Source organism: Neltuma alba, unplaced genomic scaffold (genome assembly GCF_004799145.2).
Source record: "Neltuma alba isolate B1F8T4 unplaced genomic scaffold, ASM479914v2 tig00011318_pilon, whole genome shotgun sequence".
NCBI classification, from domain to species: Eukaryota; Viridiplantae; Streptophyta; class Magnoliopsida; order Fabales; family Fabaceae; genus Neltuma; species Neltuma alba.
In genome coordinates this window covers 404,534-476,622 of record NW_021636025.1, presented here as the reverse complement: position 1 = coordinate 476,622, position 72,089 = coordinate 404,534, and the positions used below count along the sequence as shown (strand labels likewise).

General features: G+C 33.7%; 4 protein-coding genes and 1 long non-coding RNA gene across 6 annotated transcripts in view; 1 reads left to right on the top strand and 4 right to left on the bottom strand.

Moving 5' to 3' along the window:
- LOC114711795 (uncharacterized) overlaps positions 1-657 on the top strand; it is a 1,158-nt gene extending 501 nt beyond the window's left edge. The window contains exon 2 of the mRNA XM_028896225.1: positions 1-657. This exon is cut by the window's left edge and continues 319 nt beyond it. Within this exon, the coding sequence (XP_028752058.1) occupies positions 1-409 (409 nt within the window). The 3' untranslated portion in view covers positions 410-657.
- Positions 658-12,492: 11,835 nt separating this feature from the next.
- LOC114711791 (RNA polymerase-associated protein LEO1-like) lies at positions 12,493-17,098 on the bottom strand. Its single transcript, XM_028896219.1, has 6 exons — positions 16,565-17,098; positions 14,633-14,731; positions 14,376-14,513; positions 14,217-14,277; positions 13,650-13,774; positions 12,493-12,959 (listed from the first exon to the last, which is right to left on the bottom strand). Exons 1-6 carry the CDS (start codon positions 16,940-16,942, stop codon positions 12,891-12,893), a joined length of 870 nt encoding a protein of 289 aa, XP_028752052.1. The 5' UTR covers positions 16,943-17,098; the 3' UTR covers positions 12,493-12,890.
- A 7,002-nt stretch (positions 17,099-24,100) lies between these two features.
- Positions 24,101-37,940, bottom strand: LOC114711762 (uncharacterized). Its single transcript, XR_003737170.1, has 3 exons — positions 37,930-37,940; positions 27,875-27,880; positions 24,101-24,435 (listed from the first exon to the last, which is right to left on the bottom strand). It is a non-coding gene; the product is annotated as an uncharacterized LOC114711762 (long non-coding RNA).
- Positions 37,941-44,674: 6,734 nt separating this feature from the next.
- LOC114711789 (cycloartenol synthase) lies at positions 44,675-57,509 on the bottom strand. Of its 2 annotated transcripts, XM_028896215.1 has the most exons (19): positions 57,433-57,509; positions 57,005-57,222; positions 53,610-53,795; positions 53,277-53,366; positions 53,010-53,204; positions 52,839-52,923; positions 52,055-52,221; positions 51,149-51,337; positions 50,892-51,005; positions 50,554-50,676; positions 50,338-50,460; positions 50,170-50,268; positions 48,851-48,907; positions 47,508-47,554; positions 47,262-47,405; positions 46,913-47,090; positions 46,439-46,519; positions 45,684-45,767; positions 44,675-45,540 (listed from the first exon to the last, which is right to left on the bottom strand). In XM_028896215.1, exons 2-19 carry the CDS (start codon positions 57,200-57,202, stop codon positions 45,427-45,429), a joined length of 2,274 nt encoding a protein of 757 aa, XP_028752048.1. In that variant the 5' UTR covers positions 57,203-57,222; positions 57,433-57,509; the 3' UTR covers positions 44,675-45,426. The 2 variants fall into 2 exon arrangements, with proteins under 2 accessions (XP_028752048.1, XP_028752047.1); XM_028896214.1 differs by lacking the exon at positions 57,433-57,509 and having other exon boundaries at positions 57,005-57,287.
- A 7,163-nt stretch (positions 57,510-64,672) lies between these two features.
- LOC114711766 (uncharacterized) lies at positions 64,673-67,798 on the bottom strand. The gene is made up of 7 exons (XM_028896194.1): positions 67,724-67,798; positions 67,285-67,523; positions 66,482-66,567; positions 66,231-66,377; positions 65,824-65,947; positions 65,152-65,438; positions 64,673-65,034 (listed from the first exon to the last, which is right to left on the bottom strand). The coding sequence occupies exons 2-7, from the start codon at positions 67,484-67,486 to the stop codon at positions 64,942-64,944; spliced, it is 939 nt and encodes a 312-aa protein (XP_028752027.1). The 5' UTR covers positions 67,487-67,523; positions 67,724-67,798; the 3' UTR covers positions 64,673-64,941.
- Positions 67,799-72,089: the final 4,291 nt, after the last annotated feature.

Below are 72,089 nucleotides of genomic sequence, written 5' to 3'. Positions count from 1 at the left end.
CTTTCTGCATATCGGACTTGTGCAAGTTTATTTTGTACCATATCATATCCCTGGTATTGATCACAGAATCTTAGTATGCTTGCGAGATGCGAAATATCCAAACTTGAAAGACTCGGTCTTAGCAGCGTTAGAGATCAGTTTGCATAATGGTAGAACAAAGTTCAATTGGTTCCCAAATTTCTCGTCATCTTTATCTGAACTATCAAACTCCAACGGCTTGATGATAACTGCGGAGCCACATGGTCTTTCGGTTATAGAAGGTTCTTGTATGTTTGGGATTACCTGCAGAATTTGTTATAAACTGATGAAGGGGTCTCTTGAACCCAGATCACAGTTTGAAAATCCTTTGTTGGAGGTGAAAACTGATAAGATAAAAGTTCTTGCGCCAAGAACCATAAAAGGGAACTGAAGCGAATGGGTTCAGTGAAAAGTCTCATTCCTGGCAAGTACAAGCTAGTAGTTTAAGTTTATCCTTCTCTGTAATCGTTTGCAAACTTTTGATGAAGAATGTATAAATGAAGTTCATCTGGTAGTACATCTAGTTTTGGGTTTAGTGTTTGGTTTTAGCTATGTTTTATTGTGTCTCTGATTTGTAAATCCTACTTTGCATGTATTTATTACTAAGTTTCACCTGCAAGCCAGAAGATGGAATTATTATTTGTATTTGGAGTTCTTTTGATGGAAAACAAAGTGGATGAAAAGTCGTTGTCCCCCATCCTGTATATGGCTTTAACTTTACACGCACACTGTCTCGGAAGCTTCCCATCAAACCAAGAAGCTAAGGCCATGTGAAAATAAGCAAATCGAATTTGTTTATTAATACATATCCTTTAAAAGAGTGACACAGAGTTATGTAAAATTGAATTCAGCACCTATGAATATTTTTCTCTAATTTTATTTGGGAGACTGTTAAGGAGTGCGTATGCGCAAGAGTTCAATTTAATTTAGAATTATATTTTTACTTTTTAAATGTTTTCTTGGCAAAATTTTACACCAACAATTTGTCACTACTAAAAAATCAATTTTGGTTGCAATTGTTTAATATTATTCCCAGGGTTATCAATACCCAGGCCCAAAAGATTGGCTTTTGACAAGCTCAAGCCTAGGAAGGGCAAGCTTGAAAAGCCCATCTACCTTAAAAATTTAATATTTTTTAAGCTTGCTCCTCAAACATGTCAGTTTTAGGCTTTTTTTTGGGGCTAAATTTATGTTTTTTATTTATTTTGAAATATTAAAAAGTAAAAGAATAAATCTCAAGAAATTTATAATTCATATCATAAACATTAGAAAAAAATGAAGTTCCAAATTATTGTTCAAACTTGCAAAACTAAACCAAATGAAATAACCGCTAAGTTAATGAAACCTAGCAGTTGTGCATAGCCAACGCAAAAGCCAAAGAATCTTGACGCATCATTGCAACTATGAAAAACCGACAGCCATAATGATACGTCTTGTCCTGCTTTTTTGTTTCCTTCAATTGACCCTTCCTTGTTTTCTCTGAATTACCTCAAACTATTACTCCTCTTATCTTATATCCAGAACAGGAAAAGAAAGTTTTTTTTTTATCTTATCTCTAAATTATTTTATTAAATTTTTAATGTGAATGTACTATTTTGTCTCTTATTTATTATAATGTAGGTAATTATCTTTTTTAAAAGATGTATATATTAAATATAGATAAAGTTAAAAATTTGTCATATTTTAATAAAAAAGCTAATACATTTTAAGGTTCTTTTATTTTGTATAAAATATACTAAAAATACTTTATAAACAGTACCATAAGAATATGTTTCAATTCGTTTATGATTGCTGGTCAAAAAAAAAAAAATCGTTCATGATTTTTTTTTTTTTTGACCAGCCAATGCGTTCATGATTTCTTCTTATCATCCCAACGGTGAAAAATAAGGCCACATTCGCCAAAGCTTGTACAATGAATACGAGTGACAAATGAAATAAATAATACTTGCCATATAAGAACATGTTTTCAAAGTCTGTTGATATGAGAGGATAACAAGGCATGAGAATAGGGGCAAAAAAGTAAAGAAACGTCAAAAAGGTGACTGCCATGTAAAGAAGATAAAATAAAACTATTATTAGTCCATAACTTTTTTTTTTAATTTCAAAACTAATCTCTATAATTTAAGTTACATATATGGTTATTAAGTCTATGAATATGATTTATAGTTTACAAAATTTAATTCTAACATAACACTAATAGAAAAAGCACCTTCTAGATCGTCCTATCTAGACCGTTCATTGTGGGACAGTTTAAAAAACGTAACTGGCGGCATTTTTATAAACATCGATGTATATTTTTGTCCGATTCCTTATAAACGAGTCCTATTAGCAAGTTGTTACCGTGGTAGTGCAACTTATAAAACAAATTGAAGAGATATATAAACATAGAAATATAGATGCATAATTTATGAACTGAATAATTAATGGACTCGCAAGGCGCAACCCATGTCATTAAAATAACATGCTCTTGTAATAAAAAATCCTACCAATATGTCAAAACTCTAAAACATAATGTCAAATTGTTCCATATTAGTATATAGTTATTTAAGCATCATAAAGAAATTTAAAAAAACATGAAGTATTTACAGCACAGAAAATGAAAACAGAGTAATTAACTCATCTGCTCAATGCACCTGACTCCAAAAAAGTAAAAAATTACTTGAACGAGGTCACATTAAATGAAAAAAAAAAAAAGGATTTCGTTTTTTTGAAAAATAAGCGGAACTGACAATATGAAGAAACACCAAAACTCAAGCGTTTCACCGAAAACAAAAGAAATTTTTTTCCCCACAAATTCCTGAATAGTCCACCTCCAAGAATGGGATGAATAATTTGCAAGGAATTAAAACATTATAAGATATGACACGTGCCTTAAAATGTGTGTGTGTGTGTGTTGATTTTTATAAGGTAGGTAGCTTCAGAGGAGCTATAGAATAACTCTAAAATATTTTTTTAATATATGTTAAAAATATTTATATATAAAATTTTGTGGACTCTTGATTTGGAGCAACTTTTTTTATTATTTGTAAATCAAAAAGTAACAGATGGTTCTGAAAATTCTTCTATATAGTACAAGCTGTATGTGAATCGTGATGTTGTTGGCTATTTTGTTAATTTTAATTATGCAAAGATTGAATGAAGATTTAAATAATTAATTAAAACAATAATTATTAATGTTAATATCAAGTAAACTTCTTGATGGATATATTAATTAGATGATAATAATATTATGATAATTTGCGCTACTAATAATGAATTTCTATGCATGTATATGTGAGTTGGAGTAAAACTGTGTATAATGGACATTATTTAAATCTTAGTTCAATCCTTTTAGACTCATTGCTATGCATTGTGTCAAGCATTGAATAACTTATTCCTTTTCAAGCATGCTTGTGCATGTAATGATGTATGATTTGAATGGGAACTATTTTATATCATTATGATATAAAATGATGTCGTATTTACTTATGTTTTGCCATTGTTTGGTCATTGCATTTGCATTCATGGTGATGAGTTGAGCTTAGAAGGAGTTTTGATATATCATGAATTTTTTTACCATATGGTATGCCGCCGCCGCCACTCGGTGCGAGTGATGTCACTTTTTAGGGCCCCTTCTCCCTGTTTTCATTTAGCTAGGATTGTATTAGAGTTGTGGAACATATGACACATCCTTAGTGTTGTTCTTTTAAGAAGGGAAGCCATGGTTCCGACCTAAGTTTTGCACCTTTGGCTGCGTACATCACAAGTACTGGTGAGCTGGGGATAATCCAGTTACATGGACTGGTTCTTGTTGAACTATGCGTGTTAATTTATAGCTCCAATCAGCAGTATGAGGTTGGACATTGATATAAGGGAAATATACTGCATTTTCGCATACAAAATATGAAATGAGGTTATGTTGTTGAATTGAGAATGAATTTGAGATAAATGTAATGTCTATAAGAGAGATTTATATCTGGCCAAAAAAAAACAGAGAGATTTATATCTGGCCAAAAAAAAACAGAGAGATTTATATAAAGATTATACATGATATTGGTTCTATACTATGTTGTGTGTGGTTTTCTTATGTATGTCAAGATTCCTGTAGTTACTGAAACATTATATACCATTCTTTCATATTAACATTTTTCAGATAAGAGATCAAATAGTAATCAAGGAAAGGCACCATAGGGATGAGCATTGAAAGCTCTACCGTACCCCTCAAGCACTAGTTATTATATTGTTATATTTAGTTGCCATGGCTTTAGTACCTTCTTGTTATATTTGTTATTAAAGATTTTTTTTTTAATTTAAGTTCATACTCTGGATTATTTTGGATACGTATTGTTTGGTTAAGTTGGGCTAATGCTTTTGGGTCAAAGTCCCTAAGCCCTCATGAGTTTCGGCTGATTGAATGACAAGTCTACAGGTTGTTGAATGGGGTGTCCCATACGGAGGATCAAGCTACTTGTATGATGAAATGGTTAGATATTTTCTCTCAAGCTTCAGGGGAGAAAGTAATAGAAGTAAATCCTCCATCTTTTCTCGCCAAGGTTTAGTATGAGAATGAAAAACAAGGTGAAAGAAATTACTCAAATGAAAATAACACAGGAGATTGGTAGATATCTCAGGTGTCCTCCCACGAGAAAAAGAAAAGCCACTAAAGATTTCCATTACATTATTGACAGAGCGAGATTAAAATTTTGGCAGCTTGGAAAATTCAAAATCTATCAACAGCTGGTCGGATTACTTTATCAAAATCGGTGATTAGTTCCATTCCTTTTCATCCTATGTTTGTTGCTCAAATTCCTAAGAAAATCTGTCTAGATGTTGAAAGACTTCAATGAAAATTCATTTCGGGTCAAAGACAAGGTGAGCAGGTTTACCGTCGTATTGGCTGGAGTCAATTGACGCCGCCAAAGTCTTGTGGTAGGCTTCGTTTTAAAAGATTAGCCTTAGTTAATTGAGCGTGTGGAGCAAAGTTGGCTTGGAACCTGGTTAGAGCTGGTTCAGGTTTGTGGATGGAAGTTTTGAATGATAAATATATGTTGCAAAACGAAGAAAATTTGCTTTGTTTAAGAAAAGGGGATTCTAAGCTTTGGATGATTATTTATCCGCAAAAGGAGATAATTGATGGAGGAACCAAGTGGCAATTGTTGAATGGAAAGCTAATTAATTTCTTTCATGATAATTGGCGTTTTCCAAATTTGAAGATTAAAGACGTGTGCGCGAAGGCTTACTGCTGAGGAGAATGAAAGCTTTTTCACTTATTGATGTTCAAATAGAGGATAGAATTTCCAAAGACTTGAGAAGGTAGTCTCTACTGAAGTGATTCAACGTCTGACTAGCATTTTACCTCCTTTAGAAAATGCTGGAAATGATGTGCTGATCTGAAACGCTACTTGTGACGGTCAATTTAGTATTAAAAATACTTATTTTTAATAGAGCAGAATTCCCCGGGCAGTATAATTCGATTTTCAAACGGATTTTGAAAGGAGAGGCGCAGAGAGAACTCAAGTGTTCTTATGGAGGGCCTTGAATGATAGGCTTCCTACAAATGCTTGGAGAAGTAGCCGGTCAAAAGTCTCACAACTTCGCTCAGGTCGCAGTGCTGATGCTGAGAGTCTACACATTTTGAGAGATTGTAGCTACGCCAAATCCCTGTGGATGAGTCTCTTAAATCCTAGGCAAATTGGCTCTTTCTTTAATTATTCCTTGAAACACTGGATCTCCACTAATCTGTTGCTTGGTATGGGACAATGTGAAATTAGGAATCGGGATAGATTCTGGGGAGTTATTGTGTAGAAACTTGGGCAATGGCGAAATGAAGTCTTTAATGATATAGCTTTGAAAAACCAGGTGACCCAGTTTCTTTAATTTTAAATACCAGGAAAAGCTTCGTTATGCAGCAGGAATGTGATTAGATTAAGCTAAAGAGCAGTAAGTCTCATCAGTTTGGATGGAGCCCACCACCAGTTGGGTGGGTTAAAATAATGTTGATGGTGCTATGGCAAAATATACTAAGGAAGCTGGTTGTGGAGGGATTATTAGAAATCACAGTGGCCGCTGGATTGTTGGGTTCACTTACGAGATTGGCAAATTTAGTGCCCAGGAGGCTGAATTATGGGCTATTTATAAGGATCTGGATATCGCTTGGCAGTTTGGCTTTAGACAGATTCTGATTGAATCCGATGCCAAGAGTGTAATTGATCTTTTGCTGAAAGAGGAAGGAAGTAGTACTGGGAATTTACCAATTGTGCAAATTCAGAATATGCTCAAGTTCAATTGGGAAGTGAAGCTCCAGAATGCGCCTCGAGAAGAGAACAGAGTCGCTGATGCTTCGGCCAAAAAGGGGATCTTACCCTCCTCAGTGTTTGGTGTTTGCCCAACCGATCTACGGGCACTTCTGGATGCAGAGAAGATGGGATCTAGACCCCACCTAGTTTAGACTTTACTTTTGGGCTTGGCCCTCTTTGTTACCATAAAAAAAAAATGTGAGTCGAGGAAATTAAATGGAAGAAAAAGGGGTGTTTTCGTAATGACCCTCACATAAAATAAGATAATATATTCATCACCCTTTTAATCACGCATTATCCCATCCATTCCCCCTCAATCGTGTTTCGGCCAGCCGAACAAAAGGAGAGAAAAAGGAGAAACTTGAGAGGGAGAGGACCGGAGAAGAGGAAGAAGAAAGTGTCTTCACGTACAGGCAAGGCCACTTCTAGGCAAAGGAAAGTTCCTAGAGCACTAATCCACCTCTACTTTATCTAATTAGTACTTTAAAAGTTCATTATGGCTGAAAGCTGGGGGTTAGTGAGAGAAAGTTAAAGAACAAGAGAAATAACCATAGTCAAGCATAGATTGATGAAGATTATACAGATAATATATACTTCTCCAATCCTTAATATAGGACCTCATTGTTAAGTTAATTTTAATCCTAAATATAAGACATATTTTTTATATTTATCAATTTTTTTAAAATTACTCCTATAGATACTCCCTCAACCATAATTAAATAAGTGAGGAAGGGAGGATATTAAGAAAAATGATTATGGTATTTTAGAAAAAACATGTCATTTTTTATAATTAACTAACTTACGTAACTTTCTTAATCTAATCAAATTAGTTAAATAAATTTTATATTAAAGACCGGAAGAGTAAGTTGTATTATGTGTCTCATGGCTTGCATTTTGAGTTTGTTGGGATAAAAGATGATTTTCCAACCTGGAAAGATGTCTAGATTACAACCTGAAGTTATACATACAACCCATAGGCAAAGATAGGCGTTGTATATATGATTATAAATGTGTCATATGGTAGCATGATTATTGAATGAATTTTTAGTGCTGCGTTCGGTTAAACATGTCCCTAACGTTAAATGATTGTCTTAAGTGCTGGATAAATTACAGGCGGGTGACTTGAATTAGTTATTAAAGCTAGAAAATTTCCAGATCAAAAAGCGCTGTTGTTCAAGATTTTTAAAGTGGTTATAGCATTCATATTTTAGGATGAGGAATGCATATCCACTAATCTTTCTCTCCCCCTCCTCTCCACTTAATCTTTTTATCATTAGATCAAATTTAAACGATTGAGATTTATTTTATCAGAATATTATTAAAATATTAAATAATAAATAATAAAAACTAGATAAATAAATTTATGTTGTTAAAAGTCAAGTCAGTAGAGAAAGGATTTTCCTTTGGAAACGAACAGCACGATATATATTTGCTAACCAGAGATGATATTAGAAAGCACAAGAAAAAGTATGACTTTCTGCATATCGGACTTGTGCAAGTTTATTTTGTACCATATCATATCCCTGGTATTGATCACAGAATCTTAGTATGCTTGCGAGATGCGAAATATCCAAACTTGAAAGACTCGGTCTTAGCAGCGTTAGAGATCAGTTTGCATAATGGTAGAACAAAGTTCAATTGGTTCCCAAATTTCTCGTCATCTTTATCTGAACTATCAAACTCCAACGGCTTGATGATAACTGCGGAGCCACATGGTCTTTCGGTTATAGAAGGTTCTTGTATGTTTGGGATTACCTGCAGAATGTGTTATAAACTGATGAAGGGGTCTCTTGAACCCAGATCACAGTTTGAAAATCCTTTGTTGGAGGTGAAAACTGATAAGATAAAAGTTCTTGCGCCAAGAACCACAAAAGGGAACTGAAGCGAATGGGTTCAGTGAAAAGTCTCATTCCTGGCAAGTACAAGCTAGTAGTTTAAGTTTATCCTTCTCTGTAATCGTTTGCAAACTTTTGATGAAGAATGTATAAATGAAGTTCATCTGGTAGTACATCTAGTTTTGGGTTTAATGTTTGGTTTTAGCTATGTTTTATTATGTCTCTGATTTGTAAATCCTACTTTGCATGTATTTATTACTAAGTTTCATCTGCAAGCCAGAAGATGGAATTATTATTTGTATTTGGGGGTTCTTTTTTTTTTTTTTTTTTTGCCTGAATATTTGGAGTTCTTTTGATGGAAAACAAAATGGATGAAAAGTCGTTGTCCACCATCCTGTATATGGCTCTTAACTTTACACGCACACCGTCTCGGAAGCTTCCCATCAAACCAAGAAGCTAGGACCATGTGAAAATAAGCAAATTGAATTTGCTCATTAACACATCTTCTTTAAAAGAGTGACATAAAGTTAGGTAAAATTGAATTCAGCACCTATGAATATTTTTCTCTAATTTTATTTGGGAGACTGTCAAGGAGTACGCAAGAGTTCAATTTAATTTAGAATTATATTTTTAATTTTTTTTCTTTACAAAATTTTACACCAACAATTTGACACTGCTGAAAAATCAATTTTGGTTGCAATTGACAAGCTCAAGCCTAGAAAAGGCAAGCTTGAAAGCCCATCTACCTTAAAAATTTAATGCTACGTTACGTCTGATCCTTAATATAAGAATTTGTTTGACTTTTATTTTGATCTTAAATATAAGATCCTAATCAACTTTACTTTTTATATTTATCTATTTTTTTCAAATTAGTTCTTGTAATAATGTACTTCTAGCTAATACATTTGATTAGCAAGAATATTTGAGAAAAGACAATACGTATTTATTACAAATAACTAAAGTAGTTTCCTTAATCTATTTAAATTAGTCAATAACTCTTATATTGAGGATTAGAGGTAGCATTTTTTAAGCTAGCGCTCCTCAAACATGCTAGATTTAGGCTTTCTTTCTTTTTCTTTTTCTTTTGCTAAATTTATATTTTTTATTTATTTTGAAATATTAAAAAGTAAAAGAATAAATCTCACGAAATTTATAATTCATATCATAAACATTACGAAAAATGAAGTTCCAAATTATAGTCCAAACTTGCAAAACTAAACCAAATGAAATAATTGCTAATTTAATGAAACCTAGCAAGTGCATATAGCTTAAAAAATGATCTCAAAACATTTATTAAATTTCATGGATTGTCAAATTAAAGTTATAAAATATAGTGATTTTCATACATACTAATGATTAATGAAAGAACACAATACCAGTAAGCTTTGACTGAAATGGCATCAACCCACCCTTCTTGTTAAGGAGGTTGGGGCATAGATCCCCATATGACTAAAGGGGAAGCGTCTATGCGTATTGTGTTTGGGCGGGTAAGTGAATCCTTCCCCAAAAAGGGTTGGGATAGATGCAAGAAAACAAAATGAAAGAATACATTAGAAATTTTTTTTTTAAAAAAAAACACATTTAAATAACTCAAATTTTTATTTGAGTCTTTAAATTTGTCAAACCCTTAATCAGGTTATATGACCCAAAGAGAAATGTTAAAATTTTATGAAATGACTCTAATGTCTATTTTATTAAAAATTAAAAGAGAATTCTAAATTAATATATATACAAAAAAAAAAGTTTCAATATTTCATAGTTAACACATTTCAATTCTAAATTAACTATTTTTTATTTCCATAACACACTTGCAATAAGTTTTTTAATAAAACTTGATCATAGTACAACTTTAAAAATTAATAACTTCAATTATGTAGTTAACAATTTTCAGTTCTCAATTAATAGCTTTAGATCCCTATAACACTTGCAGTAAGCATTTAAATAAAACTTGATCATGATACAACCTTAAAAAGTAACATGTTACATTTTAGAGGCAATATGTTTTAATTTAAATTAATAATTTTCTGTCTCCAAAGCACACTTATAATAAGTCTTGTAATAAAAAATGATCACGATACAACTTTAAAAATCAATAAGTTCAATTACAAAGTTAATTTGTTTCAATTCTAAATCAACAATTTAAAAATAAAAAAAATTTATTTTTTATTAAAATGATTTCATAAAATTTTAAAAAAAAAATTGGATCATATGACCTTATTAGAGATTTCATAAATTCAATAGTTAAGAACATAACTAGATCATCACTGAGAATGCTGACTACCAGATGACTACAGAGGCAAACAGCCCACCCTTCTTCAAGGCTGGTAAAAAGAATGCTGAATATTTTTTAATGAAATCAAGGGGCAAATGAATTTCACTCAACGCAAAAGCGAAAGAATCTTGACACATCAGTGCAATTATGAAAAGCAGACAGCCACGATGATAAAGTCTTGTCCTTTTCTTTTTTTGTTTCCTTCAATTGACTCTTTCTTGTTTTTTCTTTTTCTTGTTTTTGAATTTTGACCAGCCCTCTCTTGCTTTTTCCGAATTACCTCAAACGTGTTTCACTTCGTTCATGATTTCTTCTTATCATCCCAACGGTGAAAAATAAGGCCACATTCGCCACAGCTTGTAAAATGAAAAGGAGTGATAAATGGGGGGTGTTTGGGAAACCCAAAACCATGGTTTCAGAAGCACTTTTTCGTAAAACGAGATAAACTCCTTCACATATTTACTTCGTAAACTGTAAAAGCACTTTTGAAACCATGGTTTGATTTCTATCCAAACACCCTCTAAGAACATGTTTTCGAAGTTTGTTGGTACGAGAGGATAACAATAAGGAAGGAATGATAATAAGGGGAAAAATGAGAGTTATGATGTAAATTCACCTTGAAAGTTTACGTTTTGAAGCATTGGGTATTCAAAAAAATTTTTGGGCTCAATATCGCTCTTGAAGTTTGCAAATAACAAGCAATCTCGTCTTGGCCATTATCTAAGTTAAGTTTGACTGTTAGTTGGCCGATTATGCTGAGTTGGCATGTCCACGTATTATCCACGTTATATATTTTTTTTTGGATTAAGTGCACATTTGCCATAAAAGTTTACTCAGGAACGCTTGGTATCTAAAAATTTTCAAATTGTAGCAATGTTGTCCCAACTATTATTCATGTTAAATTTGATTATTAATTAACCAAATATGCTAAGCTAGTAGTTCCACTTATGATCCACTTCATATTTTTTAAGGTGAGGATTTAGTACTAACTTTGAAAAAAGAAAAATCATTGCTTCTATGCTTTCTAAGCCTGTGGTTATTCTTAAAATCGACTTCACCGTTTACATCTTTGAAAAATTCTTGTGAATTTCTTCTCTATATATATTATTTACTATTTTTTTCTCTACTTTTGTTCTTATAAAAAGCACTAAACTAAGAACAAATGACAAAATAATAAATGTATGGAAAGAGTTATTTTTGTGTAAAAGAAATGGCATCAGACTTATGAATCAAGAATGAAGTGGATAGCTTGGAAAAAAATGAAATGAATCACACATAGACCTGCTGGCACAACATATTTGGTTAGTTTAACATTTGGGACGATATAATTATAATTTGAAACTTTCAGACACCCAACACTCCAGAGTAAAAACTTCCAGAAAAATTTATATTTTAACTCAAAAAAAGAAAAAATGACGTGAAGGACACATGAACTTGCCAATTAAGTATAATTAGTCAACTAACAGTTAAACTTAACCTAAATAACGGCCAAACAATATTGCTATGATTTGAAAACTCCCCGGATAACATTAAGCCAAAAAATACTTTCGGATACCTAGTGCTCCTAAATACAAACTTATGAAACAAATTTGCATCTTATCTCAAAAACTTAATAAAACGTCAAAAAGGTGACTGTCATGTAAAGAAGATAAAATAAAACTATAATTAGTCCATAACTTTTTTTTTTTTTTAAATTTCAAAACTAATCTCCGTAGTTTAAGTCTATGAATATGATTTATAGTTTATAAAATTTAATTCTAACACAACACTAATAGAAAAAGCATTTTTTAGATCGTCCTATCTAGACCGTTCATTGTGGGACAGTTTAAAAAACGTGACTGGCGGCATTTTTATAAAACATCGATGTATATTTTACTCTGATTCCCCATAAATGAATCCTATAAGGAAGGTATTACAAAGCAAGTTGTTACGATGGTAGTGCAGCTTATAAAAAATTTTAAGAGATATATAACCATAGAAATATAGATGCAGAATTTACGAACTGAATAATTAATGGACTCGCAACCGATGTCATTAAAATAACTCGCTCCTGTAATAAAAAATGCTACCAATATGCCAAAACTCTAGAACATAATGTCAAATTGTTCCATAAGCATCATATAAAGAAATTGAAAAAACATAAAGTATTTACAGCACAGAAAATGAAAACAGAGTAATTCACTCATCCGCTCAATGCACCTTACTTCAAAAAAGTAAGAAATTAGTTGAACGAGGTTACATTAAATGAAAAAAAAAAAAAAAAGGATTTCGTTTGTGTAAAAGATAAGCGGGACTAACAATATGAAGAGACACCAAAACTCATGCGTTTCACTGACAACAAGAGATTTTTTTTCCCCACAAACTCCTGAAGAGTCCACCTCCAAGAATGGTATGAATAATTTACAAGGAATTAAAACATTACGAGAATATCCTATGACACGTGCCTTAAAAATTGGTCTTACGTCCTATATTATCCTAACCTTGAATCCATCAAGAACTTTCTGATCCTTTGGTCATGTTGCAGCGAACAATAATCTTCCGGAAATCATCTAGGCTTAGCTGGCACAGAGAAAATTATAAATACATAATTACAAAGGAAAAAAAAGGTAAACAGAGAAAATTCAAAGATAACACCTGTCAACAAAAAATATTGCCAGGAAGATTTTAGCAATCTTGAGTATGAAGGAGACAAAATCATCACGATTCATGTTTTTAAAGAACCAGTGGTAAAGCAAATGATCTCGTAATTCTAGGAAAAATTAGAGAAAAAGATCAATCCTGACATTCTCTAGAACAATTTGCTAACCCAAAATAAATAAATAAGTAAAAGGCAAAAGTGTATTTTTGTCCTCTATTTTTATATAAGGTCTTAATTTGATTCCTTAATTTTAAAAAGTATCTTGACTGCTCTAACCATAACATAGTTAACCCCAACCATCGCTAATTTTAAAAAATCAAATGTAATATATTAGTATTTGAGAATATTTTATCAACATTTAAAATTTTAATGGCAACATCTTTTTTGTTAATAAAATAAAACTAATGGTGTTAGCAAGGAATAAATTTTAAAATTAAGGAACTAAAATAAAATCTTCTGTGAAGTTAAAGACTAAAAGTATACTTTTGCCTCAATGAAAACATTGAAAAGAAGGGATGATAGTAAAAACACCACACTACTCACTAATTAGTAATTACTGATTGCTATGAAGTAGAAGTGAAACAAGAGCATTAAGCGCCTGCGTTACTCACCTTTCCATCGTTATCACTATCAAAGTAGTGGATCATGTCAGATAACTCCTTGTCTGTCCACACAAAATCATGAGCTGCAGCAACTCTTTGTAAATCCCTCATTATCACACTTCCTTTGCCTGTTTCTGCAAAACAGGCCTTTCCTCATCAGCGTTTAACAATCGAAAAATGAATATAAAGACGGCCAGAAAATGGGCTTCTTTTTTCTATAATAGTGAGATAACCATTTATTATAGCATTGTAAGGGCAGAAAGTGAGCCCCAAGGCCAACGGTTGAATTCTATGCTTTTTGAAAAGCTTTCACTGAATTTTCACTCATTTACAAGAATAAAAGGTAGTGTTTAACTTAGTCTTTTTATCGCTAGAATGTATGGACCCAAAATGAATGGCTTATAAAGAATGATGTCACCTTAAAGTGGACACTTCTATGCAATAATGTATCTCAATTTCAATAGAGCATACAGCTCCTCTATTCTAGATGTGGTACTAGTTAATGTGCTGCTCATGAATATTTTTGCCATCTTCATCCTTGCCTCAACAAACATAAATAGCAGCAAGAGGAGTTACCATCAATCTCGAAGAAGTGTACAATGACTTCATCCTCAGTCATTTGCAGTCGACTAGTAAACTATTGACAAAGATCAAATTATTAGAACAAAAACAACCAGTAGATAAAGGAATTGTAAGGATTAAAAACAATCCATGAATATTAAACCGAATACAAACTGATTTTTTGTTCTTCCTTCTCCCCTTATCTTCTTGTATGTGATCCTCTCTCTTTGTATCTACATGTGTAGTATTTGCTACATGCTTGTCAGTTAAACATGAGCCTTCAACGGATTCTTGCAGTGAAAGAGCGATTGCCTATTAACAAAAATCAGACGTTTAAGATCCATTGATTCATAGCATCAATCTGTTCAGCAATGTGGCAAGAAGGCTTAGGATCTATGAGAAATAAGAAATGAGAAATAGAATATTAATACCTGCTTCAAAGCTTCATCATCATCATCAATGTCATGTGACTTATTGCAAGGGTCCTTCTTAGAAAGTCTAGCTTTTGCTTTTGAACTGTTTTTCTTCACCTGCAATTGGTATTGACAAAAGTAACTGTAAATGTCAAGCATGTGTATTGTGCTAGTGAAATATCATAGTGCCACATCAGAGAAATTTAGTTTAACTGCTTTCTCATTAAGAACTTGCACAAAAGCAAGGAGATATCTAGGAAAGGAAATCTTTAATAGTACTGCTAAAACAGATATTAATGTATAAAATGTGACATAAAATTAAGCTTCTCAAAGAAACAGAATTGTGTAGACAGATTTCAGATGGAATCCTTGAGTGTGCCACAGAACAGAACCAGGCAACTTTAATCTTCCATTAGGTTAATCCTACATTCCCAGCATGTAAAATTAATTTAATATTTATAAGTTGATGAACAATACAAGACGTTAGCTATAAGATTTATGGCGGCTTACATACAGCTTGTAAATTTTATAGATGCTATCGGCTTTAAAGAAATTCACAGTCAGATATAACTATAACAGTACATGAGTCATGAGTCCAAAAAGAATGAAAGAATTCACCGAAGTAGAATATTGACAAAATAACTAAAATGAGAAGACTGATAGGGCTAAAATCCTTTCTTTCATATGAAAATATCAACTGAACTCAGTACTTGATTCATAGTCTGAATCTGATATGGGAGCTATCATTCTCTAAGGGCCCAAGTACAAAGCTAAACAAGCAACTCATGTGAATCCAACCATATCTCTGAAATGCTTTGCAAATGTTATACAAATTAAGAAAATATATATTATACAAATATCACTTTTTTTTTAACAAGTGTTCCTAGCCCTGACTTGGGCGCTCCATCCCTCACCCCACTCAATATCCAAATGTCTGTAATGCTGCACTTATTGAGAAAACAATTAAGTATTGTTGTGGTCCACACACAATATAAAAAGACCATTCCATAGAACTCATCAGCCCAATCACAAGGCTTACTAGTAACTATTCTTTACAAATTCTATGTAACTTTGATCTCAGGAAATCTAAAATCTTCCTTCAAGGAGATTCTTAATTTAATGGAATGTTAATCATTGTTTAATTTGAATAGTTTACGCTTCACTATTAATGAGCTCTCACTTGCCACAAAACCAAACAAACAGCAAAAGTTGTTTGACCAGTGTGATGTCTGCGCAGGAATAAGATTTTGGTAGTATAATCCATAAAATGAAAGCAAAAGGTGAAGATTTTCAGCAGAGATATGTAAATCTGACTAGCAAGAAATAGACACCTTATATCCATAGCATAATAAAACGGGAGCTAACATAGAAGCAAAGCACATAGATGGAGGATCTGTCCTAATACTCTCGGATCTTCCTCATGTTGTGCACACTTTGTGGGATAAGACTTGTTGTCGTGCACACCATAGAACAATTAAAAAATAAGTTTATCTTTGTGGGCATTGTCATTTTCTTATGTTTCAAAACATCAATTAAATAAACTGTCCAGAAAAATAATCAGGTGTGTCATATTTTCTTCTGGTCATCCTCGTTACGATTCCATTAATATCACTGCAGTGGTCTGATGACATTTTATATACAATGACAGCGGACATCTATTAGACACATTGTGGAATAAACCCACGAAGCCAAACAGAGGAAAGTTTTACAACCTAAAGATAGATGATCCACTTACCCTAACTACTACAGGAGCAGAGAATTCGAAGTTCCACTCACAAACAATTCTTTGCAACCGAGTTTCAAAGAATAAAATCACCCACACAAAAAAAAAAAAAAAAAGTACTTCCAGACAAACCATAAGCCCAGATTCTAATTTTTCCCCCCTCAAATGAGTAAAGAAAACAACATAGAATCACAGGCGATTAAAGCTGAAACATTTTCACAACCCACCTTTCTTTTCCTTGACCGGGAAGCTTTTTCACCGACAAAATCCTCATCATCGTCATCATCATCATCATGCCCATCCTCTCCGCTCGAAGAACTTAATCTCGCTTCTGCATCATCAGGCACGTATTCTTCATCGTCCCCAACCTTCTTTTTCCCTTTCTCATCGGTAACATTGTGACCTCGGCACTTCAAAGAGGAAGCCATTTTGGGCAACCCTAGAGCCTTCAACCTTGCTCTGTTCTCCGCAATTCTACAGAGCCTCTGTTTCTCGTACTCCGAGACGCATAAAGGATGGCCATGGGTAGCAGCTTCAGCCTCCTCTGAGCTTGAATTCTCGTTTGCATCTTCAGACTCGGAATCAGATATATCGCGCTTTGGCATTTCGTTTTACTTGGGTGATCTGTTTCTCATTAAAATTGACGAATTGAAGTTTGCAAGTTCAAGATTTTGGGCGGGTTTAGACTGCGGAGTATATGGGGCGGTTAAGCCCCAGAGATGTCTGTTTTTTGGTCAGAAAACATCAACACAGACTATTGCTTATCGCCAAAAAAGGAACCGGTCGGGGGGGGGGGGGGGAGAAATAAAACAGATAATTGTCTTCCTCCTTTTTTTTTTTTTTTTTGGGTCAATAAAACGCGGAAAACTGCATAATCAAACAGACGAAAAACAAGAGTTCAGGTCAGGTTCCCTTAAACTCTCTCATACGCAAGTGATAGCGGTTGATAAGGGTACAAAAATTACTCTTCATCACATATGGAAGCTCAGCTAGATAATCATCATACAGCATATTTTTCCTAAGATTATGGATAACTATAACTTATATTAAGCTGGCATCATCAATAACATCCTTAAAGGATGTTCGGGATCACAACACCTAGCAATAAGATTAATGGCTTCCAAGCAATTTGTATAAAGAGCAACTCTCTTGTATCCTCTGGTCAGGCACAAATGAAGTACATGAATGATAGCCTACACCTCGACAAGTTTGTAACTTGTTACATCCTATTAATTTTAACCCTGAAAATAAGAAATATAAAATAGATCATGGGTCAAGCAGGGCAACCAACAGATAGATGGCACTTTTGAACGGTAACCAGACTAGAAATCGGATTGTTATTTTCAAAATATCCAGTCAATATTGAACAGAATGGGAAAGTGTACCTGAAATTCTAGAAAATTCTCAAAAAAACATGAAAAATAGGAGGGTATAGAACAATATTTGAGGCATGGAAGATAAAAATAATTTATTTTTTAATTTTATATATTTTCTTGGAATTTTGCTAATTAAGTGGAAATTGGCCAAATTAAATTATTTAAAATACATAGGGGTCTCAATAATTCCTGAAAACATTAGAAAAATTATTTGGAAGGTTATTATGAATTTTAAAATTGTTTCTAACTTCTAGAGATGCAGAGGTTAACTTTAAATTATTTAAAGTTGGAAGTATATCGGTAAAGGTCCAATTTTGAGAAAAATTCAATTGAAGGAGTTATAGAACAAAATAAAATCTAGGAAAATTAGAAAAATCTCTCCTCATCAAAAGGAAGCTATTAGCTCAAGGAAATAAATTTTTGGAGATAATGAATTTAACAAGATCAAAGAAAAATTTAACTGATATCATAAAATTATAAAATATAATAACCATAAGCTTGGTAGGGTCAAATTTTTTTTCTATTTTTCTGACCTAAATGGCTCTATTTGTGGAGGTTGAGGACTTATTATTCATTTTTTTAAGATAGTCCTTATAATAATAATAATTCTAACTAATACACTTGACTAGTAAGGATTATTTTATAACAAATAACACCTATTTATTCCAAATAAATAATTTAATTAATTTTTAGTGAACAAGGAATTATATTAAATATTGAAGATAATATTTATACAAATAATGATTACCCCAAATCATTTCTCTCTTTCCATTAACCTACACCTTCTCTCTCCCCTCTGGACACACACACGTATATATATTACTTCGTCATTATAACGTTGCAAACCATTGTCCCTTCTATCTTATTCCTATTTTTTTCCTTTAATTTATCTGTTTCCTTTTCTCCAATGCAAGGTGAACTGGTCTCGCGGTCTCCCCTGGGTGAGAGGTTTCAGTCTCTCCGTACGTGAGTGAGCTGGTGCCTGTGTGCTTAGTGTTCCAGCACCTCTCTCTCCGACGTTCGCCGGAGATGAGGCTGTCCAGCTTGGGGGTTTGGTTTTGGGGGTTTAGGATTTCAGTTTTTTCAAGTTTGTTATGGTCTTCTGTGATTTGGGGGGTGGGCATTAAGGAAAGGATAGTTTGGTTGGTGAAGGAGAGAAAGGAGGAAACGATGTGGATGGAAGGATATTTGACGGTGCTACAAGGGTGGTTAGATGACTGCAAAAATGAAGGCATTCCTCTTGTTGTTTCTTCTCTCTTAGTTGCCATTGATCAGGTATGGCTTTTTGAATCTTCTTCGATCTAGTATTGCTGGCTTTGGTTTCTGGTGGATCCTCTCAGTCACAGTTGCTTTGTATTGGGTTAGTGTTAGTGGTGTTGGTCGGAGTCTTTGGGGGCTGCTGTGGTGCTAATGCTGCTGTTGTTGTTTCTCTCCATGTGGTGGTGGTTGCGTGGGGCCTGTGATTTTGCGCCTTCATTAGCAAAAAGGAGATCAAAAGGGATGGGACCGAGGGGGTGGTTCTTTGAACCCCCATCCCTTATTTCTGGTGAAGTTTACAGTGTTCCTTTGCATTTTCTGGTAGCAGCAACAGAGGTAGTAGCTTAGGCTGTGTTTGGCATCGTGTTTCGTGGCCTAAACATACGTTTCCATCGGTAAAAGCTACTTTTGAGATTTTGAAGTTGTTTGGGTTGACTTCTTTTGGTGATGGGCTTATGGGGTCTAATGAATTGTTGGGCAGAAGCTACTTTTTTTTGCTTTTGGAGTGAGGAGCGGTTGAGGGTGAGGGACGGTGGGGGTGCGCAAGAGAGAAGAAAAGAACAAAGAGAAAAGATGATAATATTAGACATGAACAGTTTTTTTCTTGACATGCACATGTTGTAAAAGTGGAATAATAAATTAAGGATAATATTTTTTTTAGTAAATAATGAACATAAATTATCACAAAAGTAATTACTTAGTGTTTATATTTTTTTTTGTAAAAAAAGATATCTTTTTGTTTTTATTTTATTGGGGTTAATACAAATTTTGATCCCTCAAATTTAGACCCAATTTGGTTTTGGTCCCTGAAATTTAAAACGTGTGGTATTGGTCCCTCAAATTATGTCTGTTGGTCCCTGGCTTCTTGGGACCGTTAAATCCTGCTAATATGGAATTAACACTGTTATGTGCTAAGTTGGACCACATGACCTGGCAATGAACCACTGAGCTGGCATCCTGGTGTCACGTTAGCTGGAGATGGACCGAAAAAAGAAAAACAAAAGGGAATTAGAGGCAAAACACAGGGGACGACGGTGGAAGAAAAAACAAAAGGGAAAGGGTTTAGATAGAATCTACACGAGTGGAGAAAGAAAACAAAGACTTGGTGAAGGCAAAGGCAACAAAGATCCGGTGAAGGCGACGAAGAGTCAGCAAACGCGACCTAGATCTGCTAAAGGCGACGAACATTCGGCAAACGCAGGTAAGGATGACTGGTGTTTGGTAGGTTGTTGATATGGGTTTTCAATTTTTGCAATATCATATCTCTCCATCTCATCTCTAACATCTGATTCAACTTAGGCTATAGTCAGGTAGAATGGGGTCAAGTAGGAACTCATCATCGTCGACTGTGACTAGAAGGATGGGAAAAAGAGGATCTGAAAAATGCAGATGTGGGGACAATCTTGTGGTTTTCACTTCATGGACTGAACAAAATTATGGTAGAAGATTTCTTAAGTGCCCAAATTACAAGGTTAGTGGCTGATAAAATGTTTTTGTCACATTTGATTGAGTTATTGGATGTTTGGTGGGTTGTTTTTGTTTAATGGCCTCTGGATTTACTTGGCTTTCAGGAGCAATGGTCATACAATTATTTTGATTGGATTGATGCACTGGTTGAGAATCCAATGTCAGAGGAGTTGAAGAAGATGAAGAAAGATGGTGATGATATGAGAAGGAGGATGAAGAAACTGGAAGGTGTTATATTTATAGTTGTTATGGTGAATGTATTGTTGTTGTGTAAATTGCTGATGTAGCAGAAATTGAGTGGGATGCTTGTGTAATTGTGGCTAGAATTAACCTGCACATTCAGTCATTCCCAGATCTGGAAAACATGTACTAACATTTTAGGCGTCTGTTTGATTGAGTAAAAGTTCATTAATCTGGAAGAGGCCTTTATTGGTCATTGAGTTGAATATTCTTTGATTAGTTCGCTGTATTTATTCTAAAGAGAATTATGGCAGCAACATTTCCTGTGTTAACAGAAAGCAAAATGACACTTCAAATGTGGTAGGAAGAATAATGAGAGTTAATTTATTGATATCATGCACCGGATTGGTGGCACGCCCAAAAGTGCTCTCCCTTTTAGATCATTCAACTCGCTGTAAAGTTGGTAATAATCAGTATAAAGAATAGTTTTGTTTCTTTTTCTTTTTTTTTTGGTTGACCGGGGGTATAAAGAAGGGTGGTCACTTTGCATGGCAGGTACGCATGACACTCACATTCTTCTTTGACCCGCGGTATCAAGAAGAGTAGTATAATGTATATGTATATATTAAATTCCTTAGTGTAATTCTTTTTGTTTGGTAGAGATTCCTTCATCTAATTCTAAATATAAACCGTTAGTTATTTGAAAAAATTTAATTAAACCATTAGTTATCTATAATAATATTTGTTCATTTTATTAGTGAATAACTTGAGGGAAATTTTACATAACTAGGAGCCAGAACTGATTAAAATCTTATACATGAGACTAAAGCAAACACCTCAGGTAACTTATATACTTAAGACAGGAAGACACATCTATCCATAACTTATATACTTAATATATACGATTGTTTCCTTTTGATAGGAAGACACCTTCATCCATGATTTTGAAGGTCACAAATATATCCAAAATATGCTGCAAACTAAAGTGATAAACATTTTGAAGGTTACAAATATATCCAAAATATATAATTACACAAGTGACAAATAGTTCGACAATATACTTCTTACGTAAAGCCAAAATACTTCCAAAACATGCTTCATTCATGAAGGCACAATACTTGCTCTATTTGCTTCCCATTGCAATTTTTAATGTCAAGGTTGACAGCTACCCAGAGGAGTTGCAACAATTGACTCTTGAGTAGAAGATGATTGCTTTATCTTGATTGGAAGCTTGTTAGGTCTAGTGGGTTGCTTGCAAGTCCGCCGATTGTGTCCTTGTTTTCCACAATTAGAGCATAAGAAGGTGCGATATCGTCGCTTCTCATGTTCTGTCTCAACTGATTGTTGTTCATCCAATCCTTTCTTCCGGTTTTTTTGTTGGCCTCCCAAGACGCTTGTGATATACGGGAGGTTCAATGGGCTCACCATCAGCTTTCTCCCACAATGTGTCACCATTGATTGGCTCAATAACAAGTGAGTAACACGCAACAAATGATTGCAATGTTAAATACTTGTCCACATAATCATGTGGATCCTCCCTCTTGGCATAAATACAAGCAGCTGCATGTCTGTAACATAATTAATGCTTAGAATTCAAACAATAGAGGGAAAAAACAGATTTACTATGAAATATAGAAAGCAAGCATATATAATTTTACCTGCACGGGATTCTATTTAGTTGCCACCAATAACAACTGCAAGTTTTGGCGGTGAGATCAACCTTGAACTTGTGAGTATTGAATGACACTTCATACCGATTGTTTCCCGCATATCTAGCCTCCCATTTTCGACATTCTGCAACTTCTTTGTCCAATCGCTTGCGAGGTCACGGACACACAATACCCTTGTCATGATACTTATCGGCTTTAACACGATTTTCTGCAAACCGAGTCATGAAATATGTCCAGATTCAATCAAGCAAACTAATAATTGGAAGTTCTTGTGCCTCCAGTAATCTTCCATTGAAAGACTCCATGATATTGTTTGTGATCATATCGCATTTACTGTATGCATCAAAATGAGACCTGCTCCAACAACTTGGAGGGATTGCCATCAAATGATCATGAGCTCCGCTACAAACAGCCTTCAACTCATTTATACAATCTCTCCAATCAGATTGCACGGTTGCCTTTGCAGCATGGAGAACTAAGTCACGAATGAGAGTGCCTCCTCCATATTTGACCTTGATATTAGAATACAAATGACGCACACAGAATCTGTGTTCCGCACCTTCTAATAATTCTTCAAATGTTGGCACAAGACCCTGCGCAACACAAGCCACAACTATGAATCTGCACAACACAAACCGCAAGTATATTCCACACCTTCTATGTAAATGACAGCTTCATACTAAACCAGTCCGGATCCAAACAAATTTGAATCTGAATGTGAACCCTTTTTACCACGTGTGAGTGACAACTAGATACTAACCTTGATGATCCAATATATTCGAATCTAAATGTGAAACCCTCTTACCACGTGTTGGGAAACAAAAATAAAAAACTGGGTGATGAACGACTGAAAGCATGCTTGGTCAAAATATCTTTTTATATACTATGCTTTCGTGACCCAAGCATGCTCGGTGGAAAAAGTAATATGCTTTTGTTTATTCTGTAACTTTTTCGTCCACCATATAAAAATCATCAAAAGCTGAACAAAAAACCTTAATTTAACTATCACAATAATTTAACATACAAATAATCCAGAATCTATATGATACAAAGAAAAGGTAAAGAACAAAGAAACTGTATGATACAAAAAATTTAAATATCACAATCGAAGTTTCATGTAAAGAAATATTTGATACATTTAAGATACAAATAATACAGAAAAAGATTAACTTACTTTTTGTTGGTCTGATATAAATACCCATCTCCTTTCCTGCATACTCCCAATGTCATTAAATAGATTTTTGAAAAACCATGTCCATGAGTCTCTACTTTCTGACTCAACCACGACCCATGCTAATGGAAAGTACTGGTCATTAGCATCACGTCCCACAGCCACAAGTAATATCCCTCCATATGGACCCTTTAAGAAACACCCATCTAACCCAATGATTGGTCTACAACCCGCTACAAAACCTCGCTTCACAGCACCTATGCACTCATATAATCTCTTGAAAACAGGAGGATGATTTATGCAAGGCTGATTAGTAAGTAATGCAAATGTTGTTCTTAAGTTACATTTCCTCACTTCATTACAATAATCTCTTAATTTATGATATTGCTCCTTATAGTCACCATCAATCAATGCCTTGGCCTTTTTTCTAGCCATGCGGGCCTTCCACACAGAAATATCAACCATGTAGTGTTCTCTCACTGACGCAATTATATCCGCCAACTTGATGTTTTTGTTTCTCTTCATTATGTGAACTAACTTTTCTGCAATCCACTTGTAGCTAGCATTCTTCCCTTTTAAGGATACCCCTCATTTATGTTTTGAGTGTAATGTCTTCAACCGATATGTTAACTCACTTCTCACTTGGCTCACAAACATTAACCACTTGCATTCAACATGTGCACATTTGACCCTACACCTCACCTTATCATTCTTCACAAATTTGATTTCATATCCATGGAGTAAGGCATACTCTCTAACTACATCTTTAAACTGACCAATGGAAGTAAACTCCATACCTAACACAAATTTAAACTCTTTGCACATCTCTACCGGATTATATCTTACTCTGTTAACGTTGCCTTCTCCTTCATCGTCTTCTTCACTTGATCTTTCACTTTCATCAATTCCCTCTGACTCATGATCAGATAACAAGCCCAATATATCTTCCTCCCTTGTCTCAACAACATTCTTTTGGCCTCTACCATCAGGTTTGGCTCTCCAAAATTCTGAACTCTTTACAACTTCTTCTAACACATCATTTACTCCCACATCTACATATTCTGAAAAATAATCATCATCAATTTTCTCCTCTTCACTGTTCTCAAAGTCTGAGAACACAGACCCTGAGTTTGCTTCGCTCCCTTCCTCCCCACCACTATCACATCTATCACTTTTCCCTTCCTCCCTATCCATATTTAACCTATCATGGCAAAATAGTAAACTAAACCATGACAAAATGAAACAAAACATTACATAACAGCAGTCAACATGATATCAAAATTACTTTAACAATAAACAGAGCACAATGTAAGCAATGCATGAACCACACCCATTGTTCGGCAACAACATTGTACCCATAGACCATATCATTGAAATGAACAGCAATATAAACAAATTATACACGATTGTTCTCTGGTTTTGTTTAACACTGCCCAAGGACACTCATCAAAACAGAGCACCAATGGGTTCAACTAACACAAATCAAAACAGAGCACCCACAGACACTGACCACAGATTGCATGATGAACAAGATGGGACTTTGAGTCACTTAAACTCAAACGCACAATGTAACTCCAATGTCAACACTATTTCAAACAGATTGCAAGATGAACAGGACGAGACTTTCAATCAATATGTTTAAAGGTTCATATTTGCAGCACTTACCCTTTGACAACAGCGATGCGTACACAATGGTGATCAACAGTGTCTTCCTCGCCTTTCAACAGACAGAAGCAAATAAATATCAATTATAAACCTTCTTATCACGACGGCCGCCGGTAAAAGCACTTTTTTGGTGACGCCCACATCAGTAATCGTCGGCCACGAGTGGGTCCTCTAGACCTAGCCCTTTCCCCTTTTTTTTCCCTCCACAAACCGTGTCTGTCGTTATGTTTGTCGTCCCCTGTGTTTTGCCTCTGATTCCCCTTTTTTTTTTTCTTTTCTTCAGTCCATCTCCAGCTAACGTGACACCAGGATGCCAGCTCAGCGGTTCATTACCAAGTCATGTGGTCCAACTCAACACATAACGGTGTTAATTCCATATCAGCAGGATTTAACGGTCCCAAGAAGCCAGGGACCAACGGACATAAACGGACATAATTTGAGGGACCAATACCATAAGTTTTAAATTTCAGGGACCAAAACCAAATTGGGCCTAAATTTGAGGGACCAAAATTTGTATTAACCCATTTTATTGTTTAAAACTTATTATTATAATATTACTTAAAAAATTTATGTCCTTTTCAGTTATTTTGTATCTAAACTTACTTTTTTATCATTCATCTAAACAAGTTTTAGTTTCTCAAACTGACTTTTCTACAAAAGTTAATACAAATATAAATCATATTACCCTGTCTGACTTTTATCTAATCTGATTTATGTAAAAATCAGATTGAAAAAAGTAACTTCTCTCACCGCCTATCCAAACACATCCTTAGTAGCTCTCTAAGTGTGGCTTAGGGTTAGGATTTGTGTCGGTGGTGTTTTCTTGGGCTTAGGGTTTTTTTTGTTGTTTGGGTCCCAGTCCCTATTGTGTTTTGATTTCTCTGTTGGACCTTATTGTTGGTGTTCCTTTAATATATATTTCTTCCGGTAAAAAAAAAAATGTAAGGTGAACTGGTGGTCTGAAAAAAATATGGAATGGAAATGAGATGCTTTCCAAGTCTCCACAGGGCCCGTTTGTTCAAAGAACCGATTGGTATGAAAATAAATGAAAAAGAATTGAAAGGAAGAGAGTAGAAAATTTTCAGCCGAATGAGCATTTGGTTTATACTAAAATTAAAAATAAGTTCAATAGAAAATTTATATTAATTGGATAAAAAGAGGTGGGAAAATTGAACTATTTTACCGTATTACCTTAACGAAATAATATAATATTATTAGATAAAAAATACCTTTTTAAAAAAAGACAAAATGATACTCGTCTGATCTTATTTATAAGGCAAAGAAAGAAGTTTTTTAGTCTTATTTATAGGGAACTGAGAGAATTTTTTTATATGAATGTACAATTTTTCACTTCATTTATTATTGTGTTGACTTTGTTTATATGAGGTATAATGTATATTAAATAGGAATAAAGTTTGAAAGTTGTTAAATTTTAAATTAGAGTTAATAAAATTTAAGGTTTTTTTTTGTCTGTGTGAAATATATTAGAAGTGACTTATAAATAGAATAAGAGAAGTATAAATAAAAAATGCTTTTTTAAACTCACGCAATAATAATATTATTAAAAAAATTCAATGAATTATCATTTAAATAAATAAATATGAATATTTAATTTAAATATTAAAATTACTATACATATTAAGTGATTGAAAAAAATTTAAAAAGATAATTAAATAACAAAATATAAATAAACTATATTAAAAAAATTCAATTCAAATATGAAAAAGAAATATAAATATTATATAAAGATTATACCTTTTTTTTTTTTAAGAACTGTATTTTTTTTTAATTTTGTGTTTATATTTTTATCAATTGGGCATTTTTGTTGCAGCAAAAATTAATATAATATATTTTAAGCTAGTCCTATTTTGTTTTTAAATTGTAAGATGTAATATGACTAAGGAACAACATATCTTTCTTAATTTAAACACAAATTAGGCAACTGACATATCAGTGAAAAACTTACTGAACTTGTTTTTAATGCAACAATACCCATTCAAAAAAATATTTTTATTTTAAAGTTATGTCTGATGAAATTTAATCTTTAATATGACAAGAAAATGAGTAAGCAAATTCAAATTTTCTTGCATTGAGTTGAATTTACTCAAGAAAATTTAGGTTTTCTTGTATTTCCAATCTAGTTGCACTGTATCATGCTCTGCCTTTTAGGCAGCGAACGGGATAAGTTTTCAAATAAAAAATGGTGACATATTGTAAACACCCGCAGTAAGGAATACAGATATAACTTATCCTTGATAGATATAACTTGAATTCAATGGCCTTGGAATAGCAAATAACCTTCTATTACAATTTAATAGCTTGCTATCTTCAAAGCAATGTATATATCACTAATTTCCTGAAAATGTTGGCCTTTTTTATGGGACTTGAACATAATGACTAAAAATTTCTTAAAAGAGAGGGAAATAAAACCAACGGGAACTATTAAAAGGAATATAAACAAATAATCAAATTTGGGAAAATGAATAAAAAAGAAAACTGTATATAAAAATTAAAGCTACAGGAAAAATGTTCAAACTAGATAATCCATAAAAGAGATGAATATATAGTGTCCAAAAGCCCAAGCATGGCAAGATATGGATTTAGAGTGACGTTGTAATGGAAATCCCATTAGCATACAACTTATAAAATAAAAAATGTATTTAAAAAAAAATATATTCTACTAAGTACTAAGCAAGATGTTAACTTTAAGTGAAAGAAGAGACCTGAAAAATTAAAAACGAGAAGCTGCACGAGGTGCTTATTTTCCAGAAGAAAAAAAATTTATAGTCACTAATAATCACTAACAAAAAGGCTGTCTTCAGATTTAGCGAACTCTAGTTGCGTGTTTTTATCAATGTTTTAGGGGTAAATAGGTCAAATGCGCTTTGGCGCAGGCGACTGAAAATTTGTTCCCACCACTTTGGGTGGAATCAAATTTTTAGTTATTCAAATGAAAATCAGCTTGCCCCTTCCATTCCATTTTAGCCTCTTTGGCGAACCAAACTAGCGCTACCAATGGAAAATTTGGATTTTTTATTTTCAGACCCAAATTTTCCTTGAACTACACTTGCCCTTAGATGTATATTATATTAGCTATAAAGCTTAGGCGTACTTTCTATTTACTCTTGTTTCAAAAATATTTTTCTGCCTCCATGATAAATACCTTTTATTGTCAACAAAATATAAATACTAATATTTTACTATGACTTTTAATTTAAAAACATGATGCTATAAAAGAATATGATAATTTTTTTTTATTCTTAGCTAGCATTACATTAATAATATATATGCATATATATATACACACACATATACAATAGATGGATTTTAGAGGGTAGTTTTAAGATATTAAGTAGCTTTAAGATAGTTTAGAGTAATTCTAGAATAGTTTTAAGTTATGCATTGATAGATATTTATGTGAAATTTTGTAGACTCTCTTTGAGAGTTTTAGAGTATCATCGTATGATTACCTATGAGCTAAGAAATAGCAGGTAACTCTAAAGTTTCTTCCATATACATATTAATAGCTTGTAGATGTTATTGGTGTTAGATATCTTGTAATAAACTAATTATTTTAGTATGTAATATGTATATATATGTGTTTATATACGATAAATATTGAGTTTCCAAATAAATAAAGCTTTAGTATATATGCATTTCTATTTCTTATGCTATTAATTAATATTTATAATGATTATATATATCTTGATAGTTATAATGATTGAATTACAATGAATTGTGCCATTGACGATCTATATTAGATTTATATTACTTTGAGAATGATAGTATATTTGTTGATACTTTGTAGTATATTATGTTACAGCATTATTATTATTATGACATATGCATTTTTATGGTGGACTAAGCTCATATGGAGATTGATATGTTAATTAGTTGCCTTGTGACATGCCATCACTCAGTACATAGTGGATGGCACTTGTCAAGGTCCCTCTTTCTATGTTTTCCTTTGGCTAGAATTGTATTGGAATTTGTAGGACACGTGATACCTCCTTAGTTTTGCTTTTTAAGGAGGGGAGTCATAATCTAGACTTGAGCTCTATACTTTTTGTAACATTGCGAATTTTGAGCCAAGAAATACTAGAATTAGCTTGAAATGGGTAGACTACCAAACCTCTTGGTAGGTGTTCTAGAATCTTTCTAAAAGAACAAGAAGATTCCTAAAGACTAAATCGCAAAATAAGAGTTTTTTAGAACTATGGGACAAGTAAATTAGAACTCTAATAAAGTCTTGAGGACTCGAGTATAGGAACTGGAGATGATTAAAGGCCAAAAGTTATGCTGAGAATTTTAATGAGATCATTCCTAAGACAAAACCCAAACAAAGACTTAATCATAAATTTAGAAAGTTTCGGGTTGGAAAAAAGCAATGATAAAAATTATGCCCAAAAATTCTAGAAACATCCTAAAAAAATTCTAGAAAAATGAGAAATAAGGTTCTGAGGCCTATAAGAGGTTAAAAATGACAAAAAGGCCCCTAGAGCAAATTGATAAAATTTTCAAGGTTTAGGCTAATTATGAATGTTAGCCTAATTGAATTATTTAAAATATGAAGAGGCCTTAGATAATTGGAGAAAGATGGAAAATAATACTTGAGAAATTATCACAAGTTTTAAAAATGATTTCGTCCTAAGAAAGTGAAGAGGTTGGCTTTAACATAATTTAAAACTAATTTATATATTATCTGAGAAAAGTCAAAATAAACAGTCTATGGATTGACTTTTGACCTGAAAAAAATTAAAGAAATTTTTGTTGATGAAAAAGTAGTACTGATACCTAAAGATAGATACTCGAAGTCATAGACCGATAAAGAAAATTCAGTCAAGTTACTCCAAAATAAATGTTATTAAATATTTTAATAAAAGAACAAAAGGAAAAGCATCACTCCCTCTTTAGGCATATTATATAATGCCATTTAAAGTTATTTGTAATCAAATTTGGCATCCTTAAAGTATACATCTTGAGCTTAAAACAAGTGGTAGATCACTTAAAATGAACGTATGTGCTAAAAGTTATGATTGCTCAAGTTTAAGGCAAAGAAACTGGAAAGTACATTTTTTACCAAATGAACAGTAATCTTTCATGAATTAACTATACGAATTGAGAAGTGTTGAGCTCATATTTATAGTTTTTCTCTATAGTAATTAAAAGAGCTTTAAATGGAGACTTGAATTACCCCAATAAGATTTTTCTATAATAAGTTATAAATTTTCAAAGTTGGACTGAAAATATGAAATTTACCAGTGAACAGTAACTCGAAAAATAAATTTCAAAATTTCAATCTATGGGCTTGTTTTGTGATTCACTTGAACTATAATGCTTTCAGACGCAAATTAAACAAGGTGAATGGAAGGATGTTTCACCTTTGGCGTATATCTCAAGTACTAGTGAGCTTGGGAAAAATCCAGTTAAATGTATTAGTTTTAATTGGACTTTATGTTAGCATATAGTTCCAACCAGCAGAATAAGAATAAACGGTGATATAAGGAAGGCTTCATAATGCATTTATTGCTGTGAAATACATGTTGTAAATGAATATGTATTGATTATGTTATTGATTTAATGATAGAATTTTGGTACAATTTTGACACTTGATGTTTAAAAAGGAGTAGAGGAAGGCCGAAGACAACATTTAATGAAATCATTAAGAGAGATCTTTCAATTAACAATATATCCAAAGATTTGGCTTTGCATGGCATTATGCGATCCATGTAGCTGATCCCACCTAGTGGGATAAGGCTTTGTTATTATTGTTATTGTTTGCTACTTGATGTTTATAAATATATACTAATATACAGCTAGTTTTAATAAAATACATACGTGTCAAGTTCGAAAATCAGAGAGCACACTTATTAGGAGGACTTTAACTTTAACACTCCTGGCCTGATAGAAACTAGTCTTAAGCCCAAATAGCTAAGAATACTCTGAGTCAAACCAAAAAAAAAATACATATGTGTGTTTGGTTTGTATATGTTAGGAGTTTCAATTGTTATTGAAACATTAGATCTCATCCATTCCTTTAACATTTTGAGATGATAGATCTAGTAAGATTCAAGAAAAGGCATTAACAGAGTGAGTCAGGAGGGTTTGTTTGTGCTCCATGAGTACATGCTATGTTATATATAATGCCTCAACCAAACAATCCTTATACTTAACAAAGGTACTTCACAAATAGCCCACAAGAACTTCTAGTATCTAAGTCATCAAAGAAAACATATTCAACTCCAAAGGTTTATAACATCTCATAGATCCAAAATAAATCTTTAAAAAAAACATAACAAAATAAAATATGAAAATTTTAGAGTCATGGCAAGTAAATATAACACAGCATGTACTTGAGGAGTACAAAAGAGCTTTAATGGCTCACTCCACTAGTGCCTTCCCTTGATTCTTGTTAGATCCATTATTTGAAATTTGTTAATGAAAGGGATGAGATCTAATATCTCAGTAACAATTAAAATTTCTATCGCATGCAAAAATATTTTATCAAAATTATATAAATGTAAGTATGAATTTAAATACAACAAGCGTTCAAATTGTACCAAAATTCTATCATTTAAATCAACAACATAACAAAACAATATTTATTGACAACATGCATTATGCCACTTCTCTTTTATCACCATCTATTCTTATTCTACTGACAAGAGCTATAGGCTAATACATAGTTTAACCGAAACTAATCCAATTAACTAGACTGTACCGAGCTCACCAATACTTGAGATATACCCAACCAAAGGTATAAAGCTCAAATCCAAACTATGTCTCCCCTCCTTAAAGAACAAAACTAAAGGGGCCGGTGTCACATGTCTCATAACTCCAATGTAGTCCCAGCCAAAGAAAAACATAGAAGAAAGGGCCCTGACAAGTGCCATCTACTATGCACCAAGTAATAACAAACCATGTGGTAACTAAACAACATACCAATCTCCTTCTGATTTCAGCCCATTACAGAATGCATATGACATAACAAATAATGCTCTAATAGAATATACCAACAAACATACTACTATTCTAAATCAGAAAACAATAAGAATCCGTAATAGATCTTTAGCGGTATAATTCATCATAATTCCATTATTATAACCATCAAGCTATTGAATTATTATAAATATTATTTAATAACACAAGTCATGACTAAAATAATTAAATATACGTACTAGAACCCTATCTATTTGAAAACTTAATATTTATCATGTATCTGAATATATATATTTCATATTAAAATAATTAGTTTTCAAGATATCCAATAATAATAACATTGACAACCAATTAATATGTATACAGAAAAAATTTTGGAGTTATTTGCTACTCCTTAGCTTACAGGTAACCACACAATGTTACTTCGAAACCCTCCAAGAAAGTCTACAAAGTCATAGATAAATATCTATCAATATATAACCAAAAAAAAAAATATTCTAAAGCTACTCCAAAATCCTAGAAATACTCTCTAACCTAGTCCCCACAAAACCAGCTATTTTATTTAGGTGCAAAAATATCTGGGGTTAATTGCGAAACATCCTTCTTTAAATCTCCTTTTAGTATGCATCTAGAAGCCTTACGGTTCAAGTAGATCGCGAAACAAGCCCATAGATTAAATTTTGAAATTTGTTTCTTGTATTACTATTTACTGGTTACTTCCAGATTTTCGGTCCAACTTTAAAAATTCATAACTAATTATAGAAAATTTGTATTGAGGTAGTTCAAAATTCTATTTGAATATCTTTCAATTCTTTATAGAGAAAAATATAAATCTGGACTTAACCCTTACCAATTCATATAGTTAATTCATAGAAATTTACTATTTATTTGATAAAAACTATACCTTCTAGTTTCTCTGTCCTAACTCTTAGCACATATATCTATTTTAAGTAATCTATCACTTGTTTTAAAACTTAGGATGTTTTCCATGGGAAGATTTCATTATTTGCCTCACTTCCACTCTATCACAAATTTGTAGCTCATTTAGAGATAACTTATCTCTCTTGCTTGTATTAATAATTTATATTCATTTATTTCTTGTTTCATAATCATGCCAACATTGCATAATTCATTCTCATGCATCACCATATTCAATCTTACTTGCTATCATCATCATTTGACATCACATAATATAATATGGCAGATTCATGTCATAGATTGATATACAAATTGCATAATATATAATACATTTACAAAAATACTGAAAGATGTTCAAGAAGTGAGGAGACATGGTATTTACAAAGGAGAGAGAGAGTGTGTTAGGGTTTTTATCTTTCATATTACAATAATTTAGTAATATTCTTTCTCTATTTTTTTTATCATACAATAATAATAGCAATAATTTTTTTTACACACATATCTAAAATAACTATTTTATGAAAGTATTTTCTCTTCACACATCTCTTTCTACTATTATTATTTTCTTTATACTTATTTCATTATTTATATTTTTTGTAGAATAGTAATTTATTATCATTTTTTAACACCCTTTCTAAGTCTTTTTACCTAAGCCTTAAAATGACTCTAAATCCTCAAATAATTAAATTGAGGTTTTTATGTTATATTTATTTGTCATGACACTAGAATTTTGCCTTTTTTTTTTTAAAGATACTTTAAGGAATTATTTTGAAACTATGGCATATTTTGTTATTTGAAACTGAATATGTCCTACTTTGATGTTTTGGACACTAGAAATATTTACGGACTATTTATAAAGTACTTTTGTTAGGTATGTCTATATATATATACACACACACTTGAGGTGCTACGATAAAGACTCCTTTTCCGTAAGTAATTTCCGACATAGCTTTAGTAGAAAAGTTTCATTTTGCTTTTGTAGATCCCCAACTCCCAAGCCTCCATCTTTTTTATTCATTGTCACCTTATCCCAAGATGAGGCGCAGCTTTTTCTTCCCTTCTTTATATCCCCATAAGAAATTTTTGCTTGCTTTTTAGCTCATTTAAGAGATGTTTAGGTAACAACAAGGTTTGCATATGATATGAAGGAATTGAAGTAGACATCCTCTATCGGTTAAAAAATCTAACACGTGTTAAATTACACTCCTCTATGATGAATGTGCCAGATTTTGCAACTTTTTTTTTTTCTATAGGGCTCCGAAGAGTGCAGATAGAGGGCTTGTTTAGAGGAAGTTAGGGGCACTCGCAGAGGTGTTGTGGGAGCTTAGTCTTGTGTTGGGGATTTTAATGAAGTTGAATCCCAAACAGAGTAGTAGAAATGAAAATAAGGTAGTTCAAATCAGGGAGGCTTGTGGTTTAATGCCTAATGATAAACTCTTAGTGTGCAGTGAATTCTTGGCCTAATTTGTAAGATCAAACAGCAATTTTGTGATTAAAAGTTATTTGTTTGGTGGGAAAGAAATGAGAAGTTATAATTGATCAAATCAGGAACTATGTGTCTTTTTTTTATAGTATTTTTGATGCTGTGAACTAGTTACTCTTTCTATTTGTTTTTATCAGATCTTGGGCCAGAAATTCAAGACATAGGGTGTGTTTGGGTGACACCCCAAACCATGGTTTGGGGTGTCAATCACCCAAACACCCCCTCTAAAAACCAAAACCATGGTTTTGACTCCAAAATCATGGTTTTGGAAAAAGCAAAAAATTTTTGCTTTTGGGGAAAAAAAGGAGAGTGTGAGAGCCTATATGATATGTATCTTGTTATGTTTTTTATAAACATATTTTTTGATAAACATATTTAATCTTATATTTTATAAATATATATACACATTAATTATTTATTAATTATATTATCTTATGTATTATTAATTATGTTGGTAAAAAATATATTATTAACAATTTTATTCCTTCAAATTAAAATATATCATAAAATCTATTTTTTCTGTAATTATCATATTAACTTATGTCTTTTTTTTAGTAATTTGTATATATAAAAAGTGCTTCTGATAACAACTATCCAAACACTCTCACTTCTCATAATCACTTTTTTACAAAATCTATTCTTCACAGAATCTATTCTCTCCAAAATCTATTCTCCAGAATCACTTTTCCAAACCACGGTTTGATTTCATCCAAACACACCCATAGAAGCTCAGGCCCAACCAAAAGAATAGGAGGCAGACTTTGAGTAATGAAGTGCTGCGTTTTGATGAAGAGCTAGGGGAAGAGGATTCTGTCATGAAACCGTTGGGCAAGAGAGTGATTAATCGGTTTTATGAGCTGGCAGAAGGGAATCAGCTTATCAGCTTTGTTCTATCCGAAAGGGGAGTTCATTATTCTTCTGCCCAGAAAAATTCTTTGGCTGAAAAAAATCATCACAACTCGCTGCTCTCATTTCCTCGCAACCTCCGTCCCTCTATTACCGTCGCCACTTCCAGATTTTGATTTCCATTGTTTCGTCTTCACTTTGTTTTCTCTATGGCTGTTGCACCGATTGATTGGAGTTTTACACAGTTCCGGAGTATGTGTGGCTGACTTCTTTTATTCACTTGGAGATATGACTGTACTTGAGCCTTCGATTTTCAAGGAGGGAGTTTCTTCTTCTCATATTGCTTTAAGCTAAATTCTTCTATTTGGTCAGACGAGTTGTAAGGCTCACTACAAAAAAATTGACTTTCAGCGGTGACAAATGAAAGTATAAAAGTCGCCACTAAAAGTTTTTTGCGGCGACAAGTCGCTGCTGAAAAGTCGTTGCCGTATCAGTCGTGGCTAAAAACTTTCAGTGGCGACTAAAAATGTCACCGCTAAAAAACACTTTCAGCGGCGACTTTTAGAAGTTTCAATGGCGACAAATGTCGCCGCAGAAAGTGTTTTCTGCGATGACTTTTTTGTCGCCGCTGAAAGTAATGCTTAAGAAGAATTGGTTTTACCAATGTCACGTCATCACTGCCAGTGCCACGTCATCACCGTCGGCCGCCACGTCATCGCCATCGACGGCCACATCATCACTAGTCACTACAAAAAAACAGACTTTAGGCGACGACTTTCGGCGGCGACAAAAAAAGTTGCCGCTGAAACTAAGACTTTCAGCGGCGACGAAAAAGTTGTCTCTAACTTTTTGTGTTGATTTCCTATTTTACCCATATTTATTGTCTCCAACTCACACTCTCTCTCCATCCCATTTCTCTTTCTTTTAATAATTTAATTGTTTTCTCTCATGCTCTCTCTCCTTATTAATGAGGGCATTTTTGGAAAAACAATTATACTTTTTACACATTGATTGTTTTTAACTAATTTTAACTGTTTTTTTGATCAACGTAATTCGGTTATTCGTCTCTTATAATAAGGAACGGAGGGAGTAGAATTCAGAACGTAAGATTATTGTTATCTGGAGTTATTGAGATTGTTAGGAGTAATGATTGAAAAATCATGTGTAAGCTCAAGTTGATGTTTACTTCCTCCGATTGAACTGATTCTACATCTAAATACTAGAACAAGTTGGTTTTGTTCTTGATTTGATTAAGTTAGTTTTGATTTGGACCGAGTTGGCCATGGATAGAAGAACTGGTTTACTGATTATTATTCCCAGACCGAATCATTTGATACTTGCTGTGATTTCTTTCGAGTTGATCATTCACAGTGAGTGAGCTTGCGAGTTGTGAGCGAACCTTTTCATTCGGTTCCTCAACTCCTGCTAGTAAATAGGTGAGGAAGGTACAGATTATCTCTAAGAGAACATTCATGCCGTATAGTATCAATTATTACCATCATAATCAATTCTTTTCCGTGATCCAAAATTTCTTCCCTGAATATAAAAACAAAATATATAAACAGTAGCTTTAGGATTAAACCAGAAAATTACAGAAATAATTCTTCTTTGCTTTACAATCCTTAATTTATTAATTTGTGATTCTTTGAACCTGTTAGGAACTTTAGTAAGCATTTAGCTACGCTCATTTGAGAAATGACCTAGGCTAGATTCCATCATCACTGCATTCTTAGCTTAGTATCTTTGTTAAGCACTACGACATGCTTTTCACCTGAACCTACATATAGGCATTGTTTAGGCTTAGACACGAGTCTTTGAAAGGTCTGATTATGCTTCAAGCCTTCACTACAAAAGAACAACTTATTACTAACAGAATTAGCAAAGAGAAATTATTTCGTCATTAATTTTTGATGGATTACAACAAAAAGAATTGCTAAATTTAGTGACAGATTAGTAATGAAAATTTCTCATCACTAATGTTAGCGATGGATTAGCCATATAATTTTATTCTATCACTAAATTCTGTCGATAAATTTTTAGTGATAGAATCAACAATAGAATTTTTTTGCTAGAAATTTTTGTCACAAAGTCCATTGCCAGTTTTTGTTATAAAATTCTTAGTGACAAACTTTTTTTGTCACTAATTCTATCACTAAATTGTTTGTCATGGAATTTCCTATTGCTAAGTCTTTCTGTTGCAATTCCGTTGCCAATTTCAAATTTTGTTATGTTAGATTATAAACCTATATCAATTTATATAATAACATAATTAACAATATAATGATTTAAACATATTTTCAATTGTAGATAAATTGATATATTCATGAAGTTAGTATTAATAAAGGTATTGTCATTATCCATCTCATGATTAGATACTTACTAAGATAGAAAAGAGGATTTCTTTAAAAATTTGTTTTATGTTCCATTAAAATTAATTTCTCTTAATCATTAATAATAATCAAACAAATAAGATAAAAGTATTAATAACTGTCTTATATAAATTAATATGAGAACGAAATAATTGTATTATATATACAATATATTAAAAAATGTAATATATGGTAGAAATTCAAAATCGACAAATGGATTTGTATAAAGACCTCCATTTATTATTATAGACAAACTAATGTTGAGCTGAATTTTGAATCTGAATGATGAAACAATGAAATTAGATCACGATGTAATTAATAATTTATGATATAAATTATTTTGGTCCTCGAAGTAACGGCAAATGATATATACAAAGGTTTTTTAAAAAGTGCAGCCATTTTCCGTGGGGTGGGGGCGCGAGCATAGGAAAGTGCATTTGGTTTCCTGGGAAGATGTTTGTACGAAAAAAGAAGGAGGCTTGTGTATTAGATGCGTTCATGCGTAAACTAGGTTGGGCCCTCATGCACCACCAAGATGATCTCTGACTTAAGGTCATCAGAGAGAAGTATGGTTGTGGGAAGTATCTCTTACCAAAAGTGGAGACAAGATGAAAGGGGTGTAAAGTGTGGCAAGGCATCAAGAATAAATGGGAGGAGTTTAGAAGCAGTTTGAGATGGCACGTTCGGAATAGGTGTCATGTTAGATTTTGGAAGCAGGATGTCTAGTTGCCCCACCGTGGATGTTTGCTTGACCAAGTGATGCGTGAAGTTTCCAGGAATCACTGGGACGCCAACATTGCAAAAGTGACTAAAGAGGTCGGAGACTGGAATATAAAGTACTTTGATAGGTATTTACTAGCATAAATTGCGAATGAAATTAAACATATGACACGTGATGTACACGAGGAAGACATCCCTCAATGGAGTCAATCACTATCAGGGATCTTTTCAGTTAGATCAACTTATGACAGTATCCGACCTCATGGTGAGGCATCTGGTGAGACATCCCACAACGTTGCATGAACTTCCTGTGGTTTTATGCAAAAAAACAAGTTGTTGACTAATGAGGTTAGGGCAGTGAAGGGGTTAGCAGGACAGTGATGGGCAATACTTGTTAGAATGGGAGAGAAACAGTATTACATGTGGTACAAAGTTGTGACATAGTAAGGGAGACTTGGTCTTATCTGGTCCCTCGAAGTCATGTGGTGAATTTCTACGCCACGCAAGGGACGTGTGAATGGAAGGATTGGAATATATGTCAGAAGTTGAAGGTAAAGGGATCCATGGAATGTCTGGTTTGCATTGATGTACAGGCAGCTGTGGCTCTCTCGAAATGCTAAAGTTTTCAATGATAAGCACAGCTTATCCTCGGAGGTGATTAGCAAAGCAAGGGCGTGTGCAGGGTGGGCAGACCCAAGAATTAGTGTCGAGGCTAGCCAGACGATTATAGTGGATAATTTGATGCTGCCAGAGGATGGATGTTTTAAATGCAACATGGATAGTGCGTGCTCTAATCTTATAGGGGTGGCGGCGTGTGTAGGCATTGTACGTGACTATACAGGGGAGGCGATATGTGGCTTCTCATTCAATCTCGACAAAGGTAATAGCTACACTGCATAACTATGGGGTCTCGGTAGTCTGGGATAGAGGGTCTCAAGGTGGTCTGGAAGAGAGGCCTCAGAAGAGTCATACTTGAAAGCGACAGCTTGGCTTTGGTCAAACAGCTAAACAATCGAGAAGTGGTTAATGACAACTTAACAGGTCTCCTGGAGCGGTGGTAAAACAATCTGGCCGTCAGTTACGAGTCAACTCATCACAGGCTTAAGACCATACACGCAGGTTCTAAAAGGATCGCCTCCTGGCAGACTCCCATTTTGCCAGCCCGTCCTGCCAAAAGGTGAGTGCCTCCATCCTTTTAAAAAGATTTTTTACCCATACATTTAAGATTTTTTAAATTAAATTATAAATTTTTATAGACTAAATTCTTCTTATTTTTATGTTTTTATATAATTATATAATTAAATTAGTCTCAAAAGTTGAAATATAAACATATAATTTATTATTAATAGCTATTTTATTAGGACAAAAATAGTAAAACAATAAAAAAAAGAAAATCAAATTTAGAATCAAAGTCTCTAACAAAATACAAATTTATTTGTAAATTAAGTGAAAATGATAAAATTTTCTTATTAAAATTAAAATTAAAATTATTAAAAATTTACAAACAATAAAAAATGACTGACGGGAGCTCACGGGTTGGTGGCTAGCCCTTGGCAGATGCGGGTTAAAAAAGACGGCATCAAAATAGTTCCTATTTTTTTTAATTCAACTTGTCATCTTATGGGTGTTGCAGGTTGAGTTTCCAAACTCAACCCATATTATTGACTCTATCTTGGAAGAAGCTATGAGTATGATTGGAAGGGAATAGGTGGTTCAAGTATCTTGGTGCCATTGGGAGGCCAATACAGCTGCAGACACCTTATCCAAATAAGTACTTGGCATGCACCAAGGGGTCATATCTTTCGCGACACCTCCCTCTTGCATCCTGGAGAGTATACGATCAAATCTTCAGAGTAGTGGCAGCACGTGAGCTGTCCAGTGTTTTTATTGTACCAAAAAAAGGGATATAGATTATTTTGGTCTTCAAAACAAATGCGAACGGTACATACAAAGGTTTTTTAAGAAAGAAATTTTTTAGGATACACACATAAGAAGCCGAAGGATGTTTATTGGCCAAAAAATATGAGGGATGTTTATTATAATCTATTCAATTTAATTAATTTTTTTATATAGGATAATTAACTAGATTTTATTATAATAGTAATTTTTTGAATAATTAGATTATTTACTAATGGGTTAGTATAATTTTTAGTCTCTCAAGTTTATACTCATTTTGGAATTGGCTAATGTTCTTAGGCTTTGTTTTGTATTGTTTTTTACTTGTTTTTTTTGCTTTATTGCTAAGTTGTAAATTTAACCTTTTTTCTTGCGTTTTGAATGTTAAAATCAACAAATTTTTTTTAAACCAAGGCTTGCAACTAGTGCAACACTCGAGTCGTTCTCAAGAGAGCCTTATTATCAACTTCTTAGTTAATTAACTGCTAAAACAAGTTGAAGATAACAAAGATTGGAGTTAAGGAATCATTTTAGAAGTACAAGTAATGCAATGAAAAACTATTTTTGGATTTTAGAGTAAAAGAAAAGATGATTTAGATGCCAAACGATATGAATGCTCGCTTGAGATAGGGTATTTAGGTGACAAGCGACGGTCTCATTAGGGATTTGGGTACAATTGAATCTAGTTCAAATGGATAGTTCCTTAAGCAAACTCTAATTGATAGAAAAACTTCACACCAATGAGTTCAACAACTAATATATGCAAGTATCCAACTAAAACTCAATCATTCAATAGTCACTTAATGTGGTTTCTAAGCACACTCGATATCGAGCAGCTGAATGTTGACTGATCACAAACATAAATTAAGACACTTAACCATAAAACTTAAGCTCAGTCTTACTTGTATGATTAGATTAGATTAATCATATTATTCCTTTAGGTGAGTCCATTTCAAAGGAGTTATTTAAGCGCTACCAAACTCGACAACTCACACCAACAAGCTCAATCATCAAGACTGAACAACATTAATCTCAAAGCAAGTCTAAACTAGAATCATCACACAAGAGATAACTCAAAATTAAAGACTAAAACTAAAATTAGCATTAACCAAATCAAAGTACTTAATACAAAATCCCAATCCAAATACACAATACAAAGATTCATCAATTCCATAACTCAAATCTCAGCCACATACGTAAAATGAACATCTAGCACTATATGTAGAAGATTCAAAATACATAATCAGAATTAAGAAAACTCCCCTAGATGATGTGCCTTTGTTCAAACACCATCAACCTATCCTCAAGGAGCTGGAAGATCCTAGGCCACACAACGCAACCTTTGGATGCACCGCGGGCATGGTGAATGAGGGTGTAAGGAATGAAGAAAATGGTGAAGGATGGGAGGGAATCGAAATTGGAGATGAGGAGAGGAGAGAAACGGTAATGACAGGCTCATGGAAGATGATAATTATGCCCAAGAGCCGAAACCGAATAGCCCAAATGAGTAAGAGTTAGGTTCAGGCCGGATTGTGTATGGATTGTTCCAATTTTTGCTCCAGGACCCGAAACAGTGCATGCTGATAAATGCACGTTCACCGCAATGAACATATGCCTTTGTCGTGACGAAGTTCACAAAGAGGACGCTTTTGTTGAGGATCGTTTGCCGCAACAAACTATATAGAGAAGCCCAACTTTAATTCTTGAGTTCTGTTACTCTAAGTTTGAGTTCTTGCACCTTCTTCCTTCATGTTTTATGGCACCTGCATGATCAAAATAACAATGTGCAGCATCAAAGGGTCAAAGGAATCTAACATAATTAAGAGCAAGTACAAAAAACATGCAAAACATACGAACATAACATTAAAATGATACGATCACTCGATGTTTATTAAAAGCTTTAAAATATGCAATAACGCTCCATAAACCAGCCAAAAAGTAGTCAAAATGCAAGAAAATATGCTACGCAATTTTGGTACAATTAGTTGTATCTTAGGTATTTTGTTTTTGCTGTTATAGATTGTAATCGCACTTTCGTTTTCAAGCAAGTGTAATACTATTTTTCGATAATCAATAAAATTGACTTATTTTTGTTAAAAAAATTTGTCATGTCTTCCTCTTTTAATATTCTTTCAAATCTCGTGCCGCATCTTGTTATATGACCAAAGTACCAATTCACATCTCCTAATAATTCAGAGATGTTAATGGAGTTTAATACTTTTCCAAATGCCTCTTCCCTTGCATAGTTCTGTTCTTACCTCTCCTATCATAAAAGTATTCATTCAAGTACTTAATTAAAACCCACAATGCACCCTTGTAGCCGGGAAAAGAAAAAGGCGCACGAAGTGAATCCCAAACCCAATTCTTTTATGTCTTTTCATATCATTTTTAAGGCTTTTATCATAGTTAGTGGTTCTTTTAATGATAATTGTGCTTAATTTAGATTAAGAGTCCTTTCTTTGAGTTAGTTTCTGTTTGAGGATAAAATTGTCATGATTAGTTATTGATTATATTTGATTAATTTCTAGGACAATTGATGCTTCAAATTATTGCTTTTTATTGCAAGACACTTATGAATTAGAGTTAAGATTGGAGACCAAGGAATTACACAATGCAAGACTCAGAGTATTGATTATCGAACTATTCATCGCGGCCAAGAAAATAATGTGTCGTGGTGTAATTAGAAGATGACCATCAGTGTCATCTCAGGATGTCTTCGCCTCGGCAACCTCACAGATTTTGATAAAGCTCCTCTCGAGAAAGCTTCGCCATGGCAAACCTTTGCCTTCACTGCGGCAAAGTCCTCATATCAGCAACCCAAATTCAAATCCTGATTGCAAGATTAGACTACCTACTCATTAAATCCGACCCATTTCACCTCCTTAAACATTTAGAAACTCTATTTTTGACCTAACTCTCCATCCATTCATCAATAGCCTCCTCCGTTCGTCCTCTCTCACTCTCCCTCACCAAATATTCATCTTCGTCTATTTTTCCTTCATCTTCCACCATGGGTAGTTCGAATCATTGCTGATTGTGATGCTTCCTACTCCAATGCGTGGCTAGACATCTATTCTCTTGAAGATGGGTTGATTGGCATGAGTTCCAAGAGCTTCAAAGGGGAGTTGGCTTCATCTATAGTCTAGTTGTTTGTTTATGAATTCCTAGATCTAGGGTTTGTAAAATTGTGACTGAACTATGTTGGTTATGATTGTAATCAACTTTGGATGATTATCTTGTGTATTGGATTAGTTAATGTTGAATGTGAGCTTCTATACATGCGATTACCAACATATTTTTATGCAATTCTTTTGATACTCTTCTTTGTACATGATATTGTTTCACTGATGAGTTAATCTAGTTTTGCATTGAACCAAATGCATTAACTAATCCTAATACACACACTAAGTGTGCTTCATAGAGTTCAATGATTAAATAGCCATTCATTAAGATCCTAGACTTAAATGATTCTTTAATGTTTTTTATTTAGAAAACAATGATTTCTACTCCCAAAATCATTTTAAACTATGATTGCCAAAGATATATTTTCAAGAGGTTTCATCAACTGTTTTCAATACTTGCTTTTCATCCATTCTATTTCAATCTTCCAAAAATCCAACAATATATTTACATTGTATTTCATTTCAATTGATAGTTGTAATAAAAACCTCCAATTTTTTCTCAGTCAATTTGCATTTTTATGACATCTAGTTAACCTAGAATCAATAACTAAGACTCTAACAAGAGAACAACTCAGGGTTCCACCCTATAGTGCAATTCTTAGATTAATTTTGTATTTAATCCCAAAACATTAAGCGAATAGTTAAATCAACATATCATGGACTTTTGATGGTTCATTTTATTCTCATAACTTGAGTTAATATAATATTTGATCCCTCAAATTTACGTTCACTTTTTTTAAGTTTTAGTCCCTTAACCTCAAATTTGAAAACAGATTTTAGCCGCTCTAAAAGTAAAATAATCCACATTTTTATTGAATTATATAAGAACAAATATCTTAAATAAAAAAAATTTGAGGAACCAAAACCTATAATTTGAAATTTAATAAATCAAAACCAAAATAAAAACAAACTTAAAGAACAAAAATTGTATTTACCCCGATAATTTAAGTACACACAATTCATCGCTAATTTCTCGGATTTTGAATCTTCACCGCAGGTTTTTGTACACCTTCTCTGCATCCTCTCAGAGTTATCACGACTGGCTTAAGTTTAACATTTTGTGTCTGTTTTATTAGTATAAATTATTGTTTATAAGAGGATGCAGAGAGGACATACAAAACCTTAATTCAAAATCCGTCCCATGTATCCAATTAGGTGGTGAATTAGGAAGATACATGGGGCAAAAACTCTCTAAAACTTATTGGCCAGAAAAATAAAAATCCTTCAAAAGTAAATATAGTCCCAAATATTTCACTAGACTTGCTGACTTGACACAAGTACGAAAAGACTAAAATACTAAGACTACACTAGGACGTTCTAGGTCTAGAAACTGTAATAAGATACTCAAAACCCTAATGTTCATGCTGATGCAATCACACAGATCTCGTGTCCATACCAGGTGGGCGGGCATTTTTACTCTCTTTTTTTTCAGGAAAAAAAACCCCCCAACACTTTGGACCCTAACACATCACATTCATCGCACAGCAAAGAGTTTCCATAGCTTTTAACTTCAAAAAAGCACGGATCATCCAGTGGCGGTTGCACCACAAACCTCATGAAGGTGAAACCACAGAGACCGCTCATCAATTAGGCATAGGACTCCCTCTATCACAAGTAGAAACTTTCCATCCTCCTCCTGACCTCTTCCTTCTCCCATGTCAAAGCCACCTAACTGTCTTCAAGCTCCTCTATGTAGACTTTCATTTTCCCAACATTCGACCAGCATTATATTGGGTATCGGCTTCCCCCAAGTCAATATAAAAGGCAAGTCCGAGAGCTCGGGACCAATTTCTCTTGGAAAGTTGTGAAAAAGAAAAAACAAAACTCACCGAACATCAAAAGAGTTTGCTTGGCTTCCAGATGCATCCATCACCATTTATAAGCTAATAAAGAAGCCAACTAAGAGATTAAAATTAGATATGTTTGGGATCACAATCAGATTGAGGGAGATTATTGAGCTTGCAATACATGATTTCGATACTCTCCCAGTGCCCAGATGGGGAATATGTTTCTGTATGCAGAGTAAGAGATCATGCAATTCCTATTGAAGACTCCAATGATTTCCTGCAAAGATATTAAGAATATGAAGAAGATTGATTACTTAAGCCTTATGCAATAGCCATGGGGCAACAGAAACGGAACTCTATGAATCTTCATTCAAAAAGCAAGGCTAGTGCTGTGACAATGGATTTGCTCATCTTCCATACCTGTTGTGGGAAGTCACCATTCTCCATTTGGGAATTTATCAAATATTTGGCAGCACGGTGCAATGGCGTTGGATCTCTTGTAGCCTGTTCAAGATTAGGAAAAGGATGGAAAAAGTTGAATTTCATCACAAACGAGGAAACATAATCTGTGTCTCCCGTTTCAGTAGACATTAGAACGAGGTAATCAGATGCATGGAATTCGTAGATAAAATACTCAAATCAGTTTCAAATCGTACGAGGTTCCATTGTAAGTAGAAAAACAAGTACGGAAAAAAAACATATTGAGTTGTGAAAATGTCGTTGTAACTTGAAAGAAGTCAAGCGAAATGGCTATAATTGTTTCATTTCCATGCCCTTCCCTTCCTTACGGTTCAATCAGTCCCAATAAATCATAGGACATAAGGAACAGAAAGAGGAAGCGTGATAAGGGAGAGGGCAGGAGTCCCTTGCCCCACTGCACTATGTCCGAACCCACTCTTCCATATGATAGAAGCGGATTTGGCAAGAAGAGGTGAGCCAAGAACTTCACCAAACCAAATGCAAGGTAGAAAAGTATACAATCCAGTTACTTTAATGTCCATCTTATAAAAGAATGGATATTCAATTCTTGATTGGAAAAAGAATGTCAGCCTTTCATATGAAATTTTAGTTCATAGATATAAAATTGTTTCAACAGATTCATTCAGGCATGGGTATTGGTTTAAACTACAGTTTGTTATGGCAAGATAGTAAATGCATAAAAACTTTCTTTATACCTGTCCAGCACTAATGAGAGCCAGCATAGCCCACCCTGTATTTACTAAATGAGACCTGTTTCCTTCCAGATTTGAATACACCTGAGCAAATAAACATTGCAATGACAATTATACAGAAATCTCAGCATTTAAATCGCTGGAAGTAATCCAGTTTCCTCACTCAGTGTTACTTTAAGGAACCAAATGCAATATACGATCCAGAAACATGGGCACCAAGTTTTCTTTATCTTTTAAAATTTTGGTGATCCATTTTATTAGCAACACACCTGATAGATGATACGTCTCTATTTGTGCACCCATATTGCCTTTACACGTCTATGATTCTACCCTCTATAATCATGTGTTTGAAATGCGCAAGAGCAGATATATGTATTTAGGCATAATAACGGGAGGAGTTCATGAGAATCCTTAAGTATTTGAGCGACTCTGTGTTGAGTAAAATAAACATTAGAGATTAGACGCATAACACTTTACCTTGTTTTGACTAGAGAGATAACTTTCTCCCCAGCCACCAGAAGGAAGCTGCTTAGACAGCAGAAATTCACAAGCTTTACGGACACTAGAGCAATTATTGAAGTCCTTTCCAGCAGCAATCAACCCAATTAGTCCAAACCATGCACCATATGTGAAGCAAATCCCCCACGAGCCATACCTGAGATCAGATTCAGTGGTTAGAGTTCACCATAACAATAAAACAGAAGCATATAGAAAATGCACAATACAAAGATGAGACGCATGCATGCAACATGCTCAACATTACAGATCAAATTAATTCACAAATTCTTTAATAAAAAAGGTGGTATCTTGAGCAGAGGGAGCAAACCATGAACCATCTGAATTTTGCATTTCTTGAATAAAGGCAGCAGCTTTTTCGATACAATGTTCTATTTCCTGTCTGCGATGACCAGGATACCACTTGCTAAATAACCTCAAAGCTTGTATTGCTGCTGATGTACACTCTACGTAGCTTTAGAGTACATAATAGAATGCTAGGATATGTTAAAATTCAGAAAGGGGAAATGGAAGGAGGTATACATAACTGATCTTGAGGAGGCATTTAATAACTTACGGATAATCAATAACGATGTCACCAAAAGTTTCAGCAGGATTAATAATCTGACAATAAATAAGCTGATGTTAATAACACATGTAAACATAAACACACGACACTGTTTGATAGAACCACTTTTGTTACAAAGAACTCTAAAAGGAAATTTAGGAAGATGCAAGAAAGTGGAAGCAACTTTCTGATGATCAGAGCACTGACCTTGAGACTCCTAACATTACGGAGAAAGAAACAAAGGATTAGAGTTGATATAGGATTGCTATAGGCCTGGTCTAGAGAGGGTAGTATTGGGGAGTGTGAATGTTACTTTTTGGCTTGTAGTAGCGGTTGGAGTCTCCCAGCAGAAGTAGATCATATTTTGTATTTTAAGTGTGGTGAGGTGCGACTGGCCTCTCGAATGCCAGTGGCTTATATTACGTTCTTGTGAGTTGTTCTGTGCTTTGAGCAATAGTTTCTGTTCTTAGAGATGAGTGTAACGGGGGAAGAGGGTTTTGACCAGAATCAGTGACTCCCCTTTGTAACCCTGATTCACTATTCTGCAGCTCTGAAAATCAAAACCTAACGATTTCCCTCATTTATTTCTTCTGCCGTCCTTCTTGTATTATTTTTCTTTTTCTTATCAGCAGGGCTATAACATCATTCGATTCATTCCCATCTATCACATGTATCCATCCAATTATCTATACTAATAGTGATACAACAAGCCTCATTGGAACTAAATTTTCTAACTCCAATTAACATCATAACAGTCAAATGTGTGAGCGCACAGGCATGTGCGAACGCATTTGCGTGTGCATATGAATGTGTCAAAAAGCAACCTTCCTGATAACAAATATTGATATCTTGGAATGAAGCCTAAAGGACAAGCTCAAGGATGTAACCGGGAAAAAAAAAAAAAACCAATGAGCTCAAGGAAAACTTAAAAGTTCAAACCCTAAACCCACAAACTTATGCTTGGCAACCTAATATATAAATGAGAAGTTGGATCGGTACTAAGTTGGATTCCATTAGAATTAGTCGTGCTGTTGCCGCTAGCTGTTTAATTCCTTGTATTTATCATAGTGTCAGACTGTGGGTTCAAGGGGAAAAAAATAGTGCTGAATGGTTGAAAGTTGAAACATATCTGAAGTAACGTGTGTCTATGCAGAAAAAGAGGGCTCAAGGAATAGGCTGTCAACAAAAGGATAAAAACAAAAAACTTAAAGAAAGATTTCGTCCTTCCCTATGGAAAGAGAACGCTGCATGATTCCATAAAGGATGTTAAGGACAGAGAACGCTGCATGATTCCATAAAGGATGTTAAAAACTAACCAAAGAAAAAGCCCCCACATAATGAAAGGAAGTTACCTCCAACCATGCATAAGATCTAGTGAGTTCATACGTTGCAAAACCACCATCTGCATTCTGCAATGATGTGGGGGGGAAAAAATCTCTAGATTCAATACTTTAAACAATTGGACTATTACACGAATTGAAATAGTATAACCAGCTGCCCAACAACTAAGAAGTTACAACAACAAGCATTATCCCACTAAATAAGGTTGGCTACATAGATCGTACGACATAGAAAGTAAATTACAAAATATCACTACAAAGTACATAGAATTTAAACTAGAAATTGTTTAAGATCAACTTATTATGATAGAAAATGACATTTATATTCATTCTTTTTGGTTTAGTCTTTTGCTTTTCTTTTTTGCAAACAAATATAGAATGCAACTTCAAGATGACAATATCCTAATGAAAAAAATAAACTTCTGGTTAATATATACATGGGTTAAGGTGCAAATTTACCTCAAAGTTTTCACTCAAGAGTATTAGGCACCCAAAAGTTTTTTTGGGTGCAAATTTGCCCTAAGAGTTTAAAAATGTAGCAATTTTGCCCCCTACGTTAAAAAATTAATATTGACCGCTAAAATAGTGACATTGGCCATTAATATTTATAACACAAAATTACTACAATTTTAAACTTTCGGGGCAAAATTTGCACCATAAAAAACTTCCGAGTCCCCAACGATCTTGAATGAAAACTTTCGGATAAATTTGCACCTTATCCCTATACATTGTATTCAAGCAATATATTATATTATAAAAATATTACAAGAATGGTAAATTTGATTCAAATTTGTATAATATGAAGGCTATGTAGAGCCATATAAAACTTCGTTCATGTCAAGAACTATTAGAATCCCCATGTGTCATATACACTTGAAATTTACGACTAGAAAGAGATTTCTGGGCATTAGGTATTTTGAGTATTACATTTTCAGCTAAGCTTATTAAAATTGTTTTGGAAAAACTGCAGCTTGACCTAATTGCAGGCCAAACTTCAGGTTTTTTATTTCGCGGAGTTGTGTCAAAGTTTGCACCGTGGGCCTTCTGAATATCGACAAATCTCAACCAAGTTACCCGGAATTTCATCAGCTCTAACTGTAAGCATAAGTAGTTGAAGTCATATATTACCACAAATCCATCAGTGTTCAATCTTCAATTTAATTTTATCCACATTTTGTTACTGCGTAGGTAGAGATATTTCATAACCAGATAAATAGCTCAAAGTTAATAACAAATTTAACTCACATCAATCTTCAAAAACACCACATCTTATTAGTTCAACTATTGGAAGAGGAAATAAAATGGATTTGGATCATGAGGAGTCTAGCTACCTGCATTGAGAGAATGACATTAACAGCATCATAGAATCTCTTAGCATCCAACGGCTCACCAACAACCTCTCGTGGCATTTTGGATAACAAAAGAGAAGCCTGAAAAGATTGTGTCAAAATAAGAGAAAATAAGCAAACAGAAATCAAGTCTTCTGATCAATAAATTACCTTTAATCCTTCAGCTGTGCAGTCAGAAATAGGCCATCCATGATCTGCGGTTGAAAATGGCCAAGCACCTTTTGAAATATGACGATACCAATAATTAAGATCACCAGGACAATCTTCTAAAACCTTTCCAAGGAAAAAATATATAAATAACAGATAAGACAATTGTCAACAAATGCAAACTGATGCACGTTTTAATAATATGGTGTAAATAACCACCTGTGAATTCTTAATGTACACGTGTGCTTTTCTGAGTGTTTCCTCATATTCTTCAGAGAGGTTAGTAGAAATAATTGCTTGGACAGCAAATGCAGTATCCCACAGCGAACTTCCATTGTATCCCTGCAATAGAAAGCCATTATTCACTATCTGTATAATTTATTTTTCAAAACCCACTAGCTTATGACTCCTCAAGTAAAGTTTGAGTTTAATACATGGCAATTTTACAGATGAGGAATAAAATATGTTCAGAGCATGCCTAACATCTATAAAATGTCCAATTGCATTAAAACACCATTGCTGTGATAAGTTCAGGATAAGTTGACTCATATGTGGACCTGCATTTTCATGCCATCTTCAGCAATCCATAGATAATCATAGATCCTTGGAAGATGAAGCTTGAAGGCTTCTGAATTTGGATCTTCCACCCAACAGCAGAGCATATTCAACACCTGAATATTAGTTAAAGTGTATGATTAACAAAGTCAGTAATCATTGTTGACAGACAGATAAATGGTTAAAAGAAGAAGAAGAAGAAGAGCAATTGAAAAGGGAAGCAGTACTGTAGAGAATCTTCCTGCCCTTGAATAAATACCTTATTTACTGGCCCTATGCAAATATAACGAGTATTCTCATCTTCATAATGTATGTGCTCAATTGCTGTCTTAATAGCTTTTTCTCTCAGCTTTTTTCCAGGCCAACTCATCAATATAGGCTCAACAACCTTGTGAAGTGATGCCCAGAGAATATCCTGCACAAGCGGGTGAGGATAGTACAAGTCTTCCTGCACATAAAGGTAATTCTCCTGTCACACACTTGCTTAAATTCTGCCGGAAATCTTATGGAAATCAAACAGAGAGTTCAGCTCTTTTTTTGATGCGCCTCCACCCAAAAGGGTAAGGAAAATAAAAATTACAGTGACGAGAAGTGAAAACTTCAGTCTCTGGCCATTGTAATTGAAAATAGACTTAAATCAAGACTAAGGAAAATAAACTCATCAAGAATTCTAATAAAAAGGAACAAAATGAATAATCCATGAAATAAAATTGAATAATCATATACAGGAATTTTGGTTTTAAAAGTTTGCAACAGATTATCATGGTGGGGATGGCTGGAGAAATGATCACGCTAATGACAGTTATTAACATCGATATGAGAACACAAGCCATGGTAGTGTCTTGCTGGTCAAGTAGGTGGCAGAAAAATATAAAATGTGGTCAAAGTGGTAAGATTGTAAGCATTATGGGCTGAGTGGTTGGAAGGGATGGCAGTAGCAACCAATGATTTTCAGAAAGTTCCCACATCGAAATAATAGGAAACCTTCCATACGGTGGAAACAAAAATAAAACAAGACAGAATGAAAGAGAGGTAATCTTTAGCTGCTACTTTCTATATAATTACTTATGTACAGAATATTACAAGTGGAGCCCACAAATAATATAATTCTTGTGAAGCAATTATCATTATTTTTTTTGTTGGACCAGTTAGCAGTTTCACAAACCTTAGCACACAAATTACGTGACTGATTCCAATCTATGTGGTGATAAGGAATTGTATAAAGCTCCTTCCTTAAAGACAGTACTGTTGGTGTGATTGGACCAACAAACCTCTTCCCATACAAGTAAGACATTGGCAAATAGACCATCCGACAGTGACACCACATTCTTCCTGTAAAACATAAAAATAAATTTTTCCCCTTCAATTAGTGCAGGCAATATTTTTGTCTCCTCATAACATTGAATCATACATCAGACAACACAAAGATGCCCTGACAGACTGGATAAAAAGACAAAAATCATGTCAGTAAGGTATTGTGCAAATTGAAATTGGTCAACCCAACAGACTGAATAATCAGAATCTTGATTTATTCACAAAGCAACAAACTCAAGTTTCCCAATTAATTTGACACTTTCCCATGATTGACATCATTTGATATAATTATTTTTCTTTTCACCACAAAGGTTACCCACTTTAAAGGATTTTGTGTTTTGAACAAAATACCAACTTAGATTTAAAGTTATCCAATCATGCATTGGAATTGAAAGTGACATCATTTGGGGCCTTTATATTTATATTTCATTTCTCTCTCCCCCCAACTGCATTATATGCAACCTTCTTTGTTTGCAAAACGTCTAGATTAGAAAATGCACAAGCCAAACTTTTTAATCAAAATACCAATCTAGAATTCTTGATAATTAACTCTTAAACTATTTAAGACGGGACTTTTTTGTGTATATCTCCTTGATCAAGTAAAACATCATTAGAACAGCTTAAAGGACAAGAACCTGGATGGAATGGAAGAACATATGGAAGAAGCCATATCTCAGGTGGAAGGGGATTATTTCCAGACCATTCATATACTCCAAGAACCTAGCATCATAATAAGATAAGTAAACAAATACACCACAACGTCATATCAGTTGATAAAACCATCAAAACAAGGCTAAGAACTTAACTGAAAGCCACATCTTCCCCCATGATGTTATATAAGTAGCACCACCATGCTCTAGAATCCAATCACGGCCTTTCTCCATGGCCCCTTCTCCATCATTTGCTCCTTCACCAAGCAATCTGAGAGTTATGTAACTTAAAACAGTACCAAACATGGTGCTTGAACCTTCAATATGCAATCCCCAGCCACCATCCTCGTTCTGCAGTTACATAACATCAGAACTTCTAAGAAGGAACCAATGGTAGACAAAATAATGGTAAAAATTTCTTACCTGATGATTGTAGAGGTAACGGCACATTTCCTTTTTATGTTCTTCAGATAAGATCGCATTTAACGCACCAGTGACAGACAGAGTAATTACCTGATCGATTGTTTAACTCAGAAAGCATTAGGATTCTCATGGTTATTTCACAAGGTGAATTAGTCAAAGAAGAATTCTTCATCAGGAAAAAGGGAAAATTGAAAAGATAAATATCAATCCACAATGATCACTCCAAAGTCATAGACTGAGTTGGTGCAGTTTTGGCAAATATACCTGATTTCCTGCAAGTTAGATTAGAATGTGTATCACAAAATAAGATTCAGTTTTAGAAACTGAGCTTACCAAGCCAGGCAAAAGAAACATGGGACCTCCATAATCTCCTGGCCAATGTCCATCATGACTCTGTAAGGTTGAATGAAAACGTATGGCTCTCCTTAATGTTCTCGTCACTGTCTCCTCAGTAATATCCTCTGTATCTTTGACTTTGACTTGGGGTAAGGCCACATCTCTTGGATTCTCTTTTGCAAACTTCATTTAATTAAAGAAAGAAGATTAAGCCCAGATTGTATAATTTTTCATATGACAAATAATATAACTTTAGCGCAGCAATGAAACGTTAAAAATCACATTAAATAGGACATAAAGCCAGAAAATAGTTCAAGATTTGTTGGAAAATCATGGAAATTGAAGTAATTATTTAAATCTATTTCTCTTCACTAGCTTTTGTTTCTTTCTGTTTTTAGTTGCTCCCTTCAATGATAAACCATTGGGTAATTAAGCATATTATCAGTCTTTATTTCCTTCCATATTGTCCGGGCTTGGTTCAGGAGTTTTAGTCTCCAACTCTTCCCCATTTAGTTTGTATTATTCTTCCCTGAAATAATTCAGGACAGAGCACTCTTAGATCCGTCTCTGTCCCTTCCATCTCTCCAAAATTTATAGCATCAGGACGATAAATCAGATCCTCCCCTCAGATTCTACAGATATATTCCCTTGACCACCAAAATGAAAAATCACTCAGCCTCCTTCATTGCTGCACCCTCCACCGCTGGAAAGACAAATGCATCTTTGGATTGTGCATTGTGTCAAAATCTAAACATACCACCAAAAGTACTTGACTCAAGTGGAATAGACTTGACAACTCTTAAAAAAGGTTTTAGGTTCAAATCTGGTGAATTAAAAAAGAAATTACACTGGGAGAGTTACCTCCCATTTCAAGCCCCAACAATGCTCGAATTTGTATTAGTAAGTAATACCAAAATCCAGATAATTATACAATAAATAAATCCAGACATGCCAGAAGTCATTACCTTTCATACCCATACCCAACGTCTCATTCCTTTGCTTTCACCCAAAACAAGGTTTGGGGGCCTCAAAAGCTAACCAGAATTTGAGGAGCTAAAAGGTTTATTTCACTTACGATCACCCAAAAATGTTTTTGGATGTGTCTCAAGAGAAAGTCGGAAGTGCTACAGATTGTTAAAAACTTCACCCTAATGGTCCAAACACGAATCCGTATGAAAATCAAAATCCTAAGGTCCAAATAAGAGTTGTGAATATATCAATTCTGATCACAGAACCTTCTTTGAAAACGATGAGATAATTCATCAAACCACCAGTGTGAATGCCATACCCCTATAAATTAAGATAGCTCAGAGAAAATGCTGTCGCCTTTTAAAGCCTTCTGGCCTCCTCATATCCACCGCCAATTATTCCAAAACATTTTTGTATTGAAGCATCCTCCAAGACAGTCATTGATTGATAAGATGCCTCAGATTATAACCCGGGGGGGGGGGGGATGATCCCTCAAAAGTCAAAACCACTGAATTGTCAAACACCTTTCCAATTATTTCTTTCCTTCTATCCTACTACCCGCCCTTCTGCCTTTTAAAAATCAAGGACTTTCAATGCGCTATCTTTATTCATCACAATCCTTACAGCAACCTAGTACTAAAGCCCTTAAATACACGTTCCTTAAATATTCCACAACCAAAAATGTTACTTCCTTGTTACCCACCAATTTTATCTTACCCTGGAAATCACCTTCCTTGAAAACTTGCCTTATTTCCCCAAAACACCATTTGGAGAAGGGTGAATAGGGTTTTAGCCAGATCTAGAAATAATAAACCAATGAGAACATGGGTTAGGATTTTGATGGGCTAATCTCACTCCTTGGATAGTCATAAAAAATAGGCAATTTTGCTAGGAGTAGTGCCAAAGTAGAATTTCTGGCTTCGCTTATGGCATATGCAAGGAATTATGGTTAAAATGGCTACATAATGAGTTGAGGGATACCGTTCATTAGACTTACAAAAGCCTTAGTTGATAATCCGGCAGTTGTTAGTATAGCAAAAAGGTCAAATCATATTGTTCTTTTTAATGGCTATCTTCAGTTGTCAACTATGGAGTTACATGTATCATTAGTTTTTATTTTGTTCCATACCATTTGGGCTTTAATTAGGTGTTTATCCCAATCTCCTATTCTCTCCCAATTATTTCATTCACTTTTAGTGGCTACTTTTAAGATTAAACTGGCTCTAGGGGAAAAAGAAACATTTGTAAAAAATACTTCAATTAAAGGATAATAAGTTTGAAAACGCACATGGTAAAAACTAAAAAAATATGAAATACCTAGATAAGAATTCTCAATCTTCAGGGAATCCAATACATCTTATACCTGTTCAAATTGGGACTTGAATACTATAGAGTACAAGACTCATCAAGTAGATATTTAATTGATAAGAACTTGCAAGAAAAAAGCATGAAGTTCCTACATATAACATTTTCACATGTGCAAATTTAACGAAAATAACACTATAGTGAAACTGTGATGTTCTATACCTTTCTTTTGCAATTACCCATTAATATTCTTATACACACAAAAGTACTTTTTTCTCTCAACAAACATTTACAGGGCAGCCTACAATGCGCAGTCAAACCTCAGAAAGTAGGACAAAAAATATGTGGAATGATTTCAAACACTGATATATTCCTCCAGTCCTAAATGTAATGAGTCTTACATTTAGGACTGGAGGAGTAGAAACGGAAGAATAAAGGACAGTAATTAGATCAAGGGATTCCATCACATCCGATACTATCAATTTTCCATCCTGTCCCTCCAAATGGACGATTTAGAATTTAATACAAATGGACGCATAGTCTTGTCTGTACCTGGCAAAATAAAGCTAAGAAATCATCCGTAGTTTGATCCTATTATGGTAGACAGATAACGAATTACCATTAACACGCGAATTAAGCGTAAACTGAAAACCGGAATGGAAGTTAGCACAATTAGTTGAATACATACATACATAGATACACACATCTATATAATACTTCCTCTAGCTAATGAACAAATAAAATATTAAAGCGTCCAAAGAAGAAATCGTGATGAACAACGCCAAGTATGTACGGCGACCATAATTATTGCTAAGAAGAAAGTCTGGTATCATAATGAATGTTTGTTGCTGCCCATCATATAAATCGAACAGGTTAGCAGCTAATATTAACTGAAAATTTTGTTCAATTCGGTCAAGTTAACGCTCTTCGACTACAAGATCCACCATAGTATAGCAAATTATTGACATTTCGCCAGAATTTGTATTCCAGGATAGCTAAGAAACTCAATCAACTAAACGGATAGGAGATTTCATACAAGTATCACCCTAATTATAGCTCAAGCAATATATAGCCAGAGGCAGCACCAGCCCACAGTACAATGGACTAAGATACCGAACCTGAATGCGCATCATAAGATCAGAGCTATGCTTCATGTGGAAGCGATTTTTGTGGAAAGTTTCGCGAGCTCTCTCAATCTCCATAAGTTCCTCTGGCGATCCAAGTTTAGGATCGAACTCCCAGACCTGCCTGCCAGTGTGATTGTTCACTGAACGCAGCCATGGACTCCCTCCCTCTGCAATCTTCAGCTTCCACATTGTGCTCCGATGCTCAGAAACTGACAGAAACAATGAAGGAAAACCCAATGTCTCAGCGAGAAAATAATACGCTCATGTTTACGAGAAAGTAGCAGAAAAATCGAAATGCAAGACAAAGCGTACAAGATTTTGAAATTAAATTTCCAAAAAAATCGTCGACTAATCACTGGTGGTCCAATCAACCGGCCATTGTTGAAAATGACGTGAGCAATCAATTGCAAGATCAGTACCTGAAGTAGGTGGGCTATGAGGCTACGAGCTAGTTGGCTTTGGCTTGGCTGGCTTGCTTCGGAGTCCTTTGAAGTACCAAAAGCCAGCAAAGGCTTTTATAATGTTGCAATCCTGATCTCTACAAGTTTCGGTACACACAAATTAAATGGGTGCACGATGCTTATGCAAATTGTTCACGGGCTTGAAAAACGAGACTCACCTGTTTACGAATCCTGACCAAGAACTGAAAACTAATAAACTAATACTCCTCCGGTCCTAATTATAAGACCCAATTAACTTATTTGAAAAGATTAAGGAAGTAAGTTAAGTTGGTTATTTATAATAAATAAGTGTTGTCATTCCTAAAATATCCTTGCTAATTAAGTATATTGGCTAAAACTATCATTATTAGAAGGATTATCTTGGAAAAAAATGCATAAATATAAGAGACAAAATGGATTGAGTCTTATAATTAGGACCAAATAAAAAGTCAAATTGGGTCTTATAATAAGGATCGGAGGAGTAATTAATAGAAAAGAAATAAATATGAAAAATTTAAGGGCTCAGATCAAGTGAGCAAAATATCACAAAGTCTTTTTGGATTCAATGTGATTGTAGTAATTTTACTTCTACTATTAAAAACTTAACATTAAACGTTAAAATATTAAAATTGATCAATGCAAGAGAGCAATAATACTCGACCTGGCTTCTCTCCGCTGCCAGGTCCCTCCGCTGCCCTCCTCTACCCAAAACACTGCCGTTTTGGGTGCAAAATGAGGGGACTGATTTTTTTTTTTTTGAAGTTTTTTTTAAGTAGCATCTGATATTCTAAAATAATTTTTGATATACTTAACCCATTAAAATATTTTTTTATAAGCACCTTTCATTTTATTTTTTTTAAAGCTCAGTATCTTAAATTTTTTTTTCAGTAGTACCTGGTGTTTTGCAATAATTTCTTATACACTCAGTATTCTAAAATATTTTTTCTGTAACATTCAGTATTTTAAATATTGTTGCTACTTCACAAACACTTTTAAGGTAAAAACTATTTTATGATATTGGATGTCACTAAAAGAATATTTTATAATACTGGGTGTAACAAAAAATTATTTTAGAACATTGGATGCTTATGAAAAAAAAAAGATATTAGATGCTACTTAAAAAATTTCAAAATACCAAAAAAAAAAAAAATCAGGCCCCCCTCATTTTGCACCCAAAACGGCAGTGTTTTGGGTAGAGGAGGGCAGCGGAAGGACCTGGCAGCGGAGAGAAGCCAGATCCAATAATACTACGATTTCAAACTTCAAGGTGAAATTGAAGCCAAAAATTTTTTGGTATCCTAAATAAAATCTTCTTGAACAAATTTGTATCAGTCAAATTAAATCGTTAAAATTAAATGTAGATAGCTGAAATTAATTAAATAATGTTTCTATGGAAGAAAACTTGCTTAAATTATGTTGAGCTATTTTAAATTAAAAAATAATTAAAAAGTATTAATAACATAACTTTTTTTTTAATTAGACAATTTAAATAAAGCCTCCTCTCTCTCTCCATGTAAAGAACCAACACACCGACACTCGACACATATTCTGCACCCACTTTGACCCTATTATAGAACCCACAACCTCTTCCATAAGAAGAGGTGTCAAGTGCTATCGAACCCAGTGGCAGGGGTGGAAACAGGCCAGGCCAGGCCAGGCTTTACACCTAACAGGCCAGGCCTGTATTGAAGCCTGTTGGCCTGAGCCTGGCCTGTGGCCTGTGACAGGCCTTATATTCAGCCTGAGCCTAGCCTGTGTAAAAGCCTGGCCTGGCCTGAAGCCTGTTAAGAAGCCTGCATTTTTTTTAAAATATTTTAAACATATTTAAATCAACTCAACATTATAATAACTCAATCCAAATTATATAAAATACAAACATAAAATTATCTAAAATATTTAAGTGAAAAATATTTAATATTCAAATGGTAGTATATTATTTTGTTGTTCATGTTTCAAATTATATTATTTAAGTGAAAAATATTTAATAACTTGAGGAGAAGATGTAGTTAAAATGGTCACAATACAAGGGATAAATAGAAATCAAATTCATAGAGGGGCTATTTCTATTGTCAATTGTTGGTGATGTGCGTTAGAAAAACTAAGTAGTTTTGTATAGGTAAATAAAAGTCAAAAATGACAAACACGAAATCATCATCGGGCAGTAGGATTTGAATGAATAACAAAGTGCATATTATAGAAATCATCATCCAAGGTATATTGAAGAGTAATCCAAACATGGTCTTATTCAGGATAAAAGTGTGGTATTAGGCATATTACAATATTAATCAAAACATGGTATTATTTTTAAAAAGTTAATTATAAATTTATAATTATAATATTTTAAAAAAAAATATAACAGGCCCAGGCCGCCTAACAGGCTTAACAGGCTTATTAAAGAGCCTGGGCCTGGCCTTTTAAGAGAAACAGGCCTTTAAAAAGGCCTGAGCCTGTTTTAATTTGGAAATAGGCCAGGCCACTTACAGGCCAGGCCACAGGCCCCTGACAGGCCGCCTGGCCTATTTCCACCCCTACCCAGTGGTTCTCGGCGTAGTATTAACAACATAACTAAAATTTGAGTCCATCATCTTCTCCTTACACTTATTTTATCATATGAGTTTGCGCTTAAAAAATGAGCGGGAAAAAAAAAAAGGAAAAATAGTTTTCTAGCTCAGACAAAACCCTGGAAATAAGGGGATAAGCTTAGAATAAACTAAAAGCCCATGTTTTTCTATTTTATTTAATTTTTAAATTTAAAACGTAAGTTAGTTCAACATTAGTTAGAGCCGATAATATGAGTTGAACCTGCAAGTCTCACCAATAAATAAGCCTTTTTAACCCATATTGCTAGACCCGTAATTCGGGGGCTAACACTCATTTTTTTCATTTTTAAATTTTTTTAATTATTATAATTATATTATTATATATTATATCCTATCTAAAAAATTAAAAAAAATACCTATATAGTTTATTTGATGCTTTTAATCAAATATTTTAAGATAAAACAAAAGGGAAATCGCAAAAAAGACCTTAAAAATTAAAAAATTGCATACAAGGACCCGTTCACAAAATTTGTTGTTATCTGTTTATCAGTTATTGTCAAAACCCACACTAATATTGTAATGAGTCCCTATTTACAATTTTTCTATTTTTAAGGTTTTTTTTGCAATTTTTTAAAACAAAAATCTCATTATATTTTTGTGGATATTGTATTAGAAAATATTAAAAACAGAGAATTTTCAACAAAAAATAAATAAATAATTGTTGGCGGGTACCAATCCACCTTAGCAAGTTAGGATTGGCTTTCAACCAATCTGTTTTCAAACAAACCTTTCTAACCTGATCTATATGGATTTACAAGTTGGCCCGCATTACTACCCTAACATTAGTTACATATTGTATCTAAAAATTAAGAAATTACAACTTTTTTACCATGACGAAATTACATTAGTTTTGAAAAAGAAAATGACAAACTATCATGAAAAGAAATAATTAGCTTTTAAGACAATGATTAAGAGGATACTAGGTAATGTTATCCTATTCGAAAACTAATCAACCATTATTTCAGAAAAATTATATAGGTATGAAAACATTAATTTAATAAGAAAATTCAGAAATGTTAATGGCAAATAATTAAGAAAGACCTATAATACCTAAATATTTGAAAAACTTAATATAGGATTTAACTAAAAAACTAATTTTTTTCATGTAGGTTTATAATTTAATAATAATATTTTAAAAATATGACACAAGACTATATGTGATTTGGGAACTTTATATAATGGATATATCAAACTTGGCATGAGTATTGTCTTTTCTTAATTATTATATTGCAATTAATTTTTATTTCACTTTTCAAAATTCAACATTTTCACCAAATTTATTATACAAATCTCATCTATTATTTATCATGACTTCTATAATTATATTTTTTAAGAAATTAGATTCTGTTCTATGTATAATCTCAATGTTAACTAATACTTTCCCAATATATGAAGTACCTTGCCGTTTTATCATGGGTGAGTATGTATTATATGATGCCTCTTCGTCTGGTAATCTCAAAAATGCTTTGCAACAAGATATTGTAGATCCACACATATCAGTTTCATAGCATTTTCATCAATGATTTTTATTTTGCTGTCATGAAATCGGAAAAGTGGAAAAAGAAAAAGGAAAAACAGAATAGAGGGGAAGAATGGCAAAACCTGAAGGTGAAAAAACACGCAGCATGAAGGTTTGTGTTTGATGTTGGGACAAGCAAAACTGGGATGTCAAGAAAAACGGATGCGTCTAAAATTTATTTGCTGCATATAAAATAAAGGGAAAATATATTTGCAGGCCCTTGTGGTTTAATCAGATTTTAAATTAGGTCCTTATAGTTTTTTTTTTATTGAATCCTTATAGTTAATTTTGATAAATTTACAAGTCCTTCCGCCACTAATGTTGCAAACACGGTTAACCCATAATGACAAAAGATAATCTAGCAATGCACTCCCAGCCTCCTAAGTTTGTGTGTGTGTCTCTCTCTCTCATCTGGTGAAACTAACCACAGTGAGCTTGATGACACCCCGACAGAGCGATGAAAGACTCCCTCTTTGACTGATCCCACTCCTCATCAACATGGGTACGCTGCTTCTATGCTGTAATGATATACTCCTCCACTTCTTAATATAGGACCCAATTATTGAGTTGGTTTTGGTCCTAAATATAAGACCCATTTCTCATATTAATTAATTTTCTCTAAATTACCCTTATAGATACTCCCCTAACCATAACCAAACAAAAGAGGGAGATGATATATTAAAAAAGATGATTATGGTGTTTTAGGAAAAATGTGTCATATTTCTTATAATTAACTAACTTACCTAACTTCCTTAATCTAATCAAATTAGTTAAATGGGTTTTATATTAAGGACCGGAGGAGTATCATAAAGAAGCTCTGATCAGAATCTCATGGGAGAAATTGATAAAAAAAAATTTTGCATCTTAGTCTACATTTCTTCACTTTGTAATAATATTTCTGGCATATATATAACCTCCTTTTCATGTCTCTCTGACTCCAGTCAACCTAAGCCAGCACACTGCGTTTTTGGCAAGTTTCATGACAATCATATTTCCATGGTCTATCATATATATATATATATATATATATATATATTATAGTAATTAGTTTTCCTCCGAGATCTGAATTCATAAAATCTTGCTTATCTATAACAAAAGACAAAAGGAGCAGCGGTGCTAATGAAAGTGGCCATAGTAGTTCACCAAAAAAATTGCCATGGGCGGAATGCTGAACGCCAACCCTCACCTTACTCCTTTACATAATCAAACTCATAATAACGTCGAAGCAGCGTGCCCATGTTGATGAGGAGTAGGATCAGCTTCACTCCTTCTGTGCGTCATTGAACTCATCGGGTTAGCTTCAACAGAAGAGACAGGTGATAGAGAGAGGCACAAACCTCAGGGGGGAGCGCACTGCCAAATCATCCTTTATCATTACGGGTTAACGGCGTTTGCAACATTAATAATGGAAGAATTTGTAAATTTAACAAAATTAACTGCAGGAATTCAATAAAATAAAATAAAATTATAAGGACCTAATTCAAAATCTAATCAAACTATAAGGACTTGCAAATATATTTTTCCTAAAAAAAAATGGATGTATCTATTTGTTGGATTTAAAAAAAAAAAAGAAGAACAAAACAGCTTATTGGCTTACTTTAACAATTAATGGATATGTATTTAATCAATTAATCTTGTGTACATTATCAGGTGAATGTAATGTTTGTACTAGGCTAATTTTTCCTCATGATTTTAAGTAATATCACTTCTAATGCTAAATATCATAGCTAGTTGAAAGTTCTAAATATAAAACCTCAGTCTACTTTATTTCCTAAATTTATAATATGTTCTAAAAAATATTCTTATTGATTGTAAAGTATTTCCACCCAAATATAGTTCTAATGTGCATGATTAAATATAGATAATTTAGAGAAATCAACACATATTTATTACAAATAGCTAACTTAGCTAATTTTTTTAATTTCTCCAGAGTAGTTATTTATTTTTTCCAAATTAGTTATCTAGCTCTTATACTAAGGATAAAAGGTAATGTTATTTTTGTGAGCACAATAATAGCCAATGCAGTTTTCTTATTAAATACTACATTTATTCTTTAATACAAGAGCTAATAGAAAAGTTAGATTTGGTTCTAAAATGTCCTCCAAACTTATGATTTTTTTTTTAATTTCCAAAACTTCCCTAGTGATTATAAGGGGTTCTCACTACAAGGTAGTTCCAATACACACATTTGTTAAAAATAATTAGCTTAATTAGTTTTCTTAATATCCACAAATTAGTTATCTACCAGAAGAAGTATCTAAGAAAATCAACACATATTTTTTAATGAATAATAACTTGAAGGAGCTGTTACCTGGGAGTTTCAAGGAGATTATTGAGATTGGTGTTAACAAATGTGGATTGTTTCATGATCATGTCAATGTTTTGAGCAAAGATGGAGCTCATAATAATTATATTTGATGTTATTAGAGACGAGGATCATCTCGTTTTTGTCTCTGCTGGTGGTTTCGCACGTCAATCTAGTTACCCAGAGCAGCTTCAAAACAATGTGGTTTTATAGTGTGCGTATCAGAAAATTTTCTGAAAATCTTCATCCTCCTCATCCACCAGCTTCCATTGCTCTGACAAAAAAAAAAAAAAAACTTATAATCTTCTGGCTTTCCTCTTTTTGCCTAATTTGCTTCCCTGTTCATCCAAAATTCAAAGAGAATAAATGGATTCACCCGTTTGATGGGGATTCTTGCGCGATTGATAAAAAGTTGTACATTTCGCCTCACTTTGAGAATAAAATGTTTGTTTTTCAATCATGCTAAGGCCCAAGAGCCCGGATTAAGAAACAATTCTGATTGTCTATATATCCCTTGCGTTCAACTGTGTGTCTGCTTTTTCCTAGAGAATTGTCAGATTCAAACCGTATTCACCAACTTAATCCTAATATCATATATAGGATAGGGCGAGTCTGAACATTACAATCTATTCGGGAAATAGAAGATGAAAGTGCAACTTGAATCCTTTCCCACAGTGAAGGGGGAAATAACAAGTTTGGGCAAATGAGCTAGACATGCTTGAATTTATGAAGCCTCTGACATTACTACTTTTGATGATGGTCTCTCGATAAAGCATATGACTAAGATGTGCATCCTAAAAGGACAAAAAAAATACTTATACAATCCTTTAATTTTTTTTTATTTACAAAAAAGGAGAGTTTGAAAATGGGTAAAAAAAAAGTGCATACATGATAGAGTCAGCGAAGTAAAGAACCTGGCGAGGAACAAGATAAAAACGATCATATAATCCACTTGCATGCTCAGTAACAGAAGGCTGCTGAACATGAGAGGTTGCAACTAAAATTTAAAATAAAATCTTAGCATTAAAAATTCTATATCACATTTTACAAGTCTGTTTAATCAATCACAAAAGCTTGAGCATTTTCAAGCGCTCTTCGTGTTCTGGGTCCAATTTTGGTGGGGAATAAGAACCTTGGAGATCCTCCACAACATATTCCTGGAAATATTATAACCAATTAAGTAATATGAAAGTGGAAACAGAGTTCAAAGTTCATAGGAATTAAGACGAAAGACAAGGACTAAGGGATATTTCAATGCCAATGTTATAAAATACCTTTGTTAGCTCCCGCTTGGTCAGTATGTGGTAGTGCCTCTGCCAAATTCTTTGAATCGCCATTGTGGCTGCGAGGAAACTGTAAGCTATACCCAAAATTGCGAAGATGACTACAAAAACAACCACAAGGGCAAAGCATGCCTCCATTGATGCAGGAAAGCAATCCAAAATCCCCCATCCATAACAACAGTTCTGACACCCAGCCATTCTAGAGTCATTGGCATTGAGGGAGGAACAATGTAGAATGAGACCAAAAAATCCAAGCAGCACAAAGAATGCTACTACTCCTGGTAAATGGAACATATTTCAATCCATCAGGAAAATGTGTATTTCTGTGTGACAGGAAAGCGGATAAACAGAAAATATAAGATGAAGTTTTCACGGTTCTGCCACTTACCACTGCTAAGGATGGAATAGCACCTAGAACTTTGAGATGTTTCAGGGTGAACAGTAGCAACAAATGTTACACATTTTAAAATTAACCCCCGGGCCAAAGAAAGGACAATAATTTGCGTACAATATTTTACTATTTCTTTGGAATTTACGGAGGACAATATGAAGAAGAATATAAAAAATATGAATCAGAACACATAGGAAGATGCATTTGCGTGTGCCAGAGGAAGTTTGACCTCCACAGAGAAGCAAATAACTCCTAACATAATGATAGCTTACCAATAGTGTAATAAAATGGAATAGGATGGTTTGACAGTATCCGATCCCAACCATCATCGAATGAGTTCCTGAATGCTCCATCTTTGTCCATGAGGTATGCAAAGGCACCCATTGCCGCAATCACCTAGCAAACAAATAGATAGATAATTCAATATAAGAGACTTCCTTGGGGAGTGGTCTTCTTTTTCCTAATTGATTTTGGCAGATAAACTCATCTGGACATTAGTGTTAGAAAATATTCTCGATCTAGCGGTGCCATATGCTACACTGCCTCATTTAATAAAGAATAGCATATATATAACAGAACATTTCTGGATAATTACCAAAAAGAAACTGACCTCATGGAATTCAAAGAAAAGAATGTATCATTGACACTTCTGCCAGAAAAGAGGCATAAGAGTACTCACAGTTTGTACAGCCAAAAATACAAGAAAAACATCCCTCGCCACAAAAAGCCTGAACTTCATTTTACGCCAGGAGTTGTCCTCAAACAATTCAACTCGAAGATGAAACTGGGCTTTGCAAGTGGTGCAGTGTGAGAAGGCAAACCCTTCCTGCAGACCAAATAGAATAGGCTCAACAAATTAACCTTCAATCTCAACTAGCTAAAAACTGGCATTTGAAATTACACATCACGTTTATAATTGATAATATTCACCTTTACTGAGCGCCAGTGATCAAGACAGGAACGATGGACAAACTGTTGGGTCCCCTTGCACATGCATGGTGATATCAATTCATCACCTAAAGAAATTAAATGACAAATATTAGGTTGAGGGAAGCAATTACCCACTCTTACATATATTTGTTCAATGACATCACAGCTAAAACAATGATGAGCCATAAACTTAATTATCATTACCTCTTTTACCATATTATCTTATCTTAACGCAGCAAATACTCTACCTTCTGAAAAAGGAAAATAATCTATCCAAAGTAGTAATAAACTTTTTTCTACAGAATTCAAGCAAAATTTCCAAAAATACACAGGAAACTAAGTCACTTGAGAAATCGTTCTACATTGTTGTACCACCAGAGTAGTCCCATTTAGCAAGGAGGAATCCCACTTCAACGATCAGATAATGAAATTCAAATATAGTGTTAACATAACCATATAGCATGAAAACAATTCCAATATGAAACAATGACCAAGTCCTGATCAAAATTTTTAAGACACTACATTCTGATACTAACTGCTATATTGAATTCTGCATATTGGTGCGATCAGTCAACTAAATAAAACATAAGTTTACGCAGATTTTCATGGTTTAACAAGATAAACATTTGCAACTCTACGTCATTTAGAGGAGTAGATTTTCATGGTCTGACAAGATAAACATTTCCAACTGAGTTCTTTAGAGGAGTAACTCTTTCTTTGAATGAAATAACACATGGTATAGTTAACTAAAGACCAAGTTTTCACCAAGTTTAACATAAAAAGGCCTGCAAACCATTTTTCACCTGGGTCGGAATCGCTTTCCAGGCAAATTCGACAAGAAGGAAGTGAACCGGCCTCGACATCTTCACTCTTAATCTCACTTGTGCTTCCTGGGCACTCCTCCTCCTTCCGCACTTCCTCCTCCTCCTCCTGATTATCGAGCAGAGGGTCGGAATCCCCAAGGTTTTGCGCAACTGGCGGCTCTAGCTGCACTTCCCGTTTCATTGGTAAATTCTTCGCGATCAGATAAGCTTTCAAAAATCTATCACAACGTCATTGAACGTATCGCAGACGTTAAAATTCAAGAATAATGCATTTGCGATTTTGCATAATTACGCAGCGGAAATTCAATTTCACAGTGATCGAACAGAAAATTTAATCTTTTGTAAAAAGCATTCAATCGTTGACGATTATAAGAATAGTCAAGGAAACTAGGATGAAGGGAATTTGGAGTTTAATTACCCGAAAATTTGCAGCCAAACCCAGAGAAGCGTAGGTGAACCAGGAAGACTTTGGGGATTGCTGTTAAAAGACAAACCAAAACTTTCAGCTATTCGGCGCGCCTGGTGCGTTGTGCGCACCCAAAATATCAATTCAATATAAAAACTAAAAGAAAGAAAAAATAATTTTCCTTTTTCACTTTTTTAGTAAGTAAACCGATACAAATAGTGGGGTAAGGGTTAATAGATTAGATTAGGATCAGACTGGAGTTAAAATAGTTATGATTTAAATAATATAATCTTATTAAAAATATTTTCTTAAGGCTAAATATTTTAAATAATATGAATATCTTATATTAAATTTCAAATCTACTTGAACTCTGTGCATTGAGAGGATGTTGAGAGGCAAAACATCAGTCATATTAAAGAGTCATGAAGTCAGCCAAAAAAAAGAAGGGAAAATTCCAAAAAAAGTCATTGGAATATGGGAAATGTCAGATTGGGTCCTTAAATTTCAAAAATGACAGAATGGGTCATTGACCCAATCTGTCATTTGTGAAATTCAAGCGAATTGACAATTTTGCCCTTATTTATTCATTCACTACAATGATTCAAGGAATCACTATAAGAGTTTAGGTGTTACCTAAATTCGTATAGCGAATAACTATTCACTTTTTCATAGTCAGGTGTCTTGTTATTAACTACAACTAATGCTGTAATCACTAGAACAATGTAAGCATTACCTAGATTTGTATAGAGAATAACTACTCACTTTTACTCAGGGGCAAAAATGTCAATTCGCCTGAATTTTACAAATGACAGATTGGGTCAATGACTCATTCTGTCATTTTCGAAATTTAAGGGCCCAATCTGGGATTTGGTATATTCCAAAGGCTTTTTCTGGAATTTTCCCAAAAAAGAATTGAGTCCATCGAGATTTTTTAATAGTGTATACAGTACAAAGCCTTGATTGGTATGAGTTTTTATTTCATTTTATTTTATATGATGGTTGTTTTAATTGTGTATATTGTACCAAATCTTCCTCTCCACTCTTCCATCTTTTCTCTCTGTGCCAAAATGTTAAACAGAATAACAAAGAATAGAGCATATCCCAAGAATGGAAGAAAGGTGAAAAACAAGAAAAGGCCTAATCATGGATACACTTGAATGGAGAAAGTAGAAAAGGCGTGTAAAAGGTGGATGATATCTTGTATGGTGACTAAATATCTTAAGACCAACAATGTCTGATGTCGTCTCCAAGCTATCATCTCCTATTAGTCTCCCACTGTCGTCTCTCTTTTCTTCAGCCTCCTCCATTTTCACCGTCTCCTATCACCTCTTTCTAGAATCAGTCACAAGTCACAAGTTTCTCTCCATGTTTTCTCTTCTATTTCTCACTCTATTTAAAGATTTCTTACTTAAACCTCAAATTTAGATCTTTGAAATCATCTTCCCTGCTTACATTTCTCCTCCTTTTCTTCTTTAACTTCGATCTCCCTCCTCGATGGACTGTGATAAAACATTTAAAACATAACTTGGCTAACCCAACGAGTTACCTGAATTATGACTGGGTCACACTGGTTCAATCTGATTCAGGCTAGGTTGCATTTTTTCTGGTTTAAGCACTTAACCGGATCGGACATGTGGCCGATTCACCGGTTTCCAGTCTGATCCATTTTTCAATTTCATAAAAGTTATGCAATTAAAGTGGCAGAAAAGACGGGAATGGACAATATGCCAAGAGTAGCTATTTGACTTGTAATAGGTAGTTAACTACCCCTAAAATCTCTCAAATGCTAAGCTTGCATTTGTATTATCAAAAAAAAAAAAAAGTGGCAAAAAAGAGTAATGGGTCAAGATCATGATCAATTATGAGAGTCATAATCATATACTATTAGGGGCTTTTTAGATTCTTCCCTTAGAGGTTGTTTGAGTATAAACTAAATTATAATTTTAAAAGTGATTTTACGGTATACAAAATAAGTATGTAAGAATAGTTTTATCTCAACTTACTTAAAAATACTTTTAAAAAGTATTTTAGGGGGAAACCAAAGTCAATTATGAGAGTCAAAATCATAATTTTCTTAAAAGTATTCACACAATATTTTCATACAACAAAAAAAAGCTATGAACCCAAAACAAAATGCTACTACCTCCTGCTCTAAATATATGAACTAGACAAGAGATTGCTTTTATTTTAAATATAAGATATTAGTTCAATTTGCCTCCAAAATTTATAATTTCGTATCTAAAATATTCCTATTAATTGCATATAGTAAGAGAGTTTCCAATCAAATGGTAGTTTTAATGTACATAATTAAATATGGTAGTTTTAAAAAAAAAAATCAAAACACATTTGTTACAATTGACTAATTTAATTTATTTTCTTAATGTCTATAAATTAGTTATTTAACTCTCACACTAATGGAGTTGGTATTATACATGCCAAATCATAGTTATCTGACACTAAATACTCCCATATAGGCCAAAATTAATTATGAAATTAAAAACTTTATAATAGTAACTCACGAGCCCATTCGTGTGCCCACTTGGATTGAATTTATAATATATTATTATATAGTTTAAAATCTTGATTTTGTTAACAATGATCCAACACTTTTCTTAAATATTACTGTCTCTAATCCTTAATATAAAAACTAGTTAACTAATTTGAGTAGATTAAGAAAGTTTATTGAGTTAGTTATTTATAATAATTAGGTGTTGTCTTCTCTAAAATATTCATGCTAATCATTTATTAGTTAAAACTATCATTTAATTGAATATTTAACATGTGTAACTACTACAAAGACTATTTTGAAAAAAATAGATAAATATGATAAATAAAATAAATTAGAGTCTTATATTTAGGATCAAATTAAAAGTAAAACTAGCTCTTATATTAAGTACCGGAGGTAGTATTTTTGAGCTAAATCCTTATTTTAGTAAGTTATTCAACTAAGAACCCTAACTTTTATCTTTAGTGATCATCCTCTTTCATGGAACTTGAGACGAAGCTTAAGCTCTTAATGGTAAAAATCTATCATCGAGTTTGGGGTGGTAAGTTGTAATCTTGAGCTTCTTCCTCTGTTTTTGACAATCACACAATATGCGATTTTGCCCTCATCTTCCTCTTCTCGGTAACTTACTCATAATTAGAGACTCGGGATGAATGTGAGATCTAAAGGTTGAAGGTCTCTTGGCGATCCTCTTTTCATCATGTTTTGCTTTGATTTCATTGAATGATTTTGGTCTCACATGCTAGTCAAATAACTCAGTCTTAGATTTGCAAGTTGTGAAGGAATTGTGGTACTTGTAGTGAAAACATAATTTCACATGATTTAACAGATAGACTTTATATTTTGGAGAAAAAAAACTTTATTCCAATCTTAGTCAAAATAGAAAACTATTTTGATTTGATGTGTAGAAGTATTTTTCTAGTTAGGTGCTTTATTATCAATTATTCATATCTAGAAAGATGGAAACTTTTTTGTTCAAAATATGGTTTTAATGCAAAGTCAAATAGAGGAATGACATATATTGCCCTCTAAAACTCAAACCTTCTTTTCTACCATTGTTGCAAAATGGGATGCTAACCCTGTTTAAGATGAAATTCTTCACACAAACTTTTTTTGACATTTGTTTTTTCTGCATATTCTTATATGAATATAGTATTTTGAGTTACATAATTTATTTGTTTTGTGACAGGTAATAACTTATGATCTGTTGTAAATTGAGTTCAAAGCTGTAATAGGCAAAAGATATAATGCTAAAGCATGAGCATGGCAACACACCAAGTGCCATCATGAAATGATGTTGATGCAGAGGCTAGTAGCATACTAATCTTTTTGCATTTAGTTAACACATCGTAGCATTGATGCCTTTTGTACTTGCTACATGCTTGCAAAGAATTGTGAGGTTGAACATATAATAGAACCTTATCAATTGAGCTTGAAGATTTGATGCCTATAATTAAAGACAACTCTCCAGTATGGGTTTTAAAACATGAGAAGATTTGAATTTGTTGCAAAATGATATTTTTTGGCTTTATTATTGAATACCTTGTAAAGTGGGTGTTTGTTTTGATTTCTAGCTCTTTTGATGCATAGTTGGGTTGGATGTATTTGGAACCTATATTTAGTGTTTGCTCTTTTGCAAATATAGTTCACTCTAGCATCATCGACTTTAGTTCTTTGTTTTCAAGGTGGAATATTGCCCCTTGTGGTCCTTTGTTAGTTTCTACATTACACCAGATTCTAATTATTGCATTATATTTAAATGTCAAATAAAACTTTATGCAAATTCTTATTTTTGCAATATTTGTCAATCACAACAATAGGCATTAGAGCATATTCAATATGATGTATCGGATGTTCCATTATTTGAGCTTA

Excerpts from the sequence above, each read along its gene's own strand:
- LOC114711766 (XM_028896194.1), bottom strand. The coding sequence starts at position 67,486 with ATGAAACGGGAAGTGCAGCTAGAGCCGCCAGTTGCGCAAAACCTTGGG. Across the intron at positions 66,568-67,284 it reads GGAAAGCGATTCCGACCCAG|GTGATGAATTGATATCACCA; the intron begins GTGAAAAATGGT and ends TAATTTCTTTAG. Across the intron at positions 66,378-66,481 it reads ATCACTGGCGCTCAGTAAAG|GAAGGGTTTGCCTTCTCACA; the intron begins GTGAATATTATC and ends TTTGGTCTGCAG.
- LOC114711791 (XM_028896219.1), bottom strand. The coding sequence starts at position 16,942 with ATGCCAAAGCGCGATATATCTGATTCCGAGTCTGAAGATGCAAACGAG. Across the intron at positions 14,732-16,564 it reads CCCGGTCAAGGAAAAGAAAG|GTGAAGAAAAACAGTTCAAA; the intron begins GTGGGTTGTGAA and ends TACCAATTGCAG. Across the intron at positions 12,960-13,649 it reads ATAGTGATAACGATGGAAAG|CTAAGCCTAGATGATTTCCG; the intron begins GTGAGTAACGCA and ends TCTCTGTGCCAG.
- LOC114711789 (XM_028896215.1), bottom strand. The coding sequence starts at position 57,202 with ATGTGGAAGCTGAAGATTGCAGAGGGAGGGAGTCCATGGCTGCGTTCA. Across the intron at positions 51,338-52,054 it reads CACGTAATTTGTGTGCTAAG|GAAGACTTGTACTATCCTCA; the intron begins GTTTGTGAAACT and ends CTTTATGTGCAG. Across the intron at positions 47,091-47,261 it reads CAAAATTCAGATGGTTCATG|GTATGGCTCGTGGGGGATTT; the intron begins GTTTGCTCCCTC and ends ATCTGATCTCAG.